Source organism: Rhinolophus hipposideros (assembly GCF_964194185.1).
Source record: "Rhinolophus hipposideros genome assembly, chromosome: 10".
NCBI classification, from domain to species: domain Eukaryota; kingdom Metazoa; phylum Chordata; class Mammalia; order Chiroptera; family Rhinolophidae; genus Rhinolophus; species Rhinolophus hipposideros.
The window spans coordinates 47979948-48052036 of NC_138056.1; the positions used below are offsets into that span (position 1 = coordinate 47979948).

Consider the following 72089-nt stretch of genomic DNA (forward strand, 5'->3'; position numbering starts at 1 on the left):
TATTTTTAGGGTGATAAGTTTGCCCTTCACAAGTACCATTTCCTGTGCCACCTTAATGCCCTTTCTGTTGCTAATTTCTACTGTTTATTTCCAACCTATTCTTTGATCTTGTCCCACTAATTCTTCCTTTTCCCCAAAGCTCTAGAAAATCCAAGTTTTGATCCGCACGCTCAGTGAGAGTGCACTCATTTCCATGGTATTGTTCATAAATAAAAAGATAAACAATGCAGAGCCCAAGGCTGATTCCTATTGGCCAGCAGGTCTGTCTCTCCTGGTTGACTTGGGCTACTGAACTGATCCTGTTAGGCCAGTACACACCCACTGTGTCAGTTCATGTGAAATAATACACTACGACAGACAGGAGAGCTTGGCTAGAATCAAACGATTCTGTCCATCTATAGACTTTGGGAACATTTGTAAAATTTTGTTAATTTTTACTTTAGATGTAAACTGTTTTGAGATAAGAACACAAGCTTTAATAACTTTTCACCTTGATTAAGATGACTTAAATGTTGCATCATACTACAGCACTCCAATAAAACTGTTCTCTTTATGACAGAATGACAATCATAATGTGGCTTGAGGGATTATGAATGGGGTATTGCATCACTTTAGCTCCCTTTTGTTCTTCAGTCAATGAAACACATACACTAAAACCAAATATACATATTTTTCATATATATATATATATATAGCACTGTTCATACCACTTTGAAGAATATATGCCATTTCCTAAATTACAGTCTACATTCCTAAAAGCAAACAAAGCAAAAAATTGTACACAATTCTTCAGTGCAAAGTCTTTGAAGACAAACTCTTTCAGAAATATGGTACTCTACATTTAGATAGCTTCTATTATCTACAGTCATACAAGATCCACCTATAGGGAAGGAAGGAACGAATTCACAATAGTGGCAATACAATAATTTGAAAATTATATTTTGATTATATGGGTTCAATCAAATTTTAGCTGATAGCTGCAACAAACCAAACTACGATTTAATAAATGTCCTAATCAGTTCAAATCTTATGTTATTATTATTTTCTTTTAGGAAACAAATTCTCTAATGCCAGTTAGAGAAAAAGTTATCTCCCATAGATACTTTTTTGAGTATGATTGCACTCAAGGCCTTGTTATCATTACCTCATGTACCTACACCACATGTGTTTAAGTATTATGTAGCTATATATGACACGATACACTTTAAAAGTAAACAGACCTTCTCCATTGTCTTTTTTAGAAGACTGAAAAATCAACCCAATACACCTTCCAATTTTTTTTTCTGCATTAGAAGAGATAGACTAACCTTGTCATCAGAAATTCCACAGAAGCCAGCAAGATGTTAAGATAAACTGGGCTTTAGTTTTAAAATGTAGTTTTAGTGTTTCACAACACCTAAAATCTGAGTGTTTTATTTCTTAGTAAAATTAGTATTACTTTACCTGATAAAGGAATAAATCTACTTGTAAAAATGTAATTCAACAGTTAGACTTTTCAACAAATTCACAGCTTTTTTCAGTTCAGATTTTTTTTTTCTTTGCTTAAAGGCTGTGATAACTGACACTAAATTCTAACATGAAGATCCTTAAGTACAGTTACATTGAGCTGCTTTTATTAAGATTTTTTATTTACATTCATAAGATTTTAAAGTCAGCAAACCTATTTAATACAGAGGGGAAGCACCTATATAGTTTGGGAGATTTTCCTTAACTGTCTGAAAATGAACTGCTTATATTATATTCAATGCAGAAACACGGTTTCGAGTCATACCATACCCTGAGAAGGCACTGAGACATTCGACAAGAACAAAGCCACTAGGAGTATTGCCACTATTGTTTCATGTTCAGTAAACATTGGAATTTTAAATACGTACAATAAATTTCCACGGCACCAAGAGCACCTGAACCACTATTTAATGGTTCAGAAGAACTGGAAATCACATATAATAGTATCACATATGTTCTAAGCTAGAGATGCTAAATATCTTATTTCAAATACTCTAATTTGTAAGTTAATACCTGTGATGTAACAATGATACTTTTCCATAATATTCTGAGAGCAGTGTTGTTTTCCTCCCAGTTTTATGGATTAACTTCCTTAACTAACTCTACAATTATATAACATTTATCTGCCTTTTTAAAAAACCATGCTATACACAATTACAAGAATACGGAACTAAGCTTATGCACACTTTAATAAGGAACCTCACTTTTGCACTGTTTTGTTTCTGTTCAAGGAAGAATGACTTTACTATAACACTTTTAATGTAATGACTTTTTTCAAGATGACAAAAAAAATTGAAGCATCTCTCTCCAGACCATTTCATTTCAAATTTATAGTTTGTTTAGTCAGACAACTAAAAAGAAAGAAAATGAAAGGAAAAAGATACTTGGCCAGATGAGACAGAGAGAATGCTAACACAAGGTCAACATGGCATTGTTGGTTGTCCTGTTCCATATGCCAGCACAAAGAATGATGTACTGGTGTCCGCTAAGCAGAACGCCAAGTCAGTCCATTTTTACTGGGCTCAAGAAAATTCTCAATCAAAGCTTCAATGAGTTTCTTCAATTCCTCTTCTAATACAGCAGTGTCACTGAGGAAAAAGATGAAGAGTTTTGAAATTCTTAATTTTCATAGCCTTAAAATTTATTTAAATTTTTATAATTTTTTAAGGGGGCATATACCTGATGGAATGATTAAACAATGGGTAAACAAAAGAGAAATTCACTCCCTTAAAACAAAAAAAGACCAAAGGGGGGTTAAATGACACACAAAGATAACATCAATATCATAAACGGAAGTTGAACGGCATTAAAAGGATATGGATAAGTTCTAGTAGTATATCTAAGATTTCTCCTGGGTCAGGTGATTTAATGGCTAAGAACACCAATACCAGGTATTAAGAGAAAATGGCTTCCTGAAATACTTTGAAGAATACCCTGTACAGATATTACAGGACAAGACAGCATACTTTTCAGGTAGCAGAGGGAAGTGTGACTAAAAGAATGAGACGTTTAAAAAGTTAAGGTACACTGACAAGTATGCCCTTCAAAGTCATCACCTGAAGAACTGCTGTTTGCCCAAAACATTTCTAGGAAAGCATCTTTTAAGCTGCTTTCACAGTCATTTTACTACCCAACAAATCAGTTTTTATTACTTTAATAATCATGCTTCATTTTTAACCAAATACAGCATTACCCAATTTGGTTTACTTTAAACTCTGCTCTTCCCACCCCCTCCCCTGGCCACCCGGCCGCCATGCAAAGATTTAGGGAAATACAAAATAATGTACATTGGGTTCTGAAGGCAATTCCAAAACATCTTCCCAAAAACATATTGATCAATGACAACATTATAGGAGACACGACTTTCAATAAGTTTAAATGTTTATTAAAGTCAAGTTAATTTAATCACCATTCATACTCTTAAAAGGAAATAAACTGGGCAGATTGTGTCAAATCACATTAGATGTAGAAAATGAAAATTTGGCAATAAACAAATTATTTGTTGATCATTTATGTTCATCACATAATAGTTAAAGCTCAGAGAGCTTTCTCAGAAAAACAAATTCACTAAACTTTTAAAATTTAATTCCCAAATAATACAGCTGCCTTGGAAAATGGTCCAGCGGTTCCTCAAAAGGTTAAACATACAACTACCATGTGACCAAGTAATTCTGCCCCTAGATACATATATAAACAAAAACTTGTACACAAATGTTTATAACACCATTATTCATAATAGCCAAAATGTCTATCACCAGATAAATGGATTAAAAATGTGGAATATCGATACAATGGAATATTATGGGGCCGTGACAATTTTTTTTTAAAAAGAAATAAAGTACTGATTCATACTACAACATGGATGAACCTTGAAAACACTGCGCTAAGTAAAAGATGCCAGTCACAAAGGGCCACATGTTGTATGATTGCATTTATATGAACTGTTCAGAATAAGGAGCAAATCTATGACAGACAGTAGATTGGTGGTTGCCTGGCCTGGGAGGGAGGGGAATGGGAAGTGACTGCTAATGGGTACAGGGTTTCCTTTACAGGGGATGAAAATGTTCTAAAAGTGATTGTAGTGATTGCATGACTCTGAATCCACTAAAAACCATTGAATTGTACACTATACTTGGGTGAATTGCATGGTATGTGAATTATATGTCCAAGTTCATATATATATTTTAAGTCAATGCTCACCTCTGGTCAGGTGATGCACACATCTCTGCATAATACTTTATCTTTGGTTCTGTCCCGCTTGTCCGAAGAGTAGCAACACAGCCATTTTGAAAACTAAATGTAATCATTTGGCTGTTTTTACTCACAGGCAGCACCTATGCACAATTGTAACAACACTTTAATTATACATGGTAACTGTTTTCATTTTTAAGAGTTGTAAAATACATTCCACTTACATGAGGTACCTAAATTAGTCAAATTTATAGAAATAGAAAGCAGAAGGGTCGTTGCCAAGGGCGGGCAGAAGGGACACATGGGGCGTTGTTTCACAGTACAGACTTTCAGTGTAGTGAAGTGAAAACGTTCTGGAAGTCTGCTGCACAACAGGGTGACAATAGTTAACACCACCCAACTGTAGGCTTAAAAATGGGTAAGATGGTAAATGTCATGTTTTACGTTTTTTACCACAAAAATAAATATTTTTAAAAGAATTATAAAATACAAAAGATTACATACATAATAATTCATAAAGATACCATTTACTTAACATTTATAATAATACAGGCATTGGGTTATATACCTTCCACACATGATCTCTGGGCCTCAACAATAATCCTGCAAGGTAAATATTACTGCCAATGTATGGACAAGGCTCAAGAGAGTAATCAACCTGCTCAAGGTCATCAGCTAAGTGGCAGAGCAGGAAGTTGAAGGCAGGTGTATCTGTATCAAAGTCCATTCTGCCTTTACATTGCAAAGTGCTTTACAATCCTAAAGCGCTGTCACAGTTTACCAATAGTCTCCAAAGGGCAGTGCACATATCCTAGAGGATAGGCAAAATATCCCCTGGGGTACAAAAGAATTTTTATATCTTTTACCTAAAAATTAAAAAGGAAAAAAAGAAAGAAATGACGCTTTCCTGACACTAAATGTATGGATTAACACTGCTGCTCTTCCTAGACCACAGATCAGTCTGTGAAGGCATCTCGAGGGAACTGTGGGGGTTGTAGTAGGACAGAGGGGTTGACAGTGGTGCCTTCCCTCAGGTGACCCGAACCTGGTCCTCTTCTTGAGACCCGTCACTTGGCCAGTGGTACTATCATACACTAGTTGCTTAAGACAGAGATATTCCTTCCCTCTTTTCACTCACAGACCATCAACGAGCAAGTCCCATCTCTTCTATCCTTTATTTAAATTAAATCAACTATGTCCAATTCTCTCCATCAATACTGCTTCTACTATACTAAGTTCAGGCTCCCAGCATCTCTTCTCGATTACGACCACAGCATACTCACTGAGCTTCCTGCAAGGAAGTTCGCCATTCTAACCACTCACCAGATGTGGCAGCCTTCCACGTACTCTGCACTACATTGGCAGAGAACCACTTGTCGTTTTTTGAAGGAAAACATGCCTTCTCACCTTCAGACCCTGCATCTGCTACGTCGTTTGCCTGAAACACCCTCAGTTCCTCCTACATCTGGATAATTCCTACTCATCCTCTAGAACTCAGCTCACGAAAGTCCTCTAGAAAGTCTTCCATGAGCCACTCAAATCTGAGTAAAGGTCCTTCCTATGCTCTTCCATGGGACCCTATGCACCCTCTGGTAGCACTCCTCATTTGCTAACGTAATCACTGTTTACTTGCCCATTTCCCCCCTGGACTCTCGAGTGTAGAAACAGTACCTTTGGCACTGCTGTATCCCCAGTGCCTGTGCCTATAGCACAGAAGGGTTTGGATAAACGCCTGCTGAGCACACAGATGAATGTCAATCTGCAGTGTGAATAACTCAAGATGTCTTTGACACTTACTATGTGACCCTAAGGGGTTAACTACATCTATCCAACCTGCGTTACAAAACTGTGTACTCATCAATGGGGAACAGGTAGAAAAGCACTTTGAATAACAAATGTAAAATTTAAAGGGAGTTACAGAGGAAGAAAACCATAACACCAAGAACTACTCTAAGCACAGCAACATTAAAAAGTAACAAGAAGCAAAACAATTGGTTCTTCTCTTCAAGCAGTTTATAAAGACAGAAAAATAGATACACACATAGGTGCACCTACACAGAATACCAGGAACTGGGAACCAGTATTTTGTTGACTGGATGAATATACACAAAGGGAATGTGGGTAGTATTCTACACAAGAGACTGCAGATTCCTCAAAATATATTACACCCCTAGAATCCTGAGACAGCATCAGAACATGACAACATCATTAAATGAAAATCTAGGCTAATAATAATAACCATAACAATAACCAAATATGATCAGCAATCTGTGGCGTTGAAATATTTGTTGAGCGCCTACCGTGTAGGCAGGAGCTTTGAAAGGCAAAAAGGAACTTTACAAATGGATCTGCCATGTAAAACACAATGATAACATAAGATAGAAAGTGATGAATGACAGGAGGAAGGCACAATACATAATGAATATATAACCTCAGGAGAAAGATATCTGATTGTGGGACCTGGAAGTTATAGGGAGGAGGTGACCTTTGCCTTATGTCTTGAAAAATGGGTAATGGGTGGACCTGCAACCGCAGGAAGAAAGGCAAACTGGGGAAACAGCTTGAGCAAAACTAGAGAAAACTTTTTTAAATGTACGTAGATAAGAAACTATAACTTGTTCTATTTGGCTGGAGGTGTAGGGAATAAAGTTGACAAAGGGAGATTACAACTGGGAAGATGTGTAGCTTTTAAATTATAGACATTAGTTTCAACGTTATTTGTTTAGCATCATCACACATTCTCCTTCCCCCCTTCCCTTTCTCTTTGTTTCTCTCATTCTCGCTCACCTCCCCACCCCCACAGGGTAGCAAACACTTGAGGATAATCAGGACATAATTAGAAGCAAAGAGCCAGTTAGTGGACTTAAATTGCTCTGGCGAAAAACAATGGATCCTAGTTTCAATAAACTCACAGGCTTGAACTTCCGCTATTTTACTACAGTATGAAGTATTACAGATTATTAAAAACTTAAAAAAAAAGGTACTTACAGATTTCTTATTAGGCTGGCTGCTGTCATATCCTGTGGTAACATCTCGTATATGCAATATAGCAAAGGTCCCACAAAATTTTGGATATTCTTTTGGAGAATCAAAATTGCGAAGCCTTTCAAATATACTTTTGATGGTCGTTGGATCATAACACAAGAAATATGAAGTCTTTGAAATATGATAACCATATCTGCACAAAGATTTAAAGTGTTAAAATAAGATTTCAGATACTTCTTTAGAAAAGTGTTTATTAAAGATAAGCCGAATTATACTACTATGTAGAAAGTGGCAGTCCTTCATTTAGACAATTTTAGTACTTTCTAGAAAGAACTGAAAACAAATTTAGAAAGCTAAAAGTAGGACAAAAAAATTAAAAATTTAGCATGTGAAATTCCTAACAGTAGGACTTACTTTTCATAAACCTTAATCAGTTGCTGTTTCAATGTTATATTCATTGTGTCCAAGTAGGATGCCATCTCAGCAACAACCACGGCTGCACTCACCCCATCTTTATCCAAAACAGAAGTCCCACACAGAAAACCTGAGAATTCAAAAACACCTTTAAAACTGAGAAAAACTTAAGCCTGTAATAATATCAATGGTCTTTCCAAAAGGACCAATGAATTTAAAAGCCTAGTAATAGATGAAACCCATTGATACCAAAGGTATTTAGGGGAGCTTTAAAGGCCTTTTTTTTTTCTAATGAGAAATACATCCACATATTTCTTGAGTTGTGGTTTTTCCACAACTCAAAACACAAAGCCAGAAGACAAAAATTCCTCTCTATAGAATTACTGCATTAAAAAAAAATTGCTCTCATTGAAATTTCAAAGATTTTAATATTTACTACATACCAATAGACTCTTCAAATGCAAAAAGGACTTCTTTCCCATTTTCCAGGAGGTCTTTTATCCTACTTCCAATCCATTTAAAACCTGGTAATGTTTCCTGAAATGCAAAGGAGGCCACTCTAGTTAAGTGACTCTCTCATAAACACATATTAGAGAAAAGCCTATCACTACACGCACTACTTAATACTCTCAGTGATCTTCTGTTACAGTTTCTGGTCCATAAGATTCATCTAGTGGCAAACATAAAGTCATAAAGTGCATAGATACATATACTGCCACGGTGGATGACCTACTATTTACCAAGCACAGTAATAGGTGATTTACACCAAGTGGTGCTGCATATAGTCACAATGTAACATAACACACACACATATTACGATCATCTACTATTTATCACATACTGTAACAAGTGCTTTACATCATTTTTTTTAATGCTCACAAAAACTCTGTTGCTGAAACAGGCTCAGAGGTTCAGTGAATTTACCCAAGAATATGCGGCATTTGAGATGAAGGCAGGGCTCAATTACACTGCTTCTAAGGAACCGCCCTTTAAGCTGTATCATACGCACTAAGAGTACCTATGAAGGTTGTGATTTAGTATCCTCGAGTAATCAAAGGCCACGAGCTTTTTAACGCTGCATTTTCAACATTATCCAAGCATATGCTTAAACCAAGTGTTCCTTACCATACATAACATCAAGTCCTTCTTTGCTAATTAGATTTAAGGACTTTTCACCTGATGAGCTATTGTTCACTTTATAGACATGAACCATTTTAGTCAACAGAAAGAGCTTGTGATACACACTGACTCTAGAGCTCACCATTACTAACTTGAGATTCCTAATTCATTTCTCTACCTCCTCACTGGATAAAATAAAACAAAAGCCAAAACCATCTGCTGCCCCCATGTCCAACAATAAAAACAAGGAAGCAAATTTATAATATTGGTGTTTAGAATCGTTTCTTTTCTCTTTTGTACTCATTACATGTTTTTCTTACCATAGATATAAATGAGAAAAATATTAACATTACTGTAATTCAGAATCTTAGGCTTGACTACATTTTCAATTTCTTCTATTTTGATATTTGTATTTTAGAAAGCCTGAGATTGAAAGTTCTATTTCATTAAGACAGCTACAATTTTCTTTTATTTAGCCAATTAGTGTTAAGACCTGTAGCTTGACTGTGGCTCAAGAAAAATGCCCAGAGGTGACATTTTCACTGATATCTGGCAAAAGGCAGAGGAAAAACAACTTCATTGTATCAGTCCAAGTAGCTGTAAAAATGGTCAGCTTAACAGCCTGAGGCTCACAGAGGTTAACGATTTGTGCTGAGAAAGAGGCATTATTTGTTTTTTGGATGCAGAATCATTGGGTCTCAATTTGCAACTTAGAAGACTACTTAAAGTTTCTTAAGACTGTACTTGAAGAGCCTAAATAGGTGGTCGATGACAACTACAATTTTTTTGGAGTGGATTTTCTGTTACTTATGAGATCACCAGGAGCCAGATTTTCTCAGTATGAAAACCAGATACTGTTGTATGGAATAATAAGCATTAATGCAATTTTAAAGAACATCTTATCTTAGTTTCAGAAATTTACACCCTGGATGAATTTGGCTCAAGTGTCTAACCTATGAAAAAGATGAAGTAAGTGTTAATTGGAAAAAGAGTGGGAATTATAAATGAAATCAATAAAAGTCAGTTTTGGAGGGGAGATGACTTTAATTTATAGAAACAGGTTTAGAAAAGTAGCACACAAATAATATCTATTCTTACTTCAAAATGAAATCCTTCTTTAAGTGCAATTGCCTTCAAAATTTTGGAAGAGACTGTGGTGGCTAACATATAAATGTTCTTCACATCAGCATTTCTTGATTTACTTTTCTTCCAGCAATCAAACATCCACCACCCAAACAGAGCTGCCAACTCATTCCCGGTGAAAACTTTCCAATGACCACTGCAGAGAGAATGAAGATGCAAGTCATTGTAACTTCTCATCAAAGCTTCTTGACCCTAAGACCTATAATTACCATCTTTCACATAGGAAAACCCAAAAATTACTGTATGAGATTTCTGAAAAAACATTTACTACTACTTTTCTAACTGATCAGGGGTAAGCTTAGGGTAGGAATAGTAGCAATGCCTTTGGAAAAATTATTACATTGTTACTTTTATTCTCCTACTTAATGAGGAAAATAGTTAATAATATGATGTCCTTTCTATGTGAGGACATCTGTCACAACTTCATCATGGCGAAACTACATAGCTACTGAAAGAACCAAGATTAGGAAATGATTACATTGATAAAGAAATCTGTTGGGATAGTATGCCATTTTTAAATTTAATATTTTAAACAATATTTAAGGACAGGGAAAGATGCTCACAGTACAATAGTAAGTGGAAAATAATCAAGATATAAAATTATATAGAGTATGATGACAATTTTATAAAGACAAATATATCTTAAATATCTGAGTAGAAAAAATATAGAATGGAAATGTTATATTAACCTAGGGGGTTTTCTCTGGGTTTACAGGAGATTTATTTTCTTATTTTTTTAAAATTATTTCCAATGAGCCTGTAAGACTTAAAATCAAAAATTGTTTTTCAAAGTTTAAGCTTTTAATCAAATAACTGATTAAATAACAGGTTCTACTGACTTCTCCTGAAGCTCTGCCACGGCCAGTCGGTCTGCATCAGGATCTGTGGCTAGCACTACCCGGGCATTTTCTTTCTCTGCCAGTCTCAAAGAAAGTTCCTGAAAGAGTGAGCCAAAGAGCTGAATTGTATTGAAGACATTAAATTCAGTGTTAGCATTCCTAAGTGTAGGTACAATGTCAGTAATATGAATTTTAGAAGAAATATAGTTCAGCTGAATTTAAAATAAGCCTAGAGGTAGAGATAGCTACCACAGAGATTTCAATTGAAACAGAACATATGGCTCCAATATAATTTGAAAGATGTAAACTAAAGTGGTTTTTTCTTTTGTAAGTAATCTTTGAATTGTTAGGAGTTCTATCTATTTGATGAAGTTTAATACATTAATAATAATTTAAATATAGGAAAAAAAATACCAGCACAGATTCTCCTTCTTCAGGATTTGGGCATTTAACGGTAGAAAAGTCTGGATCGGGATCTTTTTGTTCTGGTACCGGAATCGGAGGCTTAAAACCAAACACTTGAAAAGCCAACTGCACATAGTCATGTCCGACCCCATGAAAAGATGTATGTACAAATTTCAGGGTGGTCTTTGAGTTTAATTCCCTGTAAAGGAAATCACCATTCAATCAATCATAAAACTCGTTACTTGTGTGTAATATAATTAAAATAAGCTAGAGAAAAAGTTAAAATCTATTTTGTAGGATAGGGAAAATATACTCAGCAAGCCAGGATGCTATCTAGCAACAGTGTTAGCTACTTATGAAATAGTTATGGAACTATGGAACTAGAAAAGGAAAAACAAAATTTTAGAGAAAATTTCCTGATTTTATATAGAGGGAATACATATATTTAGCTATCCATTTTTTTATACAGCTTTATTGAGAGGTAATTAATATACTATACAATTCATGCATTGAAAGTATACAATTCAATGGCTTTCATTATATTCAGAGTTTTTCTACCATTATGATAATCAATTTTGGACGTTCTCATTACCCCAAAAAAGAAACTCCATAACCATAGCTGCCACTCCCCAACCCTCCCATTCCTCCCAGCCACAGGCAACCACTAATATACTTTCTGTCTGTTTCTGTCTCTATAGTTTTGCCTACTCTGGACATTTCAATTTATACATGGACTCATACCGTATGTGGTCCTTTGTGACTGGTTTCTTTCACTTAGAATAATGTTTTCAAGGTTTACCCATGTTCTAGTATGCATCAATATTTCATTTCTTTTTACTGCTGAATAATAGTCCATTGTATAGATATATCACATCTTATTTATCCATTCATCAGTGGATGGAGGTTTGGATTATTTCCCATTTTTGACTACTATGAATTGTTCTTTTTAGCTATAATTTTAATATAATAAACAGCCAATACATTTTTATCCCTTTTTCTCTCCCTTATTTGTTCATCTTATTCTTAGGTAACATTATCCTATATTCCGACTTGGATACCTGTAAAAACAGATCTTTTTCAGATCTTCCATGTATCTCCTGCAAATGTCCTGCAGAGGATCTCTCTTCAGTGGGCTGGTATCCACTAAATTATCATTCCAGGAACCATTCCAGGGTTCCACACATTCTTCTATACATTTCAGAATTTCTTTATCATGAGGAGATGTGATTTGAGCACCTGTTTCCCAATAAACCTGGAGAATAGATTATATAACAGTTATATAACAGTTATAAATACTTGAAATATTGGCTATATATATTTTTTAGCTACAGTAGAGATATTTGACTTTATAAAGAAGCATACCAAATTAATCAAGTAGAAAATGTCAACATGGGACTAACTTAATAAATACCAAAGGATATTGATGGTAATGATTCCAAAATGATCATGTATTGTTTGCTCTTTTAGACAATACAAGAAATCAGGGTATCATTATGACAACATTATAATATGTATATACCATAGTATCCAATCACATTCTTATATAACTATATACTAAAGATAATCTAAGCAACCAGGGAATAGCCATAAAACTGGTTATTATGAAATTTTAGCATTATAAAGTGGTTCTGTTATGTGATAAAGAAGAAATTATTTTTCAGTTATAAATTAAAGTAGAATTTATGTCACACCAAATAAAATCTATATCAGGAAATACAATTAATATGTTAATCATCCCATATACATTTTTAGTATATGCATTTTCAGCATTTAATGAAAATACACTTCATTAAGTTGTCAGTTTGTTAAGTAGTTTGATCAATGAGACACTAGAGATAGTTAACAAAAAAAGCAAGAAAACGTATTTCTGTAATTCACAGGATCTCAAAGTTAGAAGGCACTCTGCTTAGAGAATATCTGTACTGACTTCTACCAGGTATATGACATGAATCCCCTCTATTGCATCCTGAACGAAGAAGAATACATTTGAATACGTATTATGTACTAAGCTCTGTGCCCAGCAATATGGTAGACTAGATGACCTGAGAATTCTCACTCTATAAACACCTCAAAATGTGAGATAAAGTAGAAAAAATATTATCTAAAATGAATAGCTTAGTTCACAAGAAGGAAAGGTAAAACTCCAGACAGTGGGGAAAAGGGGAAAGAATTGAAAACCAGAGTGAGAAGGCTGTGGGCTGATACTGTGGCTTCCTGGGGCTTGGAAACCATCCATTTATCTGGTTCTTGAGATGTGGTGCCCATGTGGAAGGCAGGAACCTAGAGCCGAGCTCCCCCTCTCAGTGGAAATACAGAAGAGAAAGTTCTGCCTATTATTATACAAAGATGATGAGGAAGCATGTTTGGTTTTTTCTTGGGTTCCGGGTGACTTAAAAAAATTCAAATCTGACATCTACATTAACATAGAAATTGCTCCCAGTCAGTGAAAATCCTGAGGTTCCTGCATAAATTAAAACAAAAAAATAAATAAAATAAAATAAAAACTGCTGTGAAGATGTTCCCACATTTCAAGCCACAAAAAAGATTCTCCATAGGTGCTGAAAGCTCACCATGAACATTTTTATAAAACATGAGAAAAAAAATCCCGGCCTTTCTCCCTGCCCACTTTTTCTTGCCTTATATGTGGACATGACGCCTAGAGGAACAGCAAACATTGTATGATCACCACACTGGAGGGAAAGGCCAAAAACACTGCAGAGATGCTAGGCCTGGCATCAGTGAGCTACAAAACCACGTCAGCAGCCATCTACCTTTAAACTTCTTGTTATATGAGAAACATTAACTCCTATCAGCTTAAACCACTTTTCTGCGTTTTCTAAACCTACCAGAAAGTATCCCTACCTGACATAGTAACAGAAAAATCCATGCAACAAAATACACCCAGGAATAAACATTAAAAGGAATATGATCTATTTTTAAAAATCTTTAAATATTATTAAAGAAGCTAAAAGAAGTCTTGAAAGAACAGAAAGATACATCATGTTCATGAATAATGAGACTCAATAATGTTAGAAAAATATTGAAACTTGCTGAATTAATCTACAAATGAAATGTGATACCAATATAAATGCCAAAATAACTTTTATTCAAAATGGAAAACAATACCATAAAACCATGCATGGAAAAACATAAATAAAGTAAAAGGGGCAAATGATAATATGGGGCGGGGGGGGGGAGTATTTGCAAAACAAATGAACAAGAGCTACTTTTATATATAAAGAGTTGCCACAAATCAACAAGAAAAAGAGCAACAACCCAGAAGAAAAATGGGCAAAACTCTTGACAGACTTCTTAGGAAGGGGAACACAAACATCTTGCACATGCATGAAAAGATGGTCGACCTCACTAATCAGACAGGTGAAGATTAAACTTAATAACATTTCCACCTATCTGACTGGCAAAGAGCAAAAAGTTTGATAATAATGGAAAGTGTGGATAAAGACCCTCATATAATGCTGGTGAGAGTATCAATTGGTACAACTACCTTGAATAGAGAAAGACAAATTTTCTATCATATTCCCTTTGACTCAGAAGTTTCACTTCTAGAAATTTATCCTATAGAGCAGCAGTGTCATAGAAATATAATGTGAACCACAAATGCAAGCCATTTACATAATTTAAAAATTTCTAGTAGCCACATTTTAACAAATAAAAAGAAATGGCTGAAATTAATTGTAATATACTTTCTACACCCTATATGTCAAAAATATTATCTTTTCAATGTGTAATCAATATAAAAGTACTGAGGTATTTTACATTCTTTTTTTGTACTAAGTCTTCAAAACCTGGTGTGTGTTTTACACTGCAGCACATCTCAATTCAGACTAGTTATATTTTAAGTGTTCAATAGCCATAGGTGGCTAGTGGCTGACATACTGGACAGTGCAGCTGCAGATGATAAGAACAAAAACAACAGCTAACATTTACTGAGCATTTATCAGAGCCAGACACTATACTGGACATTTTATATACATTATCTCCCTTAATCCTTACTCTCACCCTATGGTGTTGGTTCTATTATTATGCTCAGTTTGTAGATGGGGAAACTAATACACAGAGAAATTAAGTAACATGCCTGAGGTCACAAAGCTTCTGAGTTGCAGAGGGAGGTTTCAAACCCAACCCATACTCTTCTGTACTGACTATATAAATCTACTGGCACACGTGAACAAAGATATCTGTAGAACATTCATTGTAGCACTGTTTATAGGTAGCAGAAGTCAGAAACAAATGAAATGTTCATTAACAGAGGATTGGTTAACTAGGATTCAATATAGGTTTTTAAAGATGAATGAGGCAGACATATCTATTTATTGATCAATGGAGAGAATGTTTCATCTCCAAGACTGTTTCATACTGTTGTGTGAAAAAGGCAACGTACAGAACACTGTATATAGTCTCCTACCATTTATGGAAAAAAAAAAGAGGGAGTGACAAATATACCGGGGGTGCCAAAAAAATGTATACACGTGGACACTTTGGTCAACGTTGCTCAAGCAGTAGTTCTCTGTAATCAGAAGTGTCTGGACGCTGATGGTAACCACTTTCAGCACCTCTTGTAATTGCAGAAATCAAATGTGACTTGTATTCATCTTTTGTTATCGGTATATATTGAGTATTACAATTTTAATACAGTTTTCCTTTCTTAAAATGTGTATACATTTTTTGGCACTCTCTGTATATATATGATTACACATGCATAGACTATCTCTAGAAGGAAACTAAAACTGGAAAGAATATTTGCTTTTGAAAGGGGCATTAGGGGAAAGGGATAGGCAAGATACCTTTTACTGTTTAATATTTTAGGCTTTTTAACTTTTATACTTTTTACCTTGTGCTTATATTTCAAGAAAAAGAAATCTTTGAGGGTCTGCTATGTGACAAATATGTTCAACAGCAATGAATATGAAAACAGACTAAGTCCCTCCACCCATGAGCTTATAGGGAATAGGGGAGGGGAGGGTCAAACAACAGTCAATAAACAAACAAGATAATTCATCATAAAGGAAGCAGATAAATAGAGATAGTGGTAAGTTCTGTGAAGGAAATAAACAAGCCACTTCAGATAAGGTCTCTTCAAGGAAGCAACACCCAGGCAGGAAGCTGAAGGATGAAAATAAGCCAGTTTGCAAGATTTGGGGAAGAGCAATCCAAAGAGAGGAAAAAACAATTACAAAGGCTCAGAGGTGGGAAAGAGCTTGGTATACTGGAGGAATTGGAGGAATAGAAAGGAGTGGCAGATGACTGGAAGGTAGTGAGCACAGGAGAGGAACGATGGTTGAAATGAGCTTGAAGAGGTAGGCAGGAGACAGAAGCCCTGTAAGCCCCAAGGTAAAGAGCTGGGTTTGAATCAAAGAATGAGAAGCCACTGAAGAATTTTAAGCAGGGAAGTAACATGACCTATTTATATTTTCAAAAATCATCTGGCCACTTCGTGGAAAAAGGACTGCAGGGGAGAACAATGGAAGCAGGGAAGAGACCAGCTTGGAGGCGAGGATGGTGTAGTTCAGACAGAAGACAACAATGCTTTGGAATGGTGGAGGTAGAAGATATGGACAGAAGTAAACACATTCAACATATATGTCAGATGTAGAATGTGCAGAATATATTAGTGGATTAAATGTTAGGAATGAAGAAAAAGGAGTAATCAAGAATGATTTTGGTTTTTGGTCGGGGGGGTGGTAGTATCAATTCAGAGATGGGAAAGACTGGGAGGGACACATTTGGGTGTGTACATGGCAGGTTGTGGGGGAATCAAGACCGCTGTTCTAGAGACACTGATTTTGAGATGTCTGCTAGAAGTCCCAGTGGATATCATGTAAGCAACTGGATACAGAAACCTGATGCTCAGAGGAGATTTCGGTTCTTGGCTCTCTTGACAATTAACCTTTCCCTCCTTGCAATTCTTTTATCCCTTTGTTTTTATGACACTAGTCTCTTCTTGTCTTTTTCCTATCTCCAGCACTTCTTCTTTCTCCATTCCCTTAAAGTTGATATTCTGTAGGGACCCCGTTTGGACCTGTTTTTCTATTATATACTGTCTCTGGGCTGCTCATGCAAGTAAAGGGCCTCCAGATACTCTCAAATACTCTAATATGTACGAGTATGGTGACCACAAAACCTATAACATCAGCCCAGCTTTCTCCCCTGAGCAGAAGATCTACAGATCCAACTGCCTGCAGGATGTCGCCACCCGGTTGACTCACAAACATCTCAAGCTTAGCATGTCCAAGACTGAATTAATCTTGCTTCTTCCCTGCCTTTGTGAATGGTAACACTACCCACTTAGCTGGCCAGAGCCAAAATCTTAGATTAGTACTAAATCTTATCTTCCCCACCAGAACAGAACTCAGTGTGTCTGGAGACCTCCCACACAAGAAGGAAAACAAATATAAGATCATGGACTCATCACTCAGGAGGCCCAGACACTGGTTCAATACTGGGCTGTGTATCTTCTGTTTGCCCCTCCAGAGCCACTCTTCACCCTTCTCCACCCTGCTTCTGCCACAGAGGCTGACACATCAAATGTTCTATGGCCAATGGGAAGCCCTGGCAGGAGGTTGAAGGGAGAGGAGAGTGAGGCCAACGTATCAGTCCTCTGGCTTTCTTCCTGCAAACTCCCATTTCATGCCTCTTGTTCTTGGTACAATATGACTCTGAAATGGTTGAAAGGATGGACTTGGGACAGGCTAGGGATATCAAGGGCAGTAAGACAGACATAAAGAGAACAATGAAGACATTTTTGTAATAGTCCGTTTTGAGAAGTCATTAAGAGCCATCAGTGATACACATTCTTTGAGGGTTGGCCTCAATGGTTTTATCTTTCTCTCCAATGTCTAGCCCTGCTCCTCAATGTAGAATATATACTCAGCATATATTATTTAAATAGAATAAGAGCTATGAAAATAAGCAAAGAGCAGGAGTCTAAGGTTCACCTTGTAGCCATTGTCTTCTTTGCGGTTGTGAGATGCAGTAATCATTACACCTGCCACTGCTTTGAGCTCCTGGACTGCATACGGCTGAAAAAACAATCAACATCATAATTCCATTTTGCTTTCTAGCTACTCATATGTTTGACAGGAGAATACCTTTGATTAAATAACAGGAACAGATGTTAGGATATAAATAGCCTAAAATCTCAAAAATCAACTCCAGGTTCATTGGGTGGGGCTCACTTCTAATTAAAGGTTACTAATAACCATCTAACTAATAGATTAAATGACTTTTCCCCAAATCTCATTTAGCTCAGTATTACAAACATTTCTTAGTATTTTGCTCATTTAACAAATATTTAATGAGCACCTACTACATGCCAGACACTCCACTAGACTCTAGAGATATGAGTGGTGAATATAATCATAAAATATTAGAGCCGGAAGTAAATTTAGAAATCCCCTAATCCATCATATTTTACACTGAGGTTTATCCAACATTATACAATCAGACGGAAGAATATGTAAGGGTAGGATATAGGTCCCTTGCTTTCAGTAACACAACACACTTACTACAAAAGGTGTAGGAACATATCTTGAAAATAGGTACACAGGAACATCTTTGGCCAGTAAGACTGCAGCAGTAAGTTTAGCAAGTCTGAAAAAAAAAAAAAAGAGAGAGAGAAAAAGAGAGATTTCACTTAGTCTTACCATTCTTTTAAAAAAACACACCTTCCACAACATACGTGTTTCATATTACATTTATTCTGAATATATAGTAGCCTAATACAACAAATTCTTATAATCACTCGTTATTTAAGCTTCATGCTCCAACTTAAAAACTTTACACAAATGTTTTAAAAGGAGCTTAGCAATGAAGAGAATTGACATTTTAATTTCTTCTTTTTTTTCCTCATTCATCTTTTGATGGCTCTTTAACTAAGAAATAAAACCCCCCAAAAGCAAAAAGAATGTAAAAAAGTGTTAGGTTGGTGCAAAAGTAATTGCGGTTTAAAGGTTAAAAATAATTGCAAAACCTGCAATTACTTTTGTACTAACCTAATAAGAGACTTTAATAAACACAATAGGCGTAATTACCCCCTAAAAAAAAGTATCAGTATATCATGATTATCTATGTGTATTAGTTTGAAAATACCCTCAAACTAATCAAATGGGACCATAATGAGAAAATACTAGCTGTATCTTTACTCCTACCCAGTGCCTTTGCCAAAATGTTAATGTCCTAACATAAGCCATGATGCCATTCTAAATACTAACTCTAAATATTTTGAAATGTTACTCCTTTCTATGAAGCTTATCCTTTAAATGCTTCTATTTCAGCTCTAAAATAAACATAAGCATGTGATTGCATTTCTATTTGACAGTTTCCTGTTTCAGAAATCCTATTACTGGGGGGAAAAGAATTAAGGTTTTATTCCAATCCATCTTAATCTCTGAAACAATGAACAATGTACCTCTGGCTGCTGCAGCTGCTAGTTACTTGCCCCCGGGTATCATACCCAACGACAAAGCCTCTCTGCTTGAAGTCTGAGAAACATCTCTCAAGGTATTTGTACATCCCCTGAAGCAGATAAACACAAAACATTAGTTCCTGACTAATGCCTGCATTTTCCTACAACTTAAAATCCATTATTTTTATGTGTAGTGTGCAGATTATGGGCTCCTGGGGACCTGGCTTCCGCCTTTCCGCCCATGTTTACCAATGTGGGAACAATACCATTCAATCCTCAAAGGTGAGATGAAAAACATTTATTTCCTGGAGTTTCAGACACATTTAATACCACGGAAATATCAATTAAGTAACTATTAAATCCAATACCATACATAAAACATGAGGAGAAAAAAAAAAAAAGATGGGACATGAGAGAGTCAGTGTGCTAAAGAAAACTGTTGGAAGAAAAGCCAAAAGAAATTGTTTCTCGCCTTAAGGCTCTAGAGAACAGAGTTTTGACCATTTTAGGCCTTGCTAAATGCTAAAACCGAAGCTAACCAAAAGATTTCACCTATTTATGACACGAACATTTTTAATCAGTAACATAAACCTTCATTAGAACATTTCTCAAAATGGCCAATCACATTTGTAATTCCTTGGTTTTAAAATCCCACAAAAGAAAATCTCATAAACTAGGAAAATTTACAGTCAAGGGTGAGAAAAAAAAAATGAAATAAATATTTAATACTGAAAGCATCACACTAATAGCTAAAAGCATTTAACGATCTTATGAATTATTTGCTAACTTTAATACTTTCATCTCTAAAAATAATACTTCATATTATTACAGTCCTTTAAAACTACTTTCACAAATGTTGCCACGGTTCACCTTTATAACAACCCTAACAAGAAAGAAATGCAGATGCCATTTCTACTTTTGTCTCTGTTTTTCAACATCTCTTCAAAAGGCAGGCAGAGTAAGACTGATGACCCATTTCATGACTTGCCCAAGGCCATTCATTCAACTACAACTCAGTTACACTGATTTATTGAAGACCTACTATGTGGCAGGCACTATTACAGTAACTATGTGGCAGCACCGATGAGGACCTAGTGACTTCTGGACCCTTCTTCCATGGCTTTCAAGTATAGATTGGGTACAGTAGCTTTCCTAAGCTACTCCGTGTGTGTGTGTGTGTGTGTGTGTGTGTGTGTGTGTGTGTGTTTCCAAATTGTCTAGTTTCACAAACTTATTTCTAATGATGACACTATTCTAAAACCTCACAGAATCTCATATTATTCTCTGGTATGAAAATCCATTTTCTCTTATCTCCCTATACCTAGATTCTGAAAAGGGCTAGGGCTGAACAATGAGATTCCATCTGGCTTTCCACTTCACACAGTAGAATCTCACCTCCTATAAAAATCTGCACTTCTACAGACACTGATTTTCAAACACCTCCTCCACCCTTTTTTGTAAAGTCAAGGAATCTTCATTTAAAATGAAAGCTTAAGAGGAAACCCAATAGGGGCCGGCCCAGTGGCTCCTAACTCGGAAGGCTGCCGGTTGGATTCCCACATAGGCCAGTGGGCTCTCAACCACAAGGTTGCCAGTTCAATTCCTTAACTCCCGCAAGGGATCGTGGGCTGCGCCCCCTGCAACTAAGATTGAAAGGACAACTTGACTTGGAAAAAAGTCCTGGAAGTACACACTATTCCCCAATAAAGTCCTGTTCCCCTTCCTCAATAAAATCTTAAAAGAAACAAAAAAAGAGGAAACCCAATATATAAAAATGAACTGAAGCATCTCTGGATAAAGAACAAAGGAGATGGAGAGTGGGTGGGTTGGGGGAAGGTCCCCTGTATCTTACCTATTCAATCATCTTATCATCCCTTCTTCCCTATCTCTTGCTTTAGCCCTTGGCTTTAGAGAATGCCCTCACAAAGCTAAAGATGATTTACTGTTTGGCAATATCAATTAGAATTATGACTACTGAACATTTCTCTAGTCCAGAACTATTTTTAGTATATGCTAAATGTATTTTGGCCTTCAAACAAAGTATAGCTCCTTGAAGCAGTGAGGATGATTCACTGGAAAGAGAAGTTAATTTGTTTCCAGATTAAATTGCATAAAAACGGAGAGAAATAAAATAAGTTGTATCATATCATACACTGTTTTAAAGAATTCTCAAATGGATATGGAGAACCATATTAAAAGGAAATATTTTCAACTAAATTTTCCAAATACTCTGGTTAACCTTTATCAATCGCCCTATGCCAATAAGGGTAATCTAAATTTGTTTCTTTGTATTAATTGGAAATATCATTATCCATTTCCTGTTTCAAATGCAACATAACACTGTCAAGAAGGACAATGGCAACCAAAGGAATTCTTAGTCAGAAAGTTAGTTTGTGACCTAAGATACGTAAATTAAGATACATAATGACTTCTAAGATAAATCAAAGGTCAGAATTTGTTCATTTTTTTACTTTACAATGTGTACATTTTCTACTTACAAGAGCCTGAATATTAAGGTTTTGCTTTTGTATTCGTCTTTTAGAAAGGCTCTACCTAGTTTACAAGGAAAAAAAAACCAACAGTAACAAAGAGTGTATGTATAATACCTTATAATACTTACCTGTGTTGATTGTATCACTGTAAGGTCATTAATATAGCAAAATCCTGCCCCCATAGCAGAGCGAAGTCCTGCAGTCCCAAAAGTCATTCGGCAACAAAGTCGATCTCGCAATTCCTTGTTCATTCCATTCCGTAACAGATTTTCAATTTGTTCTTTTGTTTTGGGATTCTATAAAAAAAGAAGTATTAAAACTTAATCAGGATCACAGGCAGAGTCCTAATATGAGGCCCTCCTGAGGAGCCAAGAAGTACTATGCATATATCATAAGGTTCTAAATTCCACAGTGCTACTTGTTAATATTAGTATGTAAAATAAAACAATACCTGCCATTGACTGGGTTCCCAAAGGAGCCAGGCCCTATTGAGAGTGGTTTACATTATTTCTAATTGTCATAGTATTCTTTATAACATATTCAAGAATGTTTTTTAAGCAAATTGATAAACTTGAGAGCTATAGATCCAAAATAAACCTCTTAGTCAAAAACTGACATCAATTAAATTAGAGTCTATGTTAAGATTTAAAAAAAGTATAGAAGCTACTGGATAAATGCCATCAAAATGTGTCTACCAACTACAATACTAAACCTCTGCAATTCAAAATGATCAGATAAGCCTACTCTTTAAACTCACGGAAAACCATTCAATTTATCTATAGTAAGAGTTGACCATAAAAAGGTCTTAAGTGTTAAATGTGGCCTTGGTTAAGAATGAGAATGAAAATTCAGTCCAAGCAAGCCTTGTGAGGCAGGGGATGCCGACATCTACATATATTTTAACGTTATCTATTTCATTAGCACATACTTGAACTTATTTTCATAAATCTCAAGGATGCCTGTGGTTAAAAACAGTGTTTCACAAAAAAGTAGCAAGTTTCAAATAGTAATGCAATGATAAGAACAAAACTTAAATGGATTTTCCCAGTATTTTTTTTCTAGGAGAAAGAATCAAATATTAAGGAAATAAGGTGAACCGTAATACCTGCTTAGATCTTCTAGATCTGTAGTCCATACCTTGATAATGAATATTGAGAATTATAAACCAAGCTACCTGAAAGGTACTAAATATTAGAGCATATTTGTACTTGTAAAGAAAAAAAATTATATATAATTTAAACAAAAAGGGTTTCTGGTTATAGCTGAAATTAAAGTAACCAAAGCGCATGCCACAAGCTAATGAGAAGCCATGGAATTATGATTAACTGAAATTATAATCTGTCTAAAATAGATGGATGTTTAAATATATATATATATACATATATCTATCTATATGTATATATACATTATCTATCTATCTATCTATCTATCTATCTATCTATCTATCTATCTATCTATATAGACTCAAGGACTCTCCATTTTATAAATGGTACACACTAACAAATACATAAGCTACATATAAATATGAATCCCCAAGTATATGGTGATGGAAGAACTGACTCTGGGTGGTGAACACACAATGGGATTTCTAGATCATGTAATACAGAATTGTACACCTGAAATCTATGTAATTTTACTAACAATTGTCACCCCAATAAACTTTTAAAAAAAAATGAATCGCTACTAAGAGAAAAATCTGAACAATAAGATTATCTGGGCTATGACCATATTATTCCAATGTCTAAGATACCACCAGATTTGATACAGAAGCCAGAGACTTGGAGAGGGTTATTGTTTACAAATGGGCATAAGAATGACAAAAATTGAAAAGACTGAAAAACTTCAGTACTATGGAGAGTACACGACACTGTAATACACTTTAACAGTACTGAACTGGGATAGTCTTTTTCAAGTGATTTTGCAGCAACTATCAAAATTTAAACTGCACGTGCTTTTTGGCCCACAGATTTCTCTGGCCACAGCAACACCTTCACATGAACAAAAGGATTTATTGATACAAAATATTCATTGCAGCATCTTACTGGTAATATTATTACCATTGTATTGACGAAGACATTAAGATTCGGAGAGGGAGCCTAGTAACACTGAGCCTAGTTAACACGGGAGGTCTAAGCAGGATTTATTTGAATCCAGGTTTGTCTGGCTCTGAAGACTGAACCATCTCACAAACAAAATAGTTATGTAGGGTAAATTAATAATGCTTCTAATACTGAGCAAAACAATATTCCTTTCATTATACCTATATAAATATAAAAATGATCCACCAGACATGAGTGCTTTTAGGTTTCTGAGTATACTTCCTAATGTGTAACTGCACAGCCAGTAGAGTAGGGTCTAAAAATTCCATTCCCTGTTATAAACATTATAACCAATACTAACCTAATTCCTGGTCCTGAAAAAGTCTGTAAATTAGAGAAAAATAAAAACGAATAAAGAATCATTCTGCATTAGACGTAAGCAAATTTCTATGGTAAAAAGAACTAAGTGATAAAGTACAACACAGGGAATACAGTCAATTATATTGTTGTACACCAATAATAATTATGTACGGTGCCAGGTGGGTACTAGATTTATCAGGATGATCACTTCATAAATTATATAAATGTCTAATCACTAGGTTGCACACCTGAAACTGATATGGAATGTCAAAAATAAAAAATTTAAAAAGAATTAAGCGATTACTGTGACAGGCATTTGCAATCTACTTTAAACTCAGATTTTTCCACTATTTCATAACTAGACATTAAATTAGATGTTGATGTTACAAAGTTTAAAAATATAGCTAAATGGATATCTATGTAGCCATGATTATCATATATTTTTCATCGAGATGATGAAATTAGTTGTATTTTGTTAAAATCTTAAATAACTAGCTTTTATAAACTATATGAAGTCTAAAGAACTACAAATTAATTTTTAAACACGATTTTCACATAGAACTCAGATATACTAAATGAAAAGCAGAAGAGTATATATAGTGTTTTAATTTATACAAAAAAAGGTATCTGTATACTTATATATCATTCCGGAAATACTCCATGCAAACATGAGACTAAAAATAGTGATGTACCTCTCTAATGAGGAAATCAGGGGCGAGGTCTGAGGTAGAGTTTTTATTGCACAGCCTTGGTACTGTTAGGAGATGTTAAGTACATATTACTACTTATTTTATGGTAAAAACTAGTCATATATCTGTGATGGCTGAGAAAAACCACTTACTTGTATGTCTATATGAACACTTTTTACCTCACAAACCACTCTTTTCCCCACCTACAGAAAGCCATTAATAAGAGCTGAATCTATAAGACGTCTATTGGAACTTTCTCAAATACAAATTGTTTGCTTTCTAAACGTGCTCTTATTTACAATTCATTCATTACTTGAAGGTAGAAGTCTAATCAGCGAAAAAAGAAAATTGTTTAACTGATGCCAACTGTAAAAAAAGCACCTTTGAAATTATAATGTCAGTCAGTAGGAAAGTTACTTGATTTACATACTTTTTGAAAATATACTTATTGATGTAATATATAAAAAGAACATTAATTATTTAGAAAGTAAATTCATTCAATCTGAACTAAATTTGTTTTTAACTACCATATTTAAGAGTCCTAATAATTTAGTACCCCCAGAAAAGTAATCCTGCAGAAAATACAGAGATTTTAGTGGCTACTAACATTTACTATACTTCATCAGGAATAAAGCTGATTGTTTAGTATGAAATCAGTAAGCTAAAGAATGCAGAATTAAAGCCATGCATTATTTTCAAATTTTACCTGTAAAACAAATATTTTCCTTTAGGTTCTAATCCTATGGATTGCTGCAACTTTATGTGGCTGAAATGAAGAAAAGAGTGTGTCTTCTTACATAATACTCTGTGGAGTTTTGTTTTGTTTTTCCATATTGTAGGTCCAATATGATCCAAATTCAAAGAAAACATGAAAGAATTGATTTACAAAAAAAAGCACATTTTAAATATGTAGAAATGTTTCTTCTAACAAAGTTAATGTCTTACAAACTTTCATAGATGTAACGAAAGCTACCCACAGACCAAAATGTTATCAACTCTGCCTGCTATCAAATGAAAATGTTAGCATTCACTATGAAGGATCATTTTGGACTCACCTAAGCTTTTCTGAATCTCTTCTGTTCATAATTAGGGGGCTTCTATATTATTTATGTGTAATAAATATAAATGAGTATAAAAGTATATAAAAAATTAATGAATCATCATGATATAAAACAAATCAAGTTTGTCAATGAGGAATTCAACTGTAAATTTTCTTTCCTACTTCTCTTATAAACCTAGTATTTTAATAATTTTTATACAACTTGAATCTAGTATATTAATATTCCAGTATTAAACTTAGGAGCTTAAAAATAATCTAAAATATTAATCTCATTGTTTAGAAGATTAGAAGTGATTTAAAATAATACATATTAAGAATCCCAAATCCTAATATTGTTATAAATCTAAAGAGGGGGCAATACTATACAAAAATGACTTTTTAAGTAGTTCAAAGATATCTAAAACTGCAAAACTGTAAATAACATTTAAAAATGTTACAGAAACTGGTGTCTAAACAATAAATACCAGTTTTATATAACTACAGAGAAAAAATTTTTAAGTTTATTTCTAAACAGAAGTTAAAATAGGAACTGCAATCTGAAAATCTGAAGGGTGAACATAACTGATATTTGCTTCTGAGTCAGCCAGATCCAAAGCAGAAAATGTTTTCAGAACCAGATGCTTCCTTATTGAGTCCAAAATATACTCTTGTTAAACCAATAATTTTTTTCCATTTAAAGGATCTTCGTCTAATTCTAAATTTAATTTTTTCATCTTTAAAAATTTGTAGAAACTGGCATAAATTGGTTTACATAAAAGACTTGAAAGACTACACTTCAAGTAACCCTTATTTTATTATTATAATAGTTCTATTTTATTATTAGTTATTATTGTTAATCTCTTACTGTGCCTAATTTATAAATTAAGCTTTATCATAGGTATGTATGTATAGGAAAAACATAGTCTATATGGTCCTATCCGAGTTTTCAGGCATCCACTAAGGGTCTTGGAACATATCCCCCACATGACCTAAGACTCCATAGGTGAGACCCTAAAACAGATAGGTGGGACCACTGTATTAGAAAAAAGTTAACAGAGGATGATAGTGGAAATACCCTTAAAAACAGTAATCGATTACTCCTATAATAGGGGTTCAGTTGATAGGAGAGACCATTTTCTAAACCTATTCGTATCCTTCCCAGTATCTAATCTGTACCTTGTACACAGAAGATGCTTAATACGGGCCCATTGATTACGAGTCAGTAATAGTGACAAAGCAGCTGTGTTCGTTCAGGAAAAGTAAGTATTAGAGAAAGGAAATATTAGAATAAGTTTAAATTATGCAATCGAATATAACTCCCAACTGAAATGAATTTCCTAATCAAATGGATACTTTTTTTAAGATAAAGGCCTATGGACAAATAATTTCATGTTTTTCTTTGAGGCTAAATTAAATCATAAATATACACTTTATGCAATCACTCAAAAATATTACTTTGTTTTCATTATTACTTTATCTCCAGTACTGAGAACAGAGCCTGACACTCAGGTGCACAACAATTGTTTGTTGAATTAATTGAAAATATCTATTTATTAAGCACAGGAAACAGGGAACAAGAAGACACTGTCTCTGCTCTCACAGAGCTCAAGATCTAATGAGGCATAAAGATAAGTAAAAGGGCAATTACCATATAGAATATGAGAAGTATTAGAATAGGAGTAAGGTCTGGGTGCGATAGGAGCACACAGGATAAGTCTCTAACCCAGAATGGTGTGAAGGGTGGAGAGCACAGTCAGGGAAAGCTAACTGGAAGAAGAAGTAATATCTGATCTGAAAAGTGAGTAAGAATTGGAGGGTGGAGGGTGGGGGGTAAGAAACAAGTTGGGGGTAGAGAGATAATGAGGTCAATACTAAACTTATTGAGTCTGCAATGATATTTATAGCCAGCAAGCCAACTAATACTTCCCTACCGGATAACCTCTTCTTAGTAACCACGGAAATGAAAATTAACATAAGATACTATTTTTTACCCTGAAATTTTATTAAGTTTTTAAAATTATTAAGCCCAATGCTGGGAAGAGAAGGTATGTTAATTACTATGGCAGAGGTAACAAACCACTCCAAACTTAGTGGCTTAAATCAATAACAATATATTATCTCTCACAGTTTCTGTGGGTCAGGAATTTAGAAAGGGCACCGCTGGGATGGCCTGTCTCTGTCCCACAATGTCTGGCATCTCAGTGGGAAGACTTGAAGATTGAGGGTTGTAATCATTTGAAGCCTTGTGATGTTGACAGCTGGGGCCTAGCTGGCGCTGTCAACTGAAATAACCATGGCGGTCACTCCATGTGGCTTGGCTTCCTCACAATGTTGGGTTCCAAGGGCAAGTGTCCCAAGAGCAAGCAAGCCATATGGAAGCCATATTACCTTTTATGACCTAGCCTTGGAAGCCAGGAAGCTTCACTTCCACTGAACTGTATTTCTTGGGGCAGGTACAAAGGTTTGCCCAGGTTCCAGGAGGAAACATAGATCCTACCTTTCAACTGGGGTGTGCCAAAGTTACAACATGTGGGGTGGAATGAGAGATATGTATATACATACACACATATGTATGTATGTATATACATATATGTATATATGATACAAAAGATAATAAATGCATGTGATATAAAAAATTATGTTTGTATGTAGCCATCTTTGAAAAATATATTTTGCCACAGAGGGAGTATAAATTGATACAATTTCTCAGATAACAATTTGCCAATGTTATAATACCTTAAATATTAAATAACCTGTGATCCAACAATTCTACTTCTAGAAATTTATTCCGAAGAAATAATCATGGATGAATGTTAAAATTTAGTCATGCGGATATTTAATTTATTTATAATAATAAAAAAATTATAAGCAAACTATATGTCCAATAGAAAACTGGTTAAATAAAAAGTATGATATAGTAATGCATTAAAGGTGTATATATTTTTCGTAATTAGTGTTTGAATTTCAATTTCTTTGGATACCCAGAAGTGGAATTGCTGGGTCATAAAGTAGTTCTATTTTCAGATTTTTGAGATACATCCATACTATTTTCCATAGTGGCTGCACCAATCTGCAATCCCGCCAACAGTGCACAAGAGTTCCCTTTTCTCCAGCATTTGTTGTTTGTTGACTTATTGATGATAGCCATTCTGACCGGAGTGAGGTGGTACCTCACTGTAGTTTTTATTTGCATTTCTCTAATAATTAGTGACACTGAAGTCACAACATAGCCAAGGGAACATGAAATACAATTTGGGGAATATAATCAATAATGTTGTAAAGATTACGTAGGTTGCCAGATGGGCAATGGACTTATTATGAAGACCACTTCATAGACTGTGTAGATGCCTGACCACTGCGCTATACACCTAATATATATATATATATATATAACATATATACATATACATATAGTATAACATATAATGTTATACTATATATCATCATGGGATGTGGAGCACAGCATAGGGAATATGCTGTCAATGGAATTGTAACAGCTATATACGATGTCAGAGGGGTAGTAGATTGGTTATCACTTTGTGAGGGGTGAAAATGTCTATTACATTGTTTTGTATACCTGAAACTAATAAAAAAAATGCATTCGAATAGTATCTTCAAAATTACTTTAGAATTTTAATGGGAAAACACTTAGAAGTATATATACCATACGTGCAGTAAAATTCCAAATTTGTAAGATGAATACATATATACATATAGAAAAATAAGACAAAAAAGAAACAAACTGTCCTTCATTAATGGTGATTAATCTTTTTATTCTTTTATTTACTCATATGGAAGAATGACTTATGTAATCAGGGAGAAAAGTTTAGAGAATACAAATTAATCCCAAACTCTTAATTTGTGGATTGATGTCATTCATCAATTTAGGAAATTTCAAAGCCATTATCTCTTCAAATATTCCTCCTGGCTCATTCTCTCTTTCTTCTCCTTAAGAAATTTCAATTAAGTATATGTTAGAATTTTCACTGTATTATCTTATGTCTTATATTTTCTCTTTTATTTTCTTTCTCATCCTTTTGGCATTCCATCCTTCATCCTGACTGTTTTCCACTGGCCTGTCTTCTAGTTTACTAATTCTTTCTTAAATTCTTTTTGAATTCTTAATTTTGGTTATTGCAATTTTTCAGATTCATAATTTTTATTTTTAAAAACCCACAATGCCATTTTTGTATCATTTTCATTTCTCTGCCCAATTTTTCATCTTCTCTTTTATCTTCTTGAACTTGGTAAGCAAGTTATTTTAAAGTCTGCATTTGATAACTGCAGTATTAGGAGTCCCCACAGTTTCTATTATCTGTTGGTTCTTCAGGTTCTTGTTCTGTTGACTTGCTTCCTTGTGTGTCTGGTTATCTTTGACTCTGTACTGAATATTATATTTGAAGCATTATTAGTAGGAATAATTTGAAGCCTGGGGTGAAGGTACCTCCCTCAGGGAAGTTTTTTTTTTGCTTACCCCAAGCACCTGAAGACACTAGTAATCCAGGGTCACCTTAACCCACTTTTCAGGCTCCAAATGACTCAAAGATGGGATGTAGTCTGTGTGAGTGATGTTTATTTTGAGTTCACCAATATTCATAGGGTAGCCCTTTGGAGTCCCAAATCTACAGTGGAAGTGTTTTCAGAGTCCCCACACGTAGTAGGCCCTAAATTTCAATATTTGTCCCTCTATCCCAGCAAAGCTAACAAAAAAACTGCTAAACTTCTTGGGCTTTTATCCTGGATCAGCAAACGTGCCCAGGGCAAAAGTAGCACTTAAAGGCTAAATTCACTTCTCTAAATTTCTGTCTTCTTCAAGATTGTGGCTTGGAATTTCCATCTTCTTCCAGATCTTGAACTGGAAATTCTTAGCTAACTTGTTGAGTCTTCAGTATCTTCAAATAGATTTTTAAATCTATATTCTGTCTATTTTTTCTAGCTGTTAGAGGAAAGCTGTCCAAATCACCTTACCTGTCATTAGTAGAACCAGAAGTCTTTTTCCCATATAATATTGCACTACATAGTATAGCTTTACATACATTTAACTAACACATATTCAACAATATGTACTTAGTCCTACCCACCAAAGCAGTATTAAAAATTGTATTTTGTGCATGTGCTCTATCATATATGGTGAATTAATATATAGATTACGTATTACCATATATTATTGTTTAAGGTTAAATACTTTAAATCACGTATTCTTTAAATTGCCACAGGCCACAGGCAATTTAAAGAATACGTGATTTAAAGTATTTAACCTTAAACACTAATATATGGTAATACATAATCTATATATTAATTCACCACATGTGATAGAGCACATGCACAAAATACAATTTTTAATAGGACTGCTCCATTCTTTATAACAGCTGGATGGTATTCATTGAATTGATATGCCAAACTAATTGACCAATGTCTTAAAAATATTTTTATCAGTGTGTGTGTGTATATAAATATATTTATTTATATACACACACACACTGATAAAAATATTTTAAGTGGGAAAAAGAGCAAAGGGCAGGACACTGGCAGGATAGTATACTACCATGTTTCCCCCAAAATAAGACCTAGCCGGACAATCAGCTCTAATGAATCTTTTGAAGCAAAAATAGTAAAATAAAACCGGGTCTTATATAATATAATATAATATAATATAATATAATATAATATAATATAATATAATACAATATAATACCTGGTCTTATATTCATTTTTGCTCCAAAAGATGCACTAGAGCTGATTGTCCGGTTAGGTCTTATTTTCGGGCAAACAGGGTATTAATATTAGTAGGGGGACAGGTTAAATATCTGTGGAAATATATACAAAAAACTAATAATAGTGTTTCCATTATAGTCAGGGGACTAGATAGGTATGGGAAAACAATTTTGTTCACGAAAAAACATAAAACCTGATTAGAATTATAAACTTATAATAAAATGAATCATAAAACTTTCCCACAAAGAAAGCTCCAGCCTCGTTTTTTTTTTTTTTTTAAACTTTTATTTATTTAAGTATTTTTCCAGGACCCATCAGCTCCAAGTCAAGTAGTTGTTTCAATCTAGTTGTGGAAGGCACAGCTGACAGTGGCCCATGTGGGGATCAAACTGGCAATCCTGTTAAGAGCACCGCGCTCTAACCAACTGAGCTTACTGGCCACCCCCATTCTCGGTTGGTTTTAATGGCAAGTTCCAAAGCATATTTAAGAAAGAAATAACTAAAATCTTATTAGAACTCTTCCAGAAAAGATAAAGAGAGGTACACTCATCAACTTTTTTTATCTGTCTAGCTTAACCTTGATACAACCACCAAACAAAGACACAATTAGAAAGAAAAATCATAAGACTCACTAACAAACACAGGTGCAATAATCTTAAATAAAATAGTATCAAATCAATCCAGCAATATATAAAAGAATAATATATCATGACAAAGTTGGATTTATACCAGAACACAAGGTTGGCATGATATTTGAAAATCAATCAAGGTTATCTATAACATTGACAGGTTACAAAAGAAAAATCATGTGACAATCTCAACAGATGCAGAGAAGGTGCCTGATAAAGTTAAACATTTATTAGTAAACAAGTAATATATATAAACTCAGTGTGTGTGTGTAAAGATCCTAATAAGACCCCTGCTGCCAGAGATCCCTTTAACTAGATGGGCTGTGTCCATCTCCAGCTGCTCTAGGTACTACTGCTTTGAGTTCACACATACAGCCCTTCTCTGGAGAACTGTCCTGGGATAATCAGAGCCAGCTTGTGCAGAATACCTAGGGGTTACACACACCTTCCCCAATGGCTAACAGCCAATGACTGTTTGGTGCAGGTTGTAACTGTTGTGCAATTAACACTCCTGAGAGGCACAGAATCAAGCTGAGATTAAACTTGACCTGAAAGTACTGTACCATTGCATTGTTCTTTCCTTTCCCTCTCCTGATTCTCTCACTCCCTTACAGGTTTCTCCTGAGAGCACTCCTTTTATAAATCATTTGCACAAGAATCCTAATCTCTGCTTATAGGGAACTCAACCTTGGATACATATGTGTGAAAGTATACATTTGACCCTTGAACTAGGCACTGAACCCCATGCTGTCAAAAATCGGCATATAAATTTTAACTCCTCTAAAACCAGTCCCATGGTACTTGTGGGAGATCGATTCTAGGACTCCTGCGGATACCAAAATCTGTGGATGCTTAAATCCTCTATATTGTATGATGAAGAACAAGGCATACAGTTGGCTTCCACATTCATGGATTCCCAACCGTAGATGTGAACCCTCGGGATACAAAGTGCCAACTGCATATATTTTGAAAAAATCCACATACAAGTAGACCTACACAGTTTACACCCCTATTGTTCAAGGGTCAATTGTATACATTTTTAACTTTTAGCACACAAGGAATAGGAAGGAACTTCCTGAATCTGATAATGGCTAGCAATAAGGAGGAGAAAAGAAAAACCTATAGTCCTAGCCAAAGCTATAAAGCAAGAAAAAGAGACAAAAAGTACAAGAACTGAAAAAGAAGAAACAAAGTTCACATATTTGCAGATGAAACGATTGAGCACATAAAAAAATCAGTAAGAGTAAATAATTTTTAGAATTAATGTTAGAATATAGTAGGGTTGTTTGATACATGGTCACTATTAAAATGTCAATTGCATTTCTCTATACCAACAAACAGAAAAAGAAATAATTGTAAATGGCACAAAAAAACATATACCATCTGTTTCCTATATGGTCAAGTACACTGTGACAATATCTGACCTTCCCACTGATAACAACTATAAACTCTAGACAAAATATAAAAACAAAGAAAGCGAAACCAAAATCCACAAAGACCTGAAGGTACTGGATGGAGAGTAAACAAAAGCAGGCTTAATCCTACAAGGGAGTTAACATTTGGGAGAAGGACCCAGCACAGGGAGTTTCCCATTTTTATGGCTTTTAATTTGAGGGCACGTAATAGTGAGAGCCACGTGCAGTGGCTAAAGCACCAATGAAAATCCCACGGTCCTTGTGGCCTGCAGAACCAGAGCACTGAGTTCAGGACAACCACAGCCACTGGAGTGTATGTCCAAAAAGGAGAGTAGAGAGGGAGAACCCCACGTTAGGCATGTAAACTCTGCCCAAATCTCTGGCTGACTCTCGTACTGTATATGTGTGGGACAGACTCCAGCTAAGAATAAAAGAATAAATTGAGATTCAGCCTCTCAAGAAACAGAGTTTGCAATCTAAGTTGACCAAGTTAACGACCTGTTTAAACACAAAAGAATCAAAAACTCTCAATATTTGAAAGATGCTTGAATTCTCAGTGGCTTTATGAAGCAGGGTTTTTGGTTTCTTTTGGTTTTTTTAAAGACATGCAAATTACCAAAGTACTAAATACCTGTTGGTGTGAGTTGTATTGTAGTATAATGTCAACTCTCTTACTGTTAAGTTTTTCTTTGTAATTTTGTAAAAATTCCTTGACATTTGGAGGAGAAAATATTTAAGTCATTTATTTTATGTAAGTACGAATTTAATTTTACAGAAATCACAAATGGATCTTATTTTTGTAAAGTATGACATTTCTACTTAGAGAATGTCTTAGTCTGTATTAGCTGTTATTTTACTGTTGGCTTTCATTCTGTTAAGGAACTATAGCTTCTGAAAATCTTATAGTGTACCATGTAGAGATAAGCTAATAGTATTCACATTTTCAAAAGTTACATACTAAGTATATATTATAAGAAATGTAATACTTCAATTTTGTTTGAGTGGTCTCAGGTACTGAAATAGTTTTGACTGAGTGATTTTTGTTTTTAAAAAAGGAGCTGTTTAACTTCCAGGGCTATCTTTATTTGATAAGTGAAAAGCAAAACAATATTTTTTCTTTTTTTCACAATTTTTTAACAAAACAGGAAATTTAGGCAAAACTCTAGTATTCCTAGATGTATGCCATGGTTACTTTGGGGAAAGGAGGAAAGGAGGAGAATGGGATCAGGGAAGTAAATACAGGAATTTAAACTAAATCTGTAATTTTTAAAAAAAAATTTATTTATTGGGGTGACAATTGTTAATGAAATTACATAATTTCAGGTGTACAATTCTGTATTACATCATCTATAAATCCCATTGTGTGTTCACCACCCAGAGGCAGTTCTCCTTCCATCACCATATATTTGATCCCCCTTACCCTCATCTCCCACCCCCCACCCCCTTTACCCTCTAGTAACCACTACTAAACTATTGTCTGTGTCTATGAGTTTTTGTTTCTCATTTGTTTGTCTTGTTCTTTTGTTGTTTTTGGTTAAATCTGTAATTTGCTTATTTCTTTTAAAAGATCTGATTCAAATTTAGCAAAATGTTATGATTTACCAAAATGGGAAGTTTTTTGTTCTCTGTGTTTTTAAAATGAGAGAAATCAATTTGTTAATAAGTCTCATCACCTCTTCTTCAACTTTCTTAGAAGGCTCTATAAGCATCCTAATGTACAGCTTTGACATCCATATTTCTAGAAGAGTCCCCAGGCTACCTTCCACAAATCTAAACCCATCACATCCTAATTACATACTACAGCCAGATTAATCATCTAGGAACCAACAATACAGTCCAATTCTGGTTACATCAAATGTAAAGGTTAGGCAGGATGGGATCAGATCCCAAAGGGCAGAGAAGTTCCAAACCTTTTTGGATTCAAGTACTGTCTCTATTTCTCTGAGCCCGAGCTTGTGTATAGGTAAAAAAATGGTAATAACTATCTCAAACAAACCTTGGGAAGATTAAAAGAGACTTTTTACATGAAACCATCTAGTACCATGTCTAACATATGGATCACTCAAAAAACACTAGTTTTCTTTTCTCTATTCTTAACCACCACAGCAGTCTAAAACATATGCTATATATTTGAGTTTAAAGAAAATCTCTTCATGTTCTTGCATGCCCCCTGTTCAGTTTCAATTCCCCGATCCGTTTCATTTTCCATTTTATTATTTTATTTCTCCCACCTTAAGTTTTCTGCCTCTCTACCCATCATCTATTCCTATCCTACGCATCCTTCAAAGTCCAGATCAAATTCTACTTTTTACAGATCTTCCTGACTTTGAACTCCTATTGCTCTTAAAAACCAGCCTCAGACAGTTGACCACTTAGTTGTCCTTAGTTTATATTTTAAATTGTATTTTTAATTATTAATTACAAATGACATCAATACTGTTTCCCTGTTTTAAAAAACATACTAACAATATAGATAAAGCTTTGACTATTACCTTCATTCCCAGACCCCTGCACTTTGGGGGAACTAGTCTTGTTTGTAATGTATCCTTCCAGAACTTTACGTACATCTATCTACATACTTATAGAAATGCAGTTTTGCTTTATTTCTTTTTATTATATATGTATACATATTACATATATTTATTATATATGGTATTAAATTGTACATGATGCTTTAGAAGTTATTTCACTGAATACACGTGTATCTTGGAGGTCCTTTCAATACATGTAGATTTTATGCTATTCTTTTCAACTGCTGCAGAGTATGCCAGTTTATGTATTCTCTCCCTTACTGGTGGGCATTTAGGTTTTTTTCTAATTTTTACTTGCATAAATAATGAAATATTTCAAAGGGACACTGACATGAGAAAATTCTGAAGCAGAAACCACAAAATAAAACTACTGAATGTATTGAAGAGATTTTCTAAGGAGGTTCTGGTTAGCTGAAAGTTAAATGTCTTTGTATCTGAGAAGCATAGTATTCTTCATTTACATTATAATTTTCACATGCTTTCGGGCATTAAATATGGCCATTTTCATAGTTTTGTTTGGTAAGATACAGTATTCACTAAATTATTTGGTATGAAAGATCCCAAGAAGGATTGTATACACATTACTGTTCATTTTTCCCACCAGCATTAATCATTTTTTCCATTAATTCCCAACACCAGAGGGCAGCAGCCTTAGTACTAATTAGCAATAAAGCAGAGAGTAACTCACTAATGAAAAATTACTCCTTTAGTAAAATCTGCACTAAATTACTAATCAACCTTCTACTTTGAGGAAATATTTCTGAAAAGCAGTACAGCCATATAAAATAGTAAAAACAATTAATTAAGCACATAATACTTGTTTTCATTACATAACTTGATCCTTGGTTAGTTACTGATATCCACAGTATCTAACTGTATCCAGGAACCAACAATAGAGTATCCACAGTATCTAGAAAAATCACAGATTTTTCTAGAAAGTTGGTATGGGTTTTCTCTGTTTTTGTATATAATAGATATGTTTTCTGCCAATCTCCTCCTAACTAGAACAGCTAGTTGGGATCTCTGTGTTGTGAGCTAGACTTATTGTTCTGCAGACTTTGTCAGCACTAATTACATTATGTAAACTTTCAAAAGAATAACGAAAAATAATAGTATAATGAAATGTAGGAGGGGTAGAGAATAGTGTGAACGAGCTTCCATTTTTCATAGAACATATTTGACAGATAATATCTGAAATAAATCAAAGAATAGTGGTAATAGCATATTATTTAGTGTTTTGATGAGAATAACTAAAAACAGTTAAAAATGGCTTCTAAAGACTAAATTGAGGATGAGAAGAGCCAAACATTGCTTTCCATTAGAATCCTTTTGTGCTATTTTTATCATAAGTATGTAATTTATTTGAAATAAATGAAAAATAAAATGGTAAAAACTGAGAAAAAAATGTAAGAAATTTGGAAATAAAAAGAAAAAAGGCATGGATAGCCACGTATAAGTGAATCCAACACAGTTCAAACCCATGTAGTTCAAGGGTCAAATGCAAAGCCTTTCTATGACCTGGTCTACACACAACTTTCCTTTTTTTCTTAAAAAGAAAATAAATCCAAACCCTCAGTCATATGTACTAAATTTCCTGGACAGAAGGAGAATGTTGTTGCCAAGGAGACAAGCAATTGTTGAGCAGCAAATTCAGCTCTTTAAAAAAATTTCATGATAATTTATTTATTCTGCTGAATATTACATCCCACTCCAGCTTTTAGAAAAGCCTATCAAATGGTTTTAATGAGGCCCTTGAAACTTGGTTTCTGATGTCATTAATATTTACTACCTAAGTATTCAGATTATAGAGTCTAGTACAGTGATGAGAAAATTAGAGTAAAGGCCAAATACCTGGGTTCTAGTTCCAACTCTACCACTTAAAAGCCCTATGTCCTGAGCCAGTCATTTTTCTTTTCTGAATCTCAGTTTCTTTACTTGTAAAAATGAAGATAATCTACTCCCCAGCCTGCCTACCGCACAGGTTGCTGTGAATATCAAATGAGATTTAGAACATTTTACAAAGTTTGAAACACTCCAATTCAAGTAATAAGTACAAATATTTCCAAATTAAATAAAGCCATATGTACCCTGTACTCTTCACTGATTAAATGCCAAATAAAGTATTAGAACAATGTGAACAAAACAATGTAATATAAACTGTTTTGTAAAAACTGGATTGAACTAGGTGGCAGATCCAAGCTCTGGTCCAGGCTCCACCACAACTGGATAATTTCCACAACTTCTTTGGGGCTCTACACAATGAAAGAGGACTAGACTACCTTTGTAGAGGTGCTTCATGGGTGTATTTTCCATCACACAATGATGATTTAAAAGAGAATTCATTCACCACTTTTCTACCTGGGCTATGCTGTGATTGAAAAAACTTCACTACTAGACATCTGAAAATCACTGGCTACGATTGAAGTCGCTTATTTCTATTATCAGGCATTTCATAAGCCTAACCTAACATAATCTATCTTTAACTTTACATTCTACTCTTTCTCAACATAGACCCACTTTCTAAGACTAGAATGTTCTACTCACCGTTTCTCTAAATGTCACGGCCTATTTCTGCCTTCACATTGTGGTCAGTACCAGTATACAGCTGTTGCTGCTACAGCTGGCTCAGCAGCTCTGCCCTGTGGCTGGTGTCGCTCACTCCCACTCAAACTTGGCCTGTTCTTAATATCTTGGACATAAGTTTGCTTTCAAAAGTTAAAATATACAGTAGATCAGAAACAGGAGATAGTTGTCATGTTAAAGAGAACCTGGCTTCTAGGCCAGTGAGACTTGCTGCAATTTGACAGAATGTATGAAAACGTCAATAGAAAGAGGAAGGAAGGGGAAGACTTAGTCAGCCCTAAAGCACAGAAGGGTCACAGATGACACTGTAGAATTGTCATCTGTGCACTGCGCCTGGAGGAAGAACATCTTGGCCATGGACTTGTTGGGTTCTAGCAGTAGGAGAGTCCCATCCTACAGATGGAAGCATTCATTCACTTATTACAGGCGGATACTGTTAAACATTTATGCCATGCACCTGACTTGTGATTGGATTTTAATCACTAAAAATCTCCCAATTCTTTGACTACTCTTATGGTGCATCTAGTAAATGCCCTGATAGAGACAAATCCACTATTATGTCTGTACCATAAATTAATAAAATAGCATTCTGAATTCAGTATCAGTTTCTTGCCCTTAAGTAGGGTGAGTCCATCCTGAGACAAGTCAGAATAACAAATTAGTCTGAAGGCCTAGAAACCAACGGTCAGATCTTGGACTGCAGTAAATTTACCAACAGAATGCCCACCATAGAAAATACACGGGATACCCCAATAAACTGCCCCAATAAACACCCTGTCTTGTTGCACTATTTTCTTTTTAACACACACACTATTATTTATTCAAGGCCACTAAAAACATACTACCTAATTGACTCGAACACAGGTGTTAGGGGCACTGACCCCCTCTCCCAACTTCCCCCAGTCGAAAATCTGTGTATAACTTTTGACTCCCCCAAAACTTAACTGTTAATAGTCTACTGTTGACCAGAAGCCTTACTGATACTAGCATAAACAATTGATTACCACATATTTTGTCTGTTATATGTATGATATACTGTATTGTTACAATAAAGTAAGCTACAGGAAAGAAAATGTTAAGAAAATCATTAAGAGAAAATACATTAACAGTACTGTATGTATTTATTGAAAAATATCCACATATAAGTGGATCCACACAGTTCAAACTCATGTTATTCAAGGGTCAACTGTAAAGCCTTTCTATGACATGGTCTCTACATGCCTTTCCAACAATTTCTCTCTAAGCTATACCAAAAACAAATGTTCTAAATACACACATAAAGATTCACTCTCTACTTGGAACAGTCCTCCTCTCCATGTTGGTAAATCAAAATTTTAACTCATTCTTAAAGTTCGGCACAAATAACACTTTCTCATGAAGACTTTTCAAAGTACATCACACCACCAAGACGAAAACTAGCAATTTTGGTGTCTCAGGCAAGTAGCAAATTGCCCTCGGATCAATTTATAACTTATTATATATTAACATCTCACTAGAGTCATTAAGAATCAGTGGCATTTGATAGGTTTTTTTTTTCACTAACTAGGTACTAATCACGTATTACACTCAGTTGCTCTATGCTAAAAGACTACATATGCTGCCAACGTGTAAGATAATAAATGCTGTTAAGTCTGATCCCTTATTTTACATTTCTGCACTCTCCATTTCAGTGCCCTGGGACATAGCCTCTCTTACCTACACGATCAAGCCACAGTAGATACACCTTTATTTACCAATTAAAAATATTTTATCCCATTGAGAGAGGGATTAAGTAATCATTTATTATTTTTATTAAATAATTATTGTAATTATTTAAATCTATTCTTCTGTTAATGACACTTATTACTTACTCTATGTATTATATTTGTGAACTTTTATCTTCCATCCTATGTTCTTTAAAGATATGATCTATATCTATTTCATCTTTGTATCTCCCACAGGTTTTTCAGCCAGTGTCTTGTATACAGAGGGCACTTTAAATATAAATTAAGAATTTCTCTTCCACTTTCAATGAAGGCTCTCTTCATTCATATTCTATGTATTATATCTTTTTGTAAAGTTTTTCTTGACCATCCAGTCGACAGGTCACTCTTACTTTTGAACTCCTAAAAGAACTGTCTATAAACCATTTAATTGCCACCAATGCTACTCTAGCATTATCTTTTTATGTTTACACGCATTTTATAGTCTTTTTATATTTCAGTATATCCCAACAATATCTAGGCACAACAGAGACAATCAGTCTTTAAAAAAAAAATCAAGAGACTTATTAAGAAAAGTATAGTCAAAACTAGCACCTAAAGAGAACAAAAGATCTCATCCATGGCAATGAAAACTAAACTCCTAATGTTGACGGGCTAAAGGCTTTGACATACATAATAGTTACTAGTAAATTAAATTGTGTTGGAATTCTGCAAGTGTCTTGAATTTCATAAATCTTCCTTTCACTTTAGGGAGATGTAAGTACAACCACATTCATTTACTGACAATACCAATGAAACCAGATGGCTTTAAACAAAAACAACTATATTAAACATGTAAGGAAAACATTCATTTGTAATTTTGTTAATTTTCCCTGCTGAAGATATTTATATAGTCAGTTTGTATTATATATCATTTTACCGGATGCTATGCCTTAACTCTTTCATGTCTATTAGATTTCCTCCTCCCTAAAGGACTAAAAGCAGAAGAGCAATCTTTGAATCTTCACTTCTTTTGTATCCTTCCACAGCAAGGAACTATATTCATAGCAGGCATTTAATAAATACTGGCAAACTGGCTTTAAAGTTATTTGCACTTTGAGCACCCTAGTGTTAATGGGATATCACAGATTTTGCACACTTGATTAAAAAATATATATGCACATGTGCATATCATATATATATATAACCAAATCCTACAATAAGAGAGTTAGTTCTCTGGTATCTTAATCACAACACTCTAGAATCTGGCTACTCAAAGTGTGGTCCACTTTGATACAGCAGCACTGGTATCACCTGGGAGCTCATTCAGAATCTCAGGCCCCACCCCAGAGCTTCTAAGTCAGAATCTGCATTTTAAGATTCCGAAGTGATCTGTAAGCACTTCAAGGTTTGAGAAGCACTGGTTTGGACTCCAGAGTAAGAATTAGGATGCGCAAGATGCATATGACCAAGTAATACTAACTAACTCATTGGTGATTGTTTATTTGTTGGTCTTCCCTATCTGCGAATGGCAGGCTTGTTGAAGGCAGGAACGCTTTCTGTCTTTGTCACCACTAGTATTCCTTGAGCCTAATAGGCCCAGGAACATTACGCAGTGCTCATATAAATACTTTGTGCTGAATGTATGAATGACTGAACAAAGTGAAAATAAAACTTTTTCAAAAAGCTAATCCTTTAGGAAATTGTACATGATTTCTTATACTACCATGCTAATTCTTTAATTCAGTATTATTCATTCCATTTTTTTTAAACGTTGCCTTCTCAACTTTAACAAATGCATTTAATGCATTTGACAAAGCAAAAGCTTGGATCGTCTTCCTCCGTCGGAACCACCAGGGGCCTCCAGCTGCATTTTAATTCTAGCTCTCACAGATCCATCCCATATGCCTGCACAAGATGAAATCACCGCAAAACTTGGAGGAGGTGGGGGGAATAGAGGAGGAATGGGTAAAGCAAAAACAATGCTGTATCAAGAGCATCATATGAAACCTGGAAAACATGATTATTATTGTTTTAACAGAATACTTCCAGGAAATAGTTCCCATCAAGGAAAAGAAAGAGGTAAGGGAATCCTTACCTTTCTCAAGAACAAAAGGTGAAACTAGAGAACATCAGGGAGTGATAAAAGCCCAGCGAATACCTAGCGACAGAAGGTGGAAACACACCAGACCAGAACTAAAGCGGATAGCGGTCAGAAACGTACAAGAAGGATGCCAAAAACCACTGTCGGGTTTGCAGAGACGGAAGTCAAAGGAAAACAAAGGGGAAAGGAAATAGCACTAGGACGGGTATAATTCACAATGATGATGACTTCTTCTTATTATTGTTATTATTATTATTTTTTTCGAGAGATGACATGCATGTGAAGGGAGGGTGGGAGGAGGGGGGTTGCAATTTCGCGCACTGCGAAAGGAAGCGACTACAGGCGTCCCTGCTCATCTCCGACGGTCCCTGGGAGGCAGCCCAGGCACAGGTAGGGGCAACGCCCGGCTACGATGGCTCCCGCCCGGTGGCCTGACCCATCTCCTCTGCAGCCTGCCGAGCACCGGGTGGGGATGGGAGAGGGCGGACTGTGTGTGGGAGCACACGCGGGAGGGATGGATGCCGGGCTGGCCGGGTACCCACCTTATCCCAACGGAGCCACTGCCCGATGGCCGTGTCTAGCTGAGGGTCCCCGGTGTGGTAGGGGGCGTGGAGCAGGTTGGAGTTCAAGTCCCCTTCTGCGTTTTCAGCCATGGCAGCCAGACCCGGCTGTGCGCGCCAGGGGGCCGACGAAGACACCGATTTGGGAGGGCTCTCACCAGGGTGCCGACGCCCCTTCCTCACTGAAGGGCATCAGAGACCGACCGCAGGATGTTGGCGCCGGAAGCAGGAGAAAGGGGGTATGCGGTCGCCCGCACCCCACCAGACCAGCTCCTGGTCTCTCTCTCGGGGAATCCACTGAGGCGGTCCCACCGCGAGAGAACAACAACAGTCCCAGATGTCTGGGGCTTGGCCGTGGCCGCCGCCGCCTCCGCCTTGACCACCTTAGGCCCCGCCCCCGAGCCCTAGGCCCCGCCCCTTCCCGCCTCTGCTGACTTAAGCCCCTTAGGGCGTGAAGCTCGAGCCGGGGAGCGTCCCCGAAGTCTCTGCGGTTGCGGGAGTTAGGCTCTGCCTGGGTGGGGAAGGAACGGGGCACGGCTCTTTTTATTTTTTTGAATTTGCCTTTTGTCACGTTCTCGTCCTTGTTACAATCCCCACACACTCCCACGCGTCTCCTTTTCTCGAGCACCCCACCACTAGCTCCCCACCTCAGCACTCGCAGCGCGCGCACAACTCGCCCTCCAGTTTCGCCTAGGGGCACGCGCCTGGCGGGAGGGGGCGCGGGGCTGTCCCGCACAGCCTTACGGGAGCTGTAGTTCTTTTCTTTCCCCGAGGTCTGCGGAGACTGCCGCAAGGACTACGACTCCCAGCAGCTCCGCACCCTCCTTTTCCTCCAAGGAAAAAGAGCTCCCTTAAGGCTGTTCCCTACGAACACGCCCTGTACCTGTTACTCAGCGTCTTGTGGTCCTGGGCTTAAACTAAACAAGGACTGATACAGTAAGGTGACAGCTTGTATCCACTTAGTGCTTTGCAGTATACGCATCGCGTTTCTGTCGCTTCAGCCCTCCTGTGAGGTAGGTGGGCGTGATCCATCCCCATTTTACACACAAAGAGGAAACTGCCTCTCTGAGAGTGAACTGACTTTTTCAGAGGCGAAGTTCGTAAGTGATGGAATCGGTTCTAACCCGGTTTCAGATCTCCTCGGCTGGCAGTTCTTTTCGCTCTGCAGCTACAGTGCACTAGGAGATAGAACAAGATGAGGGAAACATAGATAGGAAGTTGTGAAGGAGGAGAGATGGGCCAGTATTTAACCACAGGTAACAATGTAGAAGCTCCATAAAAGGTACCAAGAGCAATGGCGACAGGAACACAGAGGAAGAAGGAAGGTTATTGAGATAATTTTAAATTTCTTGTAATTTTGGCTTCCTCTCTTGTATGTAATGTTCACCTTTCAAGTCACTTGAGGTCTGGGAGATGCTGAGAAGTGCTTACCTGTCACTCATTTGCTCCTGAGTTTCCTGGTTTGGTTTCCTGACAATGACTGATTGTGACCAGTATCTTACAACTCTTTCCCGAGTCAGCTTTTTTTGCAAAAAGGGTGTAATAATATTCACGCCATTGGCTACAGTAACCTAATAAATGGCTTCAGAGCGCTTTGAGGTTCACAGATAAAAGACATAATAAATTCAAAGTATTACTTTCTTCCCTTCAAAGTGCCATTTGCCATAATAAAATCCAAACTACCAAGGTGCAAAAGGATCGTACTGCCAAGTCCTGAAAAATTGTTTGTAGTGAAAGCTGCTTCTGCTAAGCAGTTGGGTGTTTCTTTCAATGGAGTCAGCAGGTTCTTTTAATCACATAAGGCTTGGGAAACAACTCTGTGTCCCGGAGAAAAATTCATTGTTCACCACCATCACTATTATTGTCCCTGAGAAACATTAATTGAACATTTGCTCTATGCTAAGCATTATGCCAGGAGCTGAGGCTACAAGAAAGCATATAACAATTATTCATTTCAAAAAATAAAAACTGCCAGGGAGTCGGGATCTATGCAAGAAAAGGTAGCTCATGATAAACAGCAAATGCTCGCGGCAGATAACTTAAAAGAATTCAGAGCCTGAGGTGGTCATTAAAAGCAGCAAGCTGCAGGAGGAACCAGCATTGGGCATTGAGGAGCAAGAGGGCATTTTAAACCCATAGACCATTGGTTCTCAAATCTCCTTAGGAGTTTGTTCAAAGTATGTATTCCTGGACGCTGCCCCAGAGATTAAATCAGTACATCGGGATTGGGATTTGACAAATATCTATTGATGGTGACATAGGAGGCCATAATCTTGCTACTCATAAAGTGCAATAGGACCAGGGCATTGGTGTCCTCTGGGAACTTACTAAGAAATGCAAACTTTCTGAGATTCTGAATCAGAATCTACATTTTTAACAAGATCCAATGATGATTTATATGCATGTGAAATTTGATAAGCAGTGGCTTTTGTAAGACAATTCTTATTCAGTTTAATTCAGTTCTGAGAAACACTACTAAATAACAGAACTTTTCAAGAGATGGAATTATATAGGGCAAGTATAAAAGATAGGAGAAATACAAGTGTTTATTGAATACCAGAGTCAATCAGCCCTCACTTTTATCAGCAAGATCATGACGGATACAAACTGGTTTTCAGAAACCTGACCCCGTGGCCCCATGTCTTCAGTTTATGACTTAGGAATTGAAGGGTAGCCAAGGAAACCCGGAACTCATCAAATCCAAGAACAGTTTTTAAGTCTGTCCAGAAGAGGGAGTATAATAGTTCTACTAGTCAGGAAAAGCTCAGAAGCTTTAATTTCTGTTGGAATTTGCCCAGGGTGTCTTGTATTTTTATTTGCTAAATCTGGCACTCTAACTGTGGTTATGAAAGATAACATTGCTCTTGGTTCTAATACATATATCTAATATTTTAGCATATATACATATATATATATATCTTATTCTCAAATGGTTCAGAAAAATGCTGTGTATATATACATTCGCTTAAATATATAAATATACATACAAACATATAGTTATAGAAATAGCAAATAATAAAACATGGAAAATTTTAACAATAGGTGAATCTGGGTAAAGGATAGATGGATATTCTTTGTCTTATTTTAATTTTTGCATACGATTTATAAGCTATGGCCAGGAAATTTGGTTGAGGCTATGAACCCCAAAGCCTCTGTCTAGGTTTACCACATGGTCATCCCGTCTAAAATCTTGCCAGTTCCTTAAAGTGCTGCCACCAAGAAGATCTCAGGGCCTCCCTCGCATCACCCTCTTATTTTAAGACTGTAAATGTTGAGGAAATCTATCATTCTGCTGTGTGATTGCTCTGAAAAGAGAAGTATTTTCTTGTTGCTCACCAAGATATTTGTCATAAACTCGATGAACTCTGTACTTTAAAAAAAAGAAAAAAAGAGGAAAGGAAGTGAGTACTGTCTTGTAAGCAACTTTCTACTTTTAGCCCTTTTACATAAAACTTCTGCTGAGGCAAGGGGATGTAACAATAACTAATAAAAAGCAGTTATCTTTATGTAAAAGGGGAAGGATGCAGAGCACACCTGGGATTAGAGTCAAGCAAGGCAAAGAACCCAGGGTGCCAAATCTAAAGAGGCACCCGCTTTCAAGTTTATGGAAGTACAGGACTAGCACCTGTGAGTTAGTGTCTCATTATATTTTTTAAACAGTTTTATTGAAGTATAATTCACAAACCAAACAATTCACACATTTAATCTGTACAATTGAATGATTTTTTGTTCTATTCACAGATGATATGTACACATCTGTGTACACAGTCATTTTTAGAACATTTTCATCATCTCACAAAAAACCTTGTGCCCTTTAGCTATCAACCCCCTATTTCCCACTACAAGGCCTAAGCAAACATTAATTTACTTTTTACCTCTATAGATTTCCCATTCAGAACATTTCATATGTAAGTGGAATCATGTGAAATGTGGGCCCTTGAGACTAGCTTCTTTCACTCAGCATAATGGTTTGAAGGTTCATCCATATTGTAGCGTGAATCAGCATTTCATTTCTTTTTATAGTTCAATAATATTCCAATGTATGGGTAAACTACATTTTGTTAAATCTATTTGTCCATTGATGGACATCGTGTTGTTTCTGCCTTTTGGCTATTATGAATGTTGCTATAAACATTCATGTGCAACTTTTGTGTGGATATATGTTTCCATTTCTCTTAGGTTTATATACCTAAGAGTAGATTTCCTGGATCATGTGGTTACTCTATGTTTAATCATTTGAGGAACTACCAGACTGTTTTTCAAAGTGGCTGCACATTTCCACTAGCAGTGTATGGGGGTTCAAAATTCTCCACAGATTTTTTTCCAACACTTAATTACTGTTTCACTTTTTGATTCTAGTCATTTTAGTGAGTGTGAAGTGATATCTCATTGTGGTTTTGATTTGCATAATGACTAATGATGTTAAGGATCATTTCATGTGCTTATTGGCCATTTGTATATTGTCCTTGGAGAACTATCTATTCACATCCTATACCCATTTTTTAAATTTGAGTTTTAAAAAAAATTATTATTGACTTGTAAGATTTTTTATTTCTGGATATAAGGCCCTGATACAAATCAAATATGTGATTTGCAAATATTTTCCCTCGTTCTATGTATTGTCTTTGCACATTCTTGATGGTGTCATTTGAAGCACAAAAATTTTTAGTTTTGAGGAAATCTAGTATATTTTTTCTTTTGTTGCTGATACTTTTGGTGTCATATCTAAGAATCCTTAGGCAAATCCAAGGTCATGGAGATTTATCCTTTGTTTTCTTCTAAGAGTTTTATAGTTCTGGCTTTCACGTTTAGGTCCTTGATCCCTTTTGAGTGTATGGTGTGAGGAAGGAATCTTACCTCATTTAGCTGCATGTGGCTATCCGGTTGTCCCAGCAGCATTTGTTGAAAAGATTGTTTTTTCCCTGTAGGAGGGTTTTGGTGTTCTTGTTGAAATTAGTTTACTGTAGATGTGGGTTTATTTCTGGACTCTCAGTTCTATTCCATTGATCTATATGTCTATCCTTGTGCTAGTTCTACAATGTCTAGATTATTGTTACTTTATAATAAATTTTGAAAACAGGAAGTATGACTTCTACTTTGTTCTTCAAGACTGTTTTCACTATTCTAAGCCCCTTACAATTTCATATAAATTTTACAGGCACCCGGTCAATTTCTACAAAGAAGCCAGCTGGGATTCTGATGGAGATTGCATTGAATCTATAGATCAGATTAGGGAGTATCATCATCTTAACAATGTAAGTCTTTCCATCCATGAATATGGAATATTTTTCCAACTATAGATTTTCTTTAATATCTTTCAACAAAGTTTTGTGGTTTTCAGAGTATAAGTTTTGCACTTCCTTTGTTAAATCTATTCCTAAGTATTTTATTCTTTTTGATGCTATTATAATAGAATTGTTTTCTTAATTTCATTTTTAAATAATTTATTGCAAGTGTATAGACATACAGTTGGTTTTTGTATACTGACTGTGTCCTGAAAACTTGCTGAATTTGTTTATGAGTTCCAATCATTTTTAAGTTAATTTCTTAGGATTTTCTTTCTTTTTTAAAAAATTATATTAGTTTCAGGTGTACAAAACAACATAATGATTAGACATTTGTATCCTTCACAAAGTGATAACCCCTCCAAGCCTACTACCCCTCTGACATCGTATATAGCTGTTACAATACCATTGACTATATTTCCTATGCTGTACTTTACATCCCCGTGAATATATATATATGTATGTATGTATATATATACACACACACACATATATATGCATATGTATGTATGTATGTCTATATATATATATAGACATAAAATTATAGTGGTCAGGCATCTACACAATCTATGACGTGATCCCCCTGATAAGTCCAGTACCCATCTGGCACCCTACAAGATCTTTACAACATTATTGATTATATTCCCCATGCTGTATTTCACATCCCCATTACTATTTTGTGTCTACCAGTTTGTACTTTCTAATCCCTTCATCTTCCCTATCCCCCAACCCCCCTCCCATTTTAGGATTTTCTTTACAGGAGATCATGTCATATGTGAATAGTTTCATTGCTTTCTTTCAGATCTGCATGCTTTTACTTCTTTTTCTTGCCTATTTGCCCTGGCTAGAACCTTCAGTACATATTGAATAGAAGTAGGAAGAGAAGACATCCTTGTCTTGTTCCTTCCCTTAGGGGGACAGCAATCAGTCTTTCACAATTACATATAATATTAACTGTGGGTGTTTTTGTAGATACCTATAACATTGATGAAGTTCCCTTCTGTTTCTAGTCTGTTGAGTGTTTTTTGTTTTGTTTTGTTTTGTTTTTTATCATGAAAGAGTGTTGGATTTTGTCAAACTCTTTTCTGTATCTATTGAGATGTTCATGTAAGTTTTGTTTTCTTGTTATATTTATATGAAGTATTACAGTAATTGATTTTTGGAAGTTAGACCAAACTTGCATCCTACTTGGTCATAGCATATTATTGTTTTTATATGTTGCTGCATTTGGTTTGCTAGTATTTTGCTGAGGATTAATTTGTCCATAGTCATAATAGATATTAGTCCATAGATTAATTTTCTTGTGATGTGTTTTTCTGGTTTTAGTACCATAATAATATTGGCCTCATAAAATGAGTTGAGAAGTGCTCCATCCTCTTCTAATTTTTTGAAGAGTTTGTGATCTCGTATAAAGAAAATCTTGGTTTAGGCTTTGTGGGTAGTTTTCTGATTATTAAATCAATCTCTTCACTTGTTATTGGTCTATTCATTTGCTATTTCTTCTTGAATCAATTTTAGTAGTTTGTGTCTTTGTAAGAATTTATCCATTTTATCAAGGTTATCTAATTTGTTAGCATACAGTTGTGTACAGTAATCCTTTATAATCCTTTTTTTCTTTGTTAAGTCAGTAATAATGTCCCCTCTTTCATTTGTGATTCTAGTAATTTGCGTCTGTTTTTTTATCAGTCTATCCAAATGTTTGTCAGTTGTGTTGTTCTTTTCAAAGAATGAGTTTTTTTGTTTCATTGATTTTTCTCTATTGCTTTTCTATTCTTTATTTCATTAATTTCCACTCTAATTTTTATTATTTCTCTTCTTTCAGTTTCTTAATTCTCTCTCTGTCTCTGTCTGTCTGTCTGTCTGTCTGTCTCTCTCTCTCTCTCTTCAAAAAGTTTTGTTGTTTCAATTTGGTCCATGGCATGAGAGAGGACTCCAGGGTGGTTAGAAGGCTGCCTAGTGGTTTCAGGGAGAGTCTCAGGCAGAAGCCCAACACCAAGATGATGTAGAGGGGCCCCTCAAAGGACTCTGGGCTCCAAAGGCTCCTTGTTGTGCTTGAGGGTAAGCTTTTGAAGAGATACAGGCCCCTCCTGGCCTGGGGGCCGGTCAGCCTGCAGAGGTTAGTCAGGTGGTCACCCATCTTCTTGATGAGTTTCACCTCCTCATCCAGGAAGTGCTCTCCCGGCAGTCACAGAGATGTGTGGGCAGAGCCCAGGGCCTGCAGATCGAAAAAGGCCCGGTTCAGGTTCTTCTCCATGACCATGGCGGCTTCCATGGCATCCTGAGTTTTATTCTCCGCGTCTTGGAAAGGCTTCTGCAGGTCCTGAAAGAGGGCGTCGCCACCATGCTGGTTTTGCATCTTCAAGAGACACTCGGCGCCCTCCCGTTTCTCCTCGGCCAACCTGAGGAAGAACTAGCTCCCACCCTCCAGAGCCACATCTTCGTGGTCAAAACAGAAGCCCAGGGAGAGGTAGGTGTAGGAGGCCACCTCGGTGGAATAATTCTGACAAACTTGGGAGCTCCTGGTTGCTCCGCAATGAGGAGTTAAGCTCAAAAATCGGTGTTGGCTGGTCTCAGAGGCCGAGGGTGGCAGAATTGGTTCTGGAGGTTGAGACTGGAAAAGAAGTTGGAGGGTGATCGGCGGCTGGAAAAGGGGCATCCCTGGGTCTGTTCCGCCCAAACTCTGTTGAAGCAAGAGACGTCCAGGGGACTGCCGATGGTACTCTCTTAATTTTCTTTTCATCACAATCTGATCTACTAAACTGGGCCTTGGGTTTTGTGTGTGTGCATGTATTCCGATGGAATTTTATTTACTAAAGCAGGAGGCAGGCCACATTGGGCCTATGGCCACAGTTTGCCCATCCCCGATCCAGAGTAATGGTTCCCAACCCTGAATGTACAACATGTTAAGGAACTGACCCCTGGGCTGCACCCCCTGAGATTCTAATTCAACTGATCTGGGTTGGAGTATGATAATCAGTGCTTTTGTTTTAAGCTCTCCTAGGTGTTTCCAATGTGTGGCCAAGGCTGAGAGCCATCTCTTCAGAGCAGGGATCTGACCTTTGGGGAGTTTTTGTCTGTCTGTTTGTTTTTGACTTAAAACAGAAATCTGCCTCAGAGTTTGGAGGCCAGAAGTCCAAGTTGTAGTGTCAGTACGGCCATGTTGAAGGCTCAAAGGGAGCGTCCTTTTTTTTTTGCCATTTTCGGCTTCTGGTGGTTCTCAGCATTCCTTAGCGTATGGCTGCACCACTCCAATCTCTGGCTCTATTTTCACATGGGTTTCTCCTCCACCAATTCAGGAAAAGCCAAATAAAAAAAAATACATAGGCCAAAGTATGGGGGGATGGAGTGGCATGGAGCTTCCATGCTCTCTCAGGGTGTGTCGCCTGCCCCCAGAAGCTCCACCTTTAGGGGTTTAATTTCAGTTCTGTATTTTTTATTTCTGGAATTGTTTTAGATTCTTTTGCAAATTTTCTATAGTACCTTTTATGCTTACCTATTCTCTATAGAGATCTTTAAACTTCTTTCCCTTCTTTATAGTCAGCATAGTTGTTCAATATCTGAAATCTTTGTGGATTTTTTCTGTTGTCTATTTTTTGCTAGTTCCTGATCATAGCGTCTAGTGTCTTTGTGAGCCTTGTGCTTGTGTGCGCATCAGACATTATATTTGACAAATTATTTGTGAGAATAAATTTAGATTTGTAATAAAAGTAGTTTCTTAGAGAGGACATGCATTTGCTTCTGTCAAATGCCTGGGAGTTCAACTATAATTCTTTAGGGCTTGAAATTCTCTGGTGCTGTTGTGAATCGATTTATTCTGTAATTCTATATAAAATGTTTCTCTTCTAATTTATCTTCACTCTGGGTGTGAAGTCCCAACATATTGTGGGGACCAAATATATTGTAAGAAGTTTCTCCCATTAGACTCTCAAATTTTTGCAGCCCCTGGGTTTCTTGCCCACCAGGGTTTTAAAATTAAGGTTCAAAATTTTCAGAATTGGCAAATGCTTTCAGGGTAAACACCAAATTTTCTCTAGTTACTACTCCGAGATGACATTTTTCCTTCATTTTGGTCTGGTAATTTCTTGCAGGCTTCTCACCTTTCCTCTGTGATTTAAAAGAAGGTTAAAAAAAATTTTTGTTGTTTAGTTATATCAGGAAGATTAATACAAATAACCTAGTCAGCCAATTTGAGAAACATTGTTATTTTGATGATTCTTATTACTATAAAATCAAGTTGATCTACTATGCTATTTTTTTAATTAGTCTCGTTTTGTAGGACTCTTAGCTTGTCTCCATTTTTTTTATAATAGATAACAATAACCATGAACATCTTTGTTATTCATAAAGCTGTCTTTCTGCATTATTCCATACATTTGTATTATTCTATACATCTAATTTCTTGAGAGTAGTTCTGGGGACTATACTAGAAATGTTTAGGACATTCAGTTTCCAAAGGGTTGAACTAATTTCTTATGAATAAATTACATGATTGTAATCTTTTAAATTCTATCATCGTAATATTAATATTAATTTTAAAACCAAGTCCAATAAACCAGTACTGGCCATCTGTGTTAACAGTTCTCAGGCAAAAGATGAACATTTGTCAGTTTTCTTTTACAATATTAACTCTTTTACATGAACATTTAAGTTCAACTTAATGCAGCAAATGCTTGCACGTCTATAGGGCACATGCACTCTTCTAGGTGGTGTAGATTCAGTGGTAAACAATAGAGATCCTGGTCCATGCCCTTATGAAACTTAAGGTGGGGAGCTGCAATATTGAGATTTATAAGAAATACATACTTGGTCATTCAGATAACCTAAAAATATTTCTCATAATATATATGTGGTCATCTTCCACAGTTCCTGGCAGAGAGCTTCTAAAACCCTTGGAATTTCTTAAGCAATGTGGGCGACAGGTTGTCTTTTGTTATGTTAATGAGGTAGTTTTGGGATGGCACCTGAATGGGAGCTGGTTGCCAGGGTAGCCAACCAAGTGATTAGAGGGTTGGAACTTTCAGTCCCACCCCCTGACCTCCAGGGTGGGGAGAGGGGCTGGAGGTCGAATCACTCACCGGTAGCTAATGTGTTAATCCGTCATCCTGTGTAATGAACCCTCCATAAAAGCTCAGAAGGACTGGGTTCAGAGAGTTTCTGGATTGGTGAACACCGGGAGAGGGCATGGAAGCTCCTTCCTCTTCCCACATACCTTGTCCTATGCATCTTTTCCATCTGGCTGTTTCTGAGTTATATATATATATATATATATATATATATATATATATATACATCCTTTTACAATAAACTGGTGATCAAGTCAGTAATGTTTCTCTGAGTTCTGTGAGGTGTTCTAGCAAATTAATCAAACCCAAGAAGGGGGTGGTGGAAACCTCTGATTGACAGCCAGTCAGTATAGACAACAACCTGGATTTACAATTGGCAGCCTGCTTTGGAGGGGGTGGTTCAAACCTCCAGTCTGTGGCCAGTTGGTCAGAATCCCAAGCCACAAACAACCTGGGCTTGTGACTGGCATGTGAAAGGGGGTTCAGTTTTACAGATCTGAACCCTTAATCTGTGGAATCTGATGCTATCTTCAGGTAGATAGGATCAGAATTGAGTTGAATTTTTGGACACCCTATTGGTGTATGAGAATTGCTTGGTGTTGTGTGGAGGGAAGGCTCCCAACTGTACACACCACATACACACACACACACACACACACACACTCACTCACACAGAAGTTGGGTCCAGAAACCTAATTTAGAAGCACAGACAAATAACACATTATTGAACACACTATGATAAGTGCTTGGATGACAGTAGTATAGAATACAATGCGAGTACAGAAGAGAGACACGTAACCCAAACTGGAAAGACCACGGAAGATATCCTAGGGGGAACGAATAGCTATTATAGTAAGTCTTCATGTCAGGTAGCCTAAGGTCTCCAACTTTGTCCTTATTTTTCAAGATTCTTTGAGTTTTTTAGGTCCTTTGCATTTCCATATAAATTTGACAAGAAGTTTGTTAATTACCCCCTTCCAAAAAAAAAAAAGCCTGCTGTGATTATGAAAATGGTATATCTCTTTATTTGTTTTATTTTATTTGATTTAAAGATTTTATTGGGGAAGGGGAACAGGACTTTATTGGGGAACAGTGTGTACTTCCAGGCCTTTTTTCCAAGTCAAGTTGTTGTCCTTATCTTAGTTGTAGAGGGTGCCGTTCAGCTTCAAGTTGTTGTCCTTTTAGTCTTAGTTGTGGAGGGCGCAGCTCAGTTCGAGGTCCAGTTGCTGTTGCTAGTTGCAGGGGGCTCAGCCCACCATCCCTTGTGGGAGTCGAACCGGCAACCTCGTGGTTGAGAGGATGAGTTCCAACCAACTGGGCCATCCGGAAGCTCAGCAGCAGCTCGGCTCAGGGTGCTGTGTTCAATCTTAGTTGCAGGGGGCGCTGCCCACTATCCCTCAAGGAATTGAACTCAAGGAATTGAACTGGCAACCTTGTGGTTGAGAGCCCGCTGGCCCATGTGGGAAACGAATTGGCAGCCTTCAGAGTTAGGAGCATGGAGCTCTAACCGCCTGAGCCACCAGGCCAGCCCTAACCATCCACTTTTAATGATGTAGTAGTATTTTTTTACCTATAGCCACTTAACATATATATGTCATTCTAAACTTCAAAAAATCATGAAGCGTCTTATATTTATTTTAGTTCAAAACTTTGATTTTCCCAATTTGTGTTCATTTTCATTTTCTGCATACTTGATAGCTCATTTTGAAGTAATGTATTATGTTGTTTTCTATTTTATAAAATGTCTTTGTGTTTGTGGATGCTAGATGACTATAAAATGTATGGTACCTTGTTTTTCTGTAGGAGTGTGTGTGTGTGTGTGTGTGTGTGTGTGTGTGTTCTGTTTATTCAGTGAAAGAACTGGTAGCGTGTAGTCAATTGTCTATCCCTAACACTGTTTTCACTTCCTGATGAAATCCAAGATTCACTTCCTATTATAATGTGCAAGACAGTATAGTATATAGTAGACAAAGGGAAATTGAATCCGTTGGAGTCAGCTCTGGGCTCTAGGAAAGAAAGCTATGATTTTATGATGGTGTGATATCCTCAGCCTCATACGTCCTCCTGGAAGTTTCTAGGATTATAAGAAAATGACAAATTCTGGACTCAGAGCAACAGAGGAAAAAAGCCCCACAGATCCAGAAAGCTTGGAGAACACCAAGCAGGAATAAGTGCTAAAAAAAAAAAAAAAAGGAGAAGGAAAAGAAGAAGAAGGAGGAAGCCTATACTTAGACATATCATATTCAAATTGCTCAAAATGTAATACAAAGAAAAAAATCCTGAAAGAATCCAGAGTTAAAAAACAGCTATTGATATAGGTGCAAAGATAAGAATTACATCCAGTATCTCCTCAAAAACCATGCAGGCAGGAAGACAGTAGAGTAAAATATTTAAAATGTTGAGAGGAAAAGAAAAAATCCAACCTAGAATTCTGTTCCCTGCAAACTGATCCTTCAAACATAAAGAAGAAATAAATACTTTCTCAGGCAAACAAAAACTAAAGGAATTGTTGCCAGTAGACTTGCCTTGCAGGAAATGTTAAAAGAAGTATTTAGAGAGAAGGAAAATGATACAGGTCAGAAACTTTGATCTACATAAAGAAAGGAAGAGCTCTGGAGAAGGAATAAATGAAAGTAAAATAAAAACTTTTAATTTTCTTATTAATTGATCTAACAGATAACAGTTTGTTCAAAACAATAGCAACAATGTTTTTTATTACATATGTGTATATATACATATATATATCTTTATGTACAAGTAAAATGAATAATAGCAATGATACAACATAAGGGAGGGAGGAATTACGATTATTTTATACTCAAACTGTCTGTGAAACAATGTGGTATTATTTGAAAGTGGAACTGGATTAGTTGTAAATGCATACTGCAAACTCTAGGATAAACACTAGAAAAAGTTTTTAAAAAAAGTATAACTGGTGCTAAAAAAGGAGAGAGAATGGGATCATATAATAGACTCAATTACAATGACAAAAGGTGGGAAAAGGAATGGAAGACAAAAGTAAGACCAAAGGACAAGGGCAACAAGTAGAAAACAGTAACAAATATGTTAGATATTAATCCAAATACAACAATAATGACTATAAATGTCAGTGCTATAAATGCACTAAATCAAGAACAGATTTTTCAGAGCAGGTCAGAAAACAAGACCCAACTATATGTTGTCCACAAGAAACCCATTTTAAATATAAAGACATATGTAGATATACCATGTTAACACTAATTGAAAGAAAGCATGAGTAGCTATATTAATTTCAGACAAAACAGACTCCAGAATAAGGAAAGTTATCAGAGATGAAGACGGACATTATGTAAGGAGAATTTGGTCAATTCTCCAAAAAGACATAACAATTGTTAATGGACCAAAACTGATAGAACTGTATGGAGAAATAGATGAATCTACTACTACTGGTATAGTTGATTTTATCTCCCCTCTATCAGGAATGAATATATCCAGCAGTCAGTAAATCAGTAAAGATATAGTTGAACTCAATAATACCATCAATCAACTGGATGTCATGGACATCTATAGACTACTTCATCTAACAGCAGAACACATATTCTTCTCAAGTTCATATGGAACATTCACCAAGATACACCACATTCTGGGCCATGAAATACATATTACACATATAAAAGAATGTCTGCTCTCTGTTATTGATTTCTAGTTTAATTCCAGTCTACAGTGGAATTAAACCAGAAATCAATAACAGAAAGATAGTTGGAAAACCCCCAACTATTTGGAGATTAAACAACACACTCCCAAATGACATGTGTCAAAGAAGAAATCTTAAGAAAAGTTTAAAAATATTTTGAACTAAATGAAAATTATCAAAATTTGTGGAATGCTGTGAAAGCAGCCCTTAGAGGGAAATTTATAGCATTGAATGCATATATTAGGAAAGAAGAAATGTCTAAAACTAATAATCTAAACTTCCATCTTGGGAAACTAGAAAAGAGCAAATTAAATCCAATGAGAGCAGAATCAAAATAATAAGAAGAATTAAAGCAGGAATCAGTATAATTGAAAACACTAAATCAATAGGAAAAAAATCAACAAATTCAAAAGCTAGTTCTTTGAAAAGATTAATAGAATTGATACACCACTAGCCAAGCTAACTAAGAAAAAAAGAGAGAGAAGACACAAATCAGAAATGAAAGAGAGGCTATAACTACAGATTCTCTGGACATTAAAAGAATAATAAAGAATACTATGGACAACTCTATGTCCATACATCTGATAACCTAGATTAAATGGACCAATTCCTTGAAAGACAAAATCTGCCAAAACTCACACAAGAAGAAATAGACAATCTGAGTAGCTCTATACCTATTAAAGAAATTGAATCAATAATTAAAACTTTTCAAAACAGAAAGCATTGGATCCTGATGGGTTTACTGGTGAATTTTCTCAGACATTTAAGGAAGAAATTATACCAATTCTCTACCATCTCTTCCAGAAGATGGAAGCAGAAGGAATACTACTTCTTAATTTATTCTATGAGCCCAGCGTTACTTTATTACCAAAAAACAGACAAAGACATAACAAAGAAAGAAAACTATAGACCAATATTTCTCATGAACAAAGATGAAAAAATCTTCAGCAGAATATTAGCAAATTGAATCCAACAAAGTGTAAAAAAATTATATACACTATGATCAAGTGCAATTTATCCCAGGTATGCAAGGCTAGTTCAAAATTTAAAAATCAATTAATGTAATACATCATATCAAGAGGGTAAAGAAGAAAATCACATTATCATATCAATAGATGCAGAAAAAGCATTTGACAAAATCCAATACCCATTCATGATAAAAAAAAAACTCTCAGTAAACTAGGAATAGAGGGGAACTTCCTTGACTTGATAATGAATATAAAACACTTACAGCTTAATATAAAACACATTACACTTAATGGTGAGACACTTGAATCTTTCCCACTAGGATGAGGAATAATGCCAGGATGTCTCCTATCACCCCTTTTCTTTTAACATTGTATTGGAAATCATAGCTAATACAATAACGTAAGAAAAGGATATAAAAGATATTCTGATCAGTAAGTAATAAAACTGTCTTTGATTGCAGATGACATAATTGTCTATGTAGAATACCCAAGAAAACTAACAAAAACAAAAAACAAAAAAACAAAACAACTGGAATTAATAAGGAATTATAACAAGGTTGCAGGATACAAAACCTAATTGCTTTCTTATATACCAGCAATGAACAAGTGGAAATTGAAATTAAAATAATTACACCATTTACATTAGTACCCCCAAAATGAAATACTTAGGTATAAATCTAATAAAATATGTACAAGATCTATATCAGGCAAACTATGAAACTCTGATGAAAGAAATAAAAAAGAACTATGTAAATGGAGAGCTATTCCATGTTCATGTATAGGAAGACTGAGTATTGCCACGATGTCAGTTCTTCCCGACTTGATCTATAGATTCAACACAATCCCAATCAAAATCCCAGGAAGTTATTTTGTGGATATTGACAAACTGATCATAAAGTATACATGGAGAGGTAAAAGACCCAGAATAGCCAATAATGAAGTAGAATAATAAAGCTGGAGGACTGACATTACCTGCCTTCAAGGCTTACCATAAAGCTACAGTAATGAAGACTAGTAATTAGTGTGATATTGGCAAAAGAATAGACAAATTGGTCACTGTAACAGTATAGAGAGCCTAAAAATAGACTCATAGTCAACTGAACTTTGACAATGGAGCAAGGGCAGTGCAATGGAGCAAAGAAAATCTTTACAACAAATGGTGTTGGAGCAGCTGGGCATCTATATGCAAAAAAAAAGAAAATCTAGACACAGACCTTACATCATTTATAAAAATTAACTCAAAATGGATCATAGACTTAAATATAAAACACAAGGCTATAAAATTCCTAGAAGAAAACATAGGAGAAAATCTAAATGATCTTGGGTTTGGTGATGACTTTTTAGATATAACACCAAAGGCACAATCCATGAAAGAAAAAATTCGTAAGCTGGACTTCATTAAAATTAAAAGTTTCTGCACTGTGAAAGACACTGTTAAGAGACGGAAAAGGCAAGCCACACACTAGGAGAAAATATCTGCAAAAGACATATCTGACAAAGGACTGTTATCCAAAATATACAAAGAACTCTTAAAACTCAACAATGAGAAAATTAACAACCCAATTAAAAAATGGACCAAAGACTTTAACAGACATGTCGCCAAAAAAGATATATGGATGGTCAATAAGCATATGAAAAGATGTCCCACATCATTTGTCATCAAGAAAATGCAAATTAAAACAACGAGATACCACTACACACCTATTAAAATGGCCAAAATGCAGAACAGTGACAACACCAAATTGAACTGACAAGGACGTGGAGCAACAGGAACTCTCTTTCATTGCTGGTAGGAATGCAAGATAGTATAACCACTTTGGAAGACAGTTTGGCAGTTACTTACAAAACTCAACATACTCTTACCATCCAATCCAGCAATCACGCTCCGTGGTATTGACCCAAAGGAGATGAAAACTAATGCCCACACAAAAAGCTGCACATGGTTATTTAGAGAAGCTTTATTCATGATTGCCAAACCTTGGAAGCAACCAAGATGTCCTTAAGTAGGTGAATGGATAAATATACTGTAGTACATCCAGACAATTATTCAGTGATAAAAAGAAAGGAGCTATGAAGCCATGAAAAGACATGGAGGAACCTTAAGTGCATATTACTAAGTGAAAGAAGCATCTGAAAAGGCTACATACTGTATGATTCCAACTGTATGACATTCTGGAAAGGCCAAAATATGGAGGCAGTAGAAAGATCATTGTTTGCTAGGAGCTAGTGGGGAGGAATGACTAGACAGAGCACAAAGGATTTAGAGGGCAGTGAAACTATTCTGTATGATACTTTAATGATGGACGCATGTCAGTATACATTTGTTCAAACCAATATAATGTACAATACCCAGAGTGAATCATAATATAAATGATGGACTTTGGGTGATTAAGATGTGTCAATGTAAGTTCATAAATTGTAACAAATTACTACTCTGGTGGGGGATATTAACAGCGAGAGAGGTTATTCATGTGTAGGAGCAGGGGTTATTTGGGAAATCTTGTGCCTTCTGCTAAATTTTGCTGTGAACCTAAAATTGCTCTTAAAAAAAAGGCTATTAAAAAAGATGATTATGCTACCTTAGCATTGCATGTGAATTCTAGGCAAGGTGAAAGGTGAAGGGCAGAAGGTATATGTGAGCCAGGTCTGCCTACCTGTCTATTTTTAATCAGAAAAGCAATTGCTTTCCCATAAGCCCCTCCCAGCAAACTTTCCCTTATATCTTATTGGCCAGAAATATGTCACATGGCCACTCCTGGGAAATCAAATTTATAATGGGAAGGAATTTCCTTACCATAATTCCTGTGGCTTCTATTATGAACTAATTGATGGTGTTTCTCAAACCAGTGACACTAGCCTTTGTCTCTCTTCTGAACTCCCAACCCTGTCAAGTATTTCCACTTGGATATCTCATAGACAAGTGTTACGTATTCTGACTCCATTATTTTAATACTATTTAACCACTGTTTCAACCATGAGAATATTTTGAGTGTAAAGAATCTCATCAGAATTAGGTAAATATTGGTGAATTTTCATTAAGAAAATAATTGTGGAGTAAATTCTATCAAATTTTATTTAATGTCATGATAAATTTTATAATTTAAACTCTTTCCAGTTTTCCTCTCTTATTTTTATTTTTTTCTAAAATTATTTTTTTAAATAAATTCTTTTCACATTTTACAGCAAAAATTTGATTCATTGATCAGTTTTCGTCCATGTCAAATATTTCCAGAACCTCTGCCATTTTCTTTTGTGGCCATTATTTCCACAGAAATCTAGTTTTTCTGATGTAGATATTTTTGACGTAGTTTTTTTTTCTGGTTTATTTTATTTATTGATTTATTGTGGTTGCCATTTGGAAGTGCTTTGCTATGAAAGAATTGAAAATAAAATTATCTGCTATTGATGTCGTTTTTTGAGAAACAAATTACAAGGAAAAAGTAGGGAGAGGGAAAACTATAGATTAAAAGAGACTTAAGAAACATATCAGTCAAATGCAATCTGTGCACCTTGTTTGATCCTGATTTGAACAAATTGACCACCAAACAAAATTATGAAACATCCCAGGAAATTTGAACATTGACAGGACATTAAATGATAACAATGAGTTATTATCAATTTTTAGGTATGATATGTTATTGTTATATTTTGAGCTTTTGTCTCTTAGAGATACTTGCTAATCTTAGAGGTATTTCCTAGTGAAATAATATGAGGTCTTGGATTTGCTCCGAAACATTCTGGAGGTAGGGAATATGGGTGGGGGTATAGAGGAAAGAAAATTGACATTTGAGTTGATAATTGTTGATAGGTACATGAGACTTCATTATACCAGTTTCTATACTTTTGAGTATCTTGAACTTTTTCCACAATAAGAAAATTAGATAAATCCTGCGAAGAAAATTTGATGTTCTAAAATCAACAAATTTTACTGTGTGCAATTTTAGCTATTGTCAATTTTAAAATTGTCAATATTGACAATTTTAGCTATTGTCGGTGTTAATTCTTTTTATCAGTCATATGTATTACAAATTGAATAAAAAATTGATAGTGTGTCTTCATTTCTTAACTATCCATGAGAAACTTGTGATAAATGTTGTTAGGATGTTTCTGCAGCAAGTAACAACAAACCTGAACTCGATTGGTTACAACTGTAGAATGTACTGTGTCTCATAACTAGAAATTCTGCATTGCCCCCACACCAGGGCTGATTGATCCAGTGCCTCAGAACTCTGCCATCCTCAGCGTGTCACCCGTGCCTCAGAGTAAGGGACTACTTCATTTCCAGCCATCACATCTGGACCCAATAATGTCTAAGGGCAGAAAAGGACAGTGTGTCTCTTTTTATTAGCCTGAGAAGTCTTTTCCAGATGTCCTTGGCAGCTTTCTACTCACATCTAATTGCTCAAATTAGATACATGCCTGATCAATCCCTGGCAAGGAGAATGAGACCACATGAGGGCCGTAGATGGGTCCCTCCTGGGCTGGTCTGTAACTAGAGAGACTTGGGCAGGAATATGGCATCTACTCAGAAGTGGACCTCTGCCAGAGTGAGGAAAGGAAGTGGCCCATGGAGAAACTCCAATATCTGATAAAGACGGGGAGACAGGAAAAATAACAAGGGCGGGGAAGGAGAGAGGAAGGGAGAGGCAGAGAGGTCACACTATCCTAAGCTCTTGAATGCACTGTCACATTTCCTGGGGAGAGTGTCAAAACATCATACATCTCCCACAGGAACCTCAAGAGACAGTTAATGTAGAGATTAGTAGGTGCTCAATTCTTATTTTTGAGTGCATAAACTTTTATATTAGAGGAAATAATCATTGGCCTCTTGGTCTTTTTCAAATATTTGGTATAAATCTGTCCCAAGAGCAGCCTGTTTTCCCTATGATTTGTGTTCATGGAACACTTGGAGAAATTGTTGCTATGTTTGATCTCAATCACAGCAAAGTAAGCAAAGGATAGAGCTCTGTGGACTACTTGCTTTTACTTAAAGCATTCTTTGCCATCAAGAAATAGGATATTATTTGTCTAAGTGAGTGGAATTTCATTCAATTCCTTTGTGAATCACTTTTGAAGTTTTTTTACGAAGTCTTTAAAAACCTGAGGCAAGTAGCCTTAGAGCTGGAAACAAGCCTCTTTAAAACAGGTTGAGCCAGTTCCCCGCCCTGCTTCTTTAATAAAGTTAAACAGTTAAAACAACCACACAGATTGTAGTTTACCACATGCATTCAAGGTGAAAAGAAATTCAGGGATCTCAGTAAGTCACCCGCAGCAAGATCAAAGTTTGTCTCTAGCCTTGCTATGCGATTCTTTGCACCTGCCTTTTGGTTACCATGACAACTGTAGAGCTCTGGGGAGGAAAGATTGTTTTGACTGCTGGATTGAGAAAAGGAGGAAGAATTGGGACAGGTGTAAAAACATGGATTCAGGTCAGGGAACAATGAGAGCTACAGACTATGTGAATGTGTCCTGTGGGGACAGAGCCAGGAGTGCAGTTTCCAGGCTCTCGCCCTCACGTGGAAAGGTGTTCACTCGGGTAGCAAATGGCCATCAACTGTGATTGGATGGCCATCAGCTGTGGCTAGTTGGCCGTCAGCTGTAACCAGTGAGCCATTGGCCACTAATATAACTGCCTTGGCTATGCTAGCAGAAAATGGGGGCTAGCAAGAAGGTGGTGGCTGAGCTAGCAAGAGCGGATTGCAGAGAGGCGCCGAGTATTGTAGTATGACTCCCTTACCTATGGCTCCATGGTTGTTCCTTTTTGGCCTCACCATCTCCTGCGTTCTTATGTGGTGAGCGGGACCAGAGACCCCGCCTGACACCCTGCATGACAGTCCACACTATTTTATGATATTTTGTAGAGAAGACAGATGCTGAGTGATATTACAGTGCAGAGCACACCAGTAAGACCTGGAGATCCTCAAGGGTAGTGGGGCAGGAAAGTTTGGTGTAGGTAGCCACAACGTCCCCTGCTCTCCCCTACCGCAGATTGTGTGCCCTAGTCCACCCCCAGAATATGAGTGCCTCCTCCACCCAGTCCATCCGCCAGGTAGGTAACAATGAAAATAGAATTAATAGCTAAATATAAATCCCTGCCCAGCTCCCTGTGTTATCAGGGTGTGTTGAGTAGAACACAACCAGCTTGGTGCTGTCTTACTAAGGTGTCCTCAGGGGAAGGGACTTGGTGGCAGATAGCAGCAGATGGCCTTCACAGGGTCTCTCCAAAGTGCAGAAGCTAGCAAGTCCCCAACTCATGGAACAGCCAAGGTGTGGGGGTACATTGTCTCCTGTGGTGGCCCTGGGGGTAGGTACTGGCAACTAGCAAGCTAAACCTCACTTAGAAGAGGGCAGGTGTTTCCAAGTTGGACCTGGGCTAATTTGGTCCACATTAGTAATGACTGGTCCCCATATGTGATGCCCTTCTTGGCAGTTTATTCTGTCTACTTGTGCCCCAGGCACAGCCACCTCTTGGGCTCCAGCTGCCACAGGGACAATTTCAGAATTGGTTCTGGTATCTACCCATCCCAATGCTGCACCATTCCTTCATTTTTTTTATTTAAAATTTTTAATATATTTTTAAAAACATTTTTATATTTTTATGTATTACTTTTTACTTGTTGCAATACTGATTCCTAGTAGAGGGTAGAATAATGTGCTTGTTCCCCAGAATAAGAATTGGAAAATTTTACTGCTTAAAATTGATGAGTCATTTGACCCTCATGAACTATTTCCTAATGAATCGCTGACTTGAATTCTGTCACATCTTTATTATAAATCTGCCTTTTGTGTTATTTCCTCTATTTCTCTGACCCTCTTATTGGTGAAAAGGGAGTTTGGTGACTTGTAACCTTTGAAAAGTGTGTTCATTAAGGCTCTCAGCATCCTGTCATTTGAGCATTCTAATCCTGGTTTTTTATTGTGTTTCTTTTCCGCTTATTCTCAGTTTTTATTCCTGAATGTTCTGCAATCTCTCTTTCCTGCATGCTTGAATTACAAGTATACACAAAAGAAGTGGCTTTTATTGCATGCTGAGGCGAGGATGTTGTGTTCCAGCTTTATAATAATAACATCGGAGAAAATATTTTATTTCAAAAAGATTGAATAGGTTCTACCTCAAAAGGGTTTTAGTGAATTCAAGTTAGGGTGATGAAAAGCCTGAAAAGTAATTCTTTGACCATATAGTATTTTTATTTAGCTATTAATAAAATATATTTTATTGTGTTTATAGCTTTACCTATTCATACTTTGTTTTCAAATAGTCAAACAAAAATGGATGTGCTTGTTGTACTGCCTTTACTATATTTCATTATTCCTTTTGGCTCCATTATATCCTACTAAAAATGATTTTGTATTTGCTAACACAGTATTGATGATGATTCACATTTATTGCACAGTTAATAGGAGGTATATTTTGCATCTTGGAGTAGCAACCAGGGCATCTGTTCTCCTGCCCCCCTCCCTACCAGCCATCTGCTTTCTCTAACGGCTCTCCTGCCTGTGTGTTCCACATGGTGCCTTTGACAAAAATTAATTTATTCATTTACCAAACATCCAACATGTCCAAGGCACAGTTGTACACATTGCAGGAAATGTAGAAAAATAACACTGATTATATACTGTTTTATAATTTTTAAAAAATATGTTTCACAATGCGGGGTGGGTGGGAAGTAGGCAGGAGGTAGGATTCCTGAAAGATGAACCCTGAAGTAGATGGTTAGGATATTGCCAGGCGACTGAGAGGGAGGAGATTCGTATGCAGAGATGTGAAATAGGTCAAGTTTATACTTCTCTCTCCCATCTTACTCCTCTCCTTATCCGAAGTTGGCTTCCGGCAGGCCTCCCTGTTCCTTACCCGAATGACTGTCCAGGAGGACAGGGGTTTTATCTATTCATTGCTGCATATTCAGCACCAGTAATGCCTGACACCTGTAGATGCTGAGCAGGGTTAATGTTTGAATGAATTGATAATTATCTGTAAGGTGTAGGGTCTCTGACCTTCTAAGACATAACATCTCCCCACCAGGCTATTTCTAGCCCTGGGGCACTACATTTTCCTTTGTTTCTACCCGTATCTTTATACATAATCTCTGTTAAACTGTTTTCAGATTACTCCCGGAAAGGCCACTCTTTCCTGTCAGCATGCTCACTGGTACACCGAGGTGACAAGTGATCATTTTGGAAAAGGCAGGTCTGCAGTAGAAGAGAATGAGAGAGAAGGAGGGTGCAAGATTGAGAGGGAAAGCCCTAGTGCTGTGGAGATCCGAATTCCAGTCCCTGAAGCCCTTGTTTCTGCAGCTCTTCTTTCCATTTCTTCGGTGACCTTAGTATACTCCATGGCAAACAGGCTAACAGGAAGCTCATTAGTGTCTAGACCAATTTGAGTTGAGTCTTCTGTTATTTGCCATGAAGTATACTAAGGTAGCTCATGGCTAAGGAAACTGCAAAGTCTAGAGATAGGCATTAGTGCACTGGCATTAGTCAATCCAGCAGTTTAACGATGTTATCAAAGACCCTTTTTGCCATCCACAGTGTCAGCTTCATCTTCAGGCTGGTTTTCTACATAGTGTTAAAATGGCAGCTGTAGCCATTCTCCTCACGTCTGATGGGAGACAGTTGCTTCCCGATTATTTTCTCAGAAAGGTTAGGAGATGCTTCCCCTGAATCTCTCAGCAAACCTCTCCTTGCTTCTCATTGGTCCATATCAGGTCACATGACCATCTTTGAACCAATAACTGTGGCTGGAGGTGGGATTAGGCTGATTAGTGTAAACATAAGCTCTTCTTCCTGAACCAGGGTGAGTGGGTCAGTTTCTCCAAAAGCATATGGGCTCCACAGTCGGGATGGAGGGGGAGAGTGGATAATGAACAAATAGCAGAGATACCAAGAGAAGAGGGAACAGACGTTGGAGAGAAGATAACCCCAATTATCTTCTACACTTTCCCAGCTGTCTAAGCCAAAGTTTATTTCCTGTTTATATTATTTATGTTAAGTTTCTTTCCTGTCTTGAGAAAGCCCTGATTATTACAATTAGGAATATTTTGGTGCTAGTCCTAGCTCTGTCATTTCCTAGCTGTGTGACCTTGGGCATGTCACGTAAGCCCTCTAAGCCTTAGTTTCGGCTTCTGTAAAATTTAGATGAATAGCATCTGCCTGACAAGGTTGCTGGGAGCTCAAGTGAGATGAAAGATCTGAAAGCGCTTTGTAACCCATAAAGGGCTAAACAAATGTGAGGCTCTTTATTAGCAGTAGCATTGTATTTGCCACACCCGGGAGATCATGTTGCTCTCTTTAGTGAGGAAATTAAACTCCCACCTGACTCAGAAATGCTAAATTGCTAACAACCTCCCTAAGGTTTATCGTCTTCCTTTTTCATAAAAGACTTCTCTCTGAGCTACTAAAAGCCAGAGTTGAATTAAATTATAGTGTTTTCTCCACTGCCCTGGAAAAGAACCAAGATGTACAGGTCATTCTAGTCAATCCAAAAGCACTTATTAAGCACCTTCTGGTGTCTCCTACTGTGCTAGAAATAAATAAAACCATAACAAACTGTTCATGTCAATTATCACAGAGAAAGCAGCCCTTTATGCAACTGGAAATTAGCCGAGCAGCCAACATTTCTTGTGCTATTTTCTAGGCATTAGATGAATTCCTATCAACCTAAGGGCTTTTATGAGTTGACGGTGAAAATGAGGAAAGCACTGAAAGAAATGATATGGTTAGGAATTTGACAAGGTGGTTTGGTTAAGGAGACTGGAGTGAACTTAGGACACCTATGAATCTCTGTATTTCCCACTCCAGGCCCCTGGAGAGAGAACTCTACTTTGAGAAAACAGTAACTGGGTTCAGTTGAATAAAAATAGCTCTCATCACCAGAATAATCATGGAGATATGGAGAAAGATGCTTTTTCTCTGTAATTGCACAGCTGTTAGATTTAACTACACTGAATAATCTAATGCTGCAGTGGTTCGTACCAGGAAAATGTTTTCCAAATATGTACATTCCTCACTTGCCCTCCCGTCCTAGGGTACATCAAAGAGTAAGGGAAGGGAAGAATCAGGCTAGTATATTTTGATAAAAAGTGAGCCCGTCTCCCCGACACACTCCTTTGAGACCCGCTAGCCTAAGATAATGAGTTTTGAGTACCCAGGGCCCCCCACTCTCTTCATCTAATGTTTTCTCCCTCTGTACCAGAGAAGCTCAAGGGGTAAGTAGCTTGTTGGTCCAGAACCCCAGAGCCAGCACATAAGCTTGGAGCCCGTGCTTCTAAATCCAGGTTTCTTTTTCACGCTTCAAGCTGCTGTGTTCATTTTCAACATGCACCTCAACAGAGAGTATATGGGAAATATGTATAGCCCTTCTGTTTAGCGCACTATGATAGAACTACAAGATAAATGTATGTATGATTTTGTACAACTCATCTACCCTCCCTTCCTTGGTTCCTCCTGTTGTTAAAATGTTATAAAAATAGAACCTTCCTTGTAGGGTCGTTGCAAGAATTCAATGAAATAATGCATGTAAAAAGTTGGAACAGGGACTGACTCACATTGAGCACTCCATATATGGACACCAAGTAGACGAGGAAGAGACCAGAGGCTGGGAGTCCAGCCGGCCTTTGAGGGGACTGTATGACCACAAAGGCAGTGTTTGCCTCTAGTGACGATGTTGGCCTGTGGCAACATGTTTGCCTGCTAACATTTAAGAGTCTTGGAAACTTTTGTGGATTGACAGCTGAATTTTTTTTTTTTTATCTCCATGTCAGAAACAGAGAAAGCTTGTATTATAGTGATAGCTGGTATAATGAGCCTTTTTAACATAATAAGTTCTTAACATCTACACAATGTGTTCAACTATAAAGTATTCACATCTTTTTGGCATTTGATCACTACTGTGCAAATACTTAGGAATCGTGGCGTCAGAGTCTAGTCATTCATTCAATAAATATTTATGCAGCATTTGCCTTGTGTTGGGCTCTTTGCTGGGTCCTGGGGGAAATAATGGTACGGGGAAACAGGAATGGTCTCTGTTCTCATAGAAGTTACTGTAGAGTGGGGAATAGAGAGACAAAGTAAACAGGCAATTAGTGTCCAGGGTGATTAATGTTTTGTTGGGGAAAATATGGGTGCTTTTAGGAGGCAGTCCTGACTCAGACCGGGGAGACAGACCAAATGAAACATATTTCACTTCCTGAAATAAAGTGATCTAAATGGATACCTGAGAGAGAAGTAGGAGTTAGCTAAGAAGATGCCTGAAATTTTGCCATGAGTCAAGACTAGTTTGCTGAAAGAGTAAGTGCATGCTGAGGAGTAGTGAAGAGACTATTGCATAACACTGAGACCTGGAGGTGACTAACAGTAATATAGTAAAACTGACCTGGATAAGTCTTCTCAGTAGGTGACCCAGAAAGACAAAAGGACTGGAAGAAGGTGAGATTAAGGGATAGCTCATCTTTCAGGTCATAAATGTGCAGAAAAACAAAGGGTGATACAATGGTGAAAACAAGTGTCAGGTGACATGGAGTCTGATCTTGGCTTAGCCATTACATTTTATTATGTGATGTTGGAAAGAAATAGTCCCTTCTCTGATACTGGTTTCTCCATCTGTAAACTGTATAGGTTAGAGTAGTTGAGAGGAGATTGGAAATGAATGCTACAGAACCGAAAGTGAAAGTGGTCAGACCAGCCAAATAACGTTCCATTTCAGTAACATTGTCACCTGAGCCATAACCTGGCCAAAGTGCGCAGGATTTTAAGATCTGATGTTGAAAAGGGAAGTCAGTGGCTACCAGTTCTAGAAAGGGAACGTACTTTCTAGATTTGTGGCTTGCTTCTCTGATTATTTATTGAAGCTTTACAGAGGAAAGTGGACTGCTTTTTACTTAGTTGCCTACCCCTCTACCTGTGGTCACTCTTCTGCTCTCCTTCTGCTATAGGGAACACAGAGAAGGTATTGGAGCAGCTCAGAATATGTTGCTCATTTGTTCAGCAAACACTGTTGAGGCTGTACCACTCTCAGGCCCAAAGTACAATGGTGAACAAGACAGACTCTGCCCTAACCATGCTGATAATCCAGTGTGAACATGAACCAGGAAACAGGCAATTTGAGTCAAGTGTGGTAAATGTGATGGTGGGGGGAGAACAGGCTCCTTCTGAAACAGCTAAAAAGGGCACTATACCCCATCGAGTTAGGGAAGTCTTCCCAGCAGAGTCGCTGCCAGCCCACGTGCCACCTTTCTGTGAATCAGAAAAAAAGAAAAGGTGCCCTTTCCTCAAAACACTTAACTGCCATCCTGCTGGAAATTGTCATAAAAATATATAAATCTCTAATATCTATGCTGTGATTGGCCTACCCTACACGTGAGCAGTGTGCAACCTGCACAATTGTGTATGGCACCCTGCTTCCCAGAGAAAGTATTGTGGAAGCTGGGATCCAAAGGGCGAGAGTGAGTTAGCAGACTCCCCACGTGTAGGCCCAGGCCCGTCAGAGAACTTGGTCTGCTGCCCAACGGTGCCATTATTTATTTAGGCAGCACAGGTCTTCTGTGGTTGTTCTCGTGTCCTCATGGGTGCCACATTCTTTTTCCTGCACTTCAGTCTGGTCTCCAAGGGAGCCTGCAGGTCATTTAATCTCCCTAGACCTGTTTGTCTACCAGAGACTAGGATAAGGGTTTGTGTTTCTGGACCTTAGCCCTCAGTGGTGCTTTATTCAAAACGGAAGAAATCCCCGAGAGAAAACCTGATCCTCTCCGGGAGGGGCTAGCCTGGAAGATACAGTATCTGAAGGCCTGGGGATTGTGGGACCTGCTCCTATTGGCTGCTAATTATGCCATTCCTTTGACTACAGTTTTTGATTTGATTTGAACCACGGTATTTTCTTAACTCAAATAGGAGAAATAAATAAGGGAGCATGGAACCCTGTTGTTCTTAGAATCCTACAATATTAGTCCTAGGAAAAATCCCACTGTGTGCTTTCACAAAACCCTCCCAGAATGTTTATCTAGTGGAAAATAAACAACAAATGCAGATTTAAAGGGGAGTAGAAATGACTTATTTTTACAAGAGAAGACTGGAGGAGGCTTCAGGAGAAGACAGGGACAGCTCCAACGTCTTTGTTTTGCTGGGGGTTCACGTACGGATGGAACATATATGAGTCTCAGATCTTTTAGTACCAGCTAACAAGTGGAACTGGTTTGCTTCCTGGATTGTCTGCACCTCTGTATAACGCTAGAACGGAGTCACATTTCAATGCCCCGGATGTCTTGATCATGAAATGAGCTCTATTTTCACCGGTCCCTGTTCCTACACTCTAGTTGCCTGTCATAATGCTTATTATGTTACGTTATGTTGCGCTGTGTTGTTATTGTGCTATATATGTTACGTTATTCCTGGGTTCGCTGGACATTCTTTTCATCTTACACCTCCTCTCTTTCATGGCTCTCTGCAGGGTCTAACAGGATTATTTTAGGGGAACAGCTAGCATCTTAGCCTGTTCAAATGGAAGAACTTGAAAGAGTGTCTGTCCTAGCTCTGCCGATGATAGGCAAGGAGCACAGACCAGAGGGGGACTGAGTGACAAAGGTCAGCCCGAGAGTTAGAGGTAGAGCTTAGGAGGCATGCCAAGCGTTCTTTCCACCCCTGACACTAGCTCTGTTGCCAGGTGATTAGGCTGGATGAATTTTGGCATGGTTCTGAAAAATCTACTATCTTATCTCTCTGGCTACAAATCCTTCTTCCCCAG

General features: G+C 36.7%; 1 protein-coding gene across 1 annotated transcript; it reads right to left on the bottom strand.

The window, feature by feature from the left end:
• Positions 1-665: 665 nt before the first annotated feature.
• Positions 666-43765, bottom strand: PGM2L1 (phosphoglucomutase 2 like 1). The gene is made up of 14 exons (XM_081061865.1): positions 43348-43765; positions 22148-22315; positions 19531-19637; positions 18629-18713; positions 18059-18142; positions 12161-12354; positions 11112-11301; positions 10698-10795; positions 9814-9994; positions 8040-8133; positions 7597-7726; positions 7186-7375; positions 4207-4340; positions 666-2594 (listed from the first exon to the last, which is right to left on the bottom strand). The coding sequence occupies exons 1-14, from the start codon at positions 43456-43458 to the stop codon at positions 2492-2494; spliced, it is 1869 nt and encodes a 622-aa protein (XP_080917991.1). The 5' UTR covers positions 43459-43765; the 3' UTR covers positions 666-2491.
• Between the last annotated feature and the right edge of the window lie 28324 nt (positions 43766-72089).

What these genes read in the sequence shown, in the direction of transcription:
- PGM2L1 (XM_081061865.1), bottom strand. Translation starts at nt 43,458, where the DNA reads ATGGCTGAAAACGCAGAAGGGGACTTGAACTCCAACCTGCTCCACGCC. An exon ending in AGCAGCTGCAGCAGCCAGAG is followed by an intron (nt 18,714 to 19,530) that starts GTACATTGTTCA and finishes TTTTTTTTTCAG; the next exon opens with ACTTGCTAAACTTACTGCTG. An exon ending in AAGAAGGATTTCATTTTGAA is followed by an intron (nt 8,134 to 9,813) that starts GTAAGAATAGAT and finishes TTTGCATTTCAG; the next exon opens with GAAACATTACCAGGTTTTAA.